Here is a 50,692-nt window from a genome sequence, read left to right as displayed (position 1 = left end):
GGTGTTCTTCAATTTTCAACGAGCTAGTCTTAACTTTTCAATGTGACTGTTAACCATGCATAAGTCTTTATTCCTTAAACCTGAGTCCATGCACGAACTCACCAAACTCAGGCTCGGGAAACAGTCAGCTGCTTGGTTGTTTTTGGGTTGAACCCCTCAGCTTGACTTGCTGAATGCGCTTTAACCTGCATTTCCCAGCCAGACTCTAATTCTTTCAGTTAACGCAGGGAAGTTTAAAAAAGTTTGAGACTTCACTTTTTAAAATTTGAGACATTTCAGAAGGACCTGGATTTCTGTTTCCTGAATAGTCAGAGAATCAGAACACCTTCTGAATTTCCCCACAACAGGGATCAGGTGGTGAGGGCTGGGAGGCGCTGTCTCCGAGCTCATGTCATTCACTGGCATCCACATCAGCTGTGGGAATCCTCGAGCTACTAGGGTTTGCAATCTTCAATGTCGTTAAACCGTATTTGACGAACAGCTTTTACGCATAGCACTCTGAACGCAGAACTTTGCTGGGCTCCTTCAAGGACTATAGATGGCATTGGGACTATAGATGGCACTGTCACCTGCTGGATAAAGCTGTATGTACACGATGGCTGGGATGCTTACGCGTGGGGCTGAGTCTCTTTGTTATACCAGAGCTGGATTTCCACTGGGTTTTCCTTGTTGTTATTCCTTCCTTAACCTCCTCCTTTTTTTTTTTTTTAAATTTTATTATTTGAAAGGCAAAGTTACAGAGAGGCAGAGAGAGAGAGAGAGAGAGAGAGAGAGAGGGAGGTCTTCCATCCACTGGTTCACTCCCCAACTGGCAGCAACGGCCGGAGCTGTGCCGATCAGGAGCCAGGAGCCAGGAGCCAGGAGCCCCCTCAGGGTCTCCCTCACCGGTGCAGGGTCCCAGGAACTTGGGCCCTCTTTTACTGTTTTCCCAGGCCATAGCAGCGAGCTGGATCAGAAGTTGAGCAGCAGGGACTCAAATCGGTGCCTATATGGGATGTCGGCACTGCAGGGGGTGGCTTTACCTGCTACACCACAGCGCCAGCCCCCTCCACCCCATTTTTTTTTTCTTTTTTTCTTTTTAATTCAGAATTCTATAATGAGTGGAACACCTGCCTGTGAAAACTTATTAAGGAGGTTGTCAAGCTTTGGAGTAAATGACAAAGGTTTTTCATTTAGAATAAAGCCAGGAAAGAACATAAAAAACAGTGTCATGTCACATGTTGGTGTTCATCTACTTTATTTATTTAAAAAAATAATGCCCTCCCTCCAGCAAGCTCAGTTTGCAAATACAAACAGTAAGTACACATTGGAAAATAATTATCTTTAAATCTTTTCACTTGCACAGGTCTAGCTGTAATTTAAAAAGTGGTCCCTTGCTGGTATGCATAATTTCCTAATAAAAATAACTGAACATGACAATCTTCGATTAAATTAAAGTTGAATTATATCAAATGGCTGTACTAGGTCCATTCCATTTCTTTCTGGAACTAGGCATTATCCTCTTGGAAACAGTCAGAGTTTCAGAGTTTTGTCACTTATGGCATTATAAATGTCCTGAGTCATAGGCACATACATTTTCGCTGTGTCATCCAAGAAATACAAGGTATCCTTGATGACGGCAGGGTTGAAGCCCTCCTCCATGAGGGTTACTTTGCGGTGTTTGAAGGTCCCAGTGATCTCAATGGCGTCCTGAAAGACATCACAGAACACATGTGAGGCTTTGTGCTTGCAGTAGATGAGAGTTCAGGGCAGTGGGGGGCACGGGGATTTGGCATCTCTGGCTCAGTGAGAGCTGTGAAGTGAGCTGTTTTTTTTCTTATTTTATTTAAAAAAATTTTATTACTATGTAATACTGGTACATTCTGAGGGCCTAAGTGCAATATTTCAACACATACATGTAGCATAAACCAATGAAACCAGGCAACTAGTTTTTCCACTTCCTCATCTTTGTGTTTGGAGCCTACTAGTTGCTTACAGAACACATTGCTGCGAATTACAGTCACGCCAGGAACCCAGCACCTCTATCTGACCGCCTTGGTGCTCATTATTGATCCTCCCCTCTGCCTTCCTCTTCTCTCTCTCCCAGCCTCTAGGAATCGCTATTCGAAGCTCAGGCCAATTTTTTATTTTAAAATTTCCACATATGAGGGAGAACATGTGGTATGTGTCTTCCTGTGGCTGACTTCGGGAGGTGAAAGTTTAGTGCTATCCATTCAGCCTGCTTTGAGAATCTCCACTAATGAGCCCGACTATCATGAGGTAGTTTTTATTCCCGTCAAGCCTTAGGGTTGGAGTGGGTGCTTGGCCTAGCATTTAAGACACGACTTGGGATGCCCCTATCCTATTGCAGGGCCCAGTTCACATCCCAGCTCCACTCCTGATGTCAACTTCCTGGTAATGTGCACCCTGGGAGGCGGCAGGTGGTGGTTCAAGTGCTTGTGTCCTGCCACCCACATGGGAGACCTGGATTGATTTCCCAGTCGCTGGCTTCAAGTGAACCAGCAGATGGGAGCTCTGTTTCAAAGCTTTAGGATCACCTGTGGGGAGTGAAGGCTGTGGGGATGCTACCAGGGAGATTCCTGTGCGTAGATTTTTGGAAAATTATTTTTCATTTTATTTGGAAGGCAGGGAGACAGAGATCGTCCAACTGCTGCTTCACTTCCCTAAGTCCCTCCACAGCAGGGGGTTGGCCGGGCTAAAGCCTAGAGCCAGGAATTCAGTCTGGGTCTCCCACATGTGTGGCAGGGACCCAAACCCTGAGTCATCTTCTGCTGTCCCTCAGATTGTGTGTTAGATTGGAAGTGGAGCCAGGACTCAAACCAGGCACGCAGATATGGGACGCAGGCATCCCAAGTGGCATCTTAACTGCTGCACCAAATGCCAGCCCCACTTGTGCATATTTCTGAGCATAGGGGTGGCACCTGCTGCCTGGTAAGGCCCCGGACATTGTTAGAATATCCTGACTAATGGTGGGAATAAGAGGATAGAGCATTCACACTCAGACAACCCTGTTTTCTCCGTCTGTTTGCTGCTAGACTGAAGACTGGTTAAGACTGGTCTTTCCTTCACTGTTACTGGAAATATCCAAAGATACTCCCTTTCTCATGTTTCTTTACCATTTGGTTGCAAAGTAAATGTCAGTGTTCCATTAACATCAATAGAAACAACCCTGTACATCCAAACAATACTTGAATCCTAAGACTTCGTTCCTCCAGTCTGCGGCTGTGCTATAGAATCAGAGCAGAGAGTCTGAGAGTAAGAGTGTTCAACTAACAAAAGGGTTGATGTTTGAAGAAGGAAAAGAATCTCTCTAGAAGAGATAGCTAGGTCTTCCTAGTTCCAAATGGTTCATGATGCCCAATTGTACTTCACACCACCTGGTGGGCAGCCCATATCAGAATGCCCCAGGGAGTCCTGGCTGCCCCCCCCCCCCCCTTCCAATACAGCTTCCTGCTGCTGTGCCCGGGAGGCTGCAGAAGATGGCCTAAGAACCTAGGCTGCTGCCACCAATTGGGAGATTAGGATGGAGTCTTGGCTTGGCCCCGCCCACGCTATTGTGACCATTTGGGGAGTGAACTAGTGGGTGGAAGATCTCTCCCCCTCCCCCCCTTCAACTCCTGTATGTGTCACTCTGCCTTTCAAATAAATAATAAATCTTAAAAACAAAAAAGAAACTTGACACCATGAAAAGGTGGAACACTTAGTGGCTTTTTCCATTCTTTGAAACTAGAATCAACAAATCCAGTATGGTCAGAGTGTTTCTTCCGATCACCAGAGCAACACAAGTGTCAGTCATACCTCTCCAGACAGACTTTGTGAGCTCTTGGACTGCTGCTAAATGAACTGGCTGAACTGGCAAGAAAGGGACTAGGATTAGGATTGGGTTTCTGGTGACTGTATTTCCTGATGTTTCTGTCTTCTGATGGAGATCTATGCCCCTCCTTTCTGAGCTTCCTGGAAAGGGTGGTGAACAATTTGGCAAAGGCAGTCACAAAGCAGGGAAGGGGGTTTGCTCGCTAAGGGACAGAGGTCTTCAAGAGGGAAGGGAATTGAACTGGACGAGAGGCCCACCTGGATTCTGAGAAACCGGGGCCTTGCATAACTAGGCAGGTAATCAACAACGTGCTGAAAGAGTTTCTTTCCATCAAATTCATGGTTTTCTTTCATCTTGATTGAGGCCATGCCAATTCGACCCTCATGACCTGAAAGGAAAGTGAAAAAAACAATGCGCTATTTGTTTTGCTTACGAGGCTTTGCTCCTTCAAAAAACTGTGGACTGAGACAACATGATGGTATGAATTTCTTCTGGATAACTGGAGTTTTTTTTTCAAATATATGTCAAAGTCCTTCTGAAATGAATACACCAATGCTACTACTGATAGCTGTCCATTGACTGAACCTTTATTGTGTGACAGCCTCTATATCATGTGTGTCTTACGGATTATCTTGTGCAATCTTCAGAACAACTCCATTACAGTTGAAGAAACGGAGGCTTAGACTTTCAGATGGGACTGGTTCTGTGGCCTAGGTTAAGCCTTTGCCTGCAACGAGGGTATCCCATATGGACACCAGTTTGAGTCCCAGCTGCTCCTCTTCCAATCCAGCTTCCTGCTAATATGCCTGGGAAAGCAGTGGAAGAGGGCCCAAGTGCATGGCCCCCCGTGCCCATGTGGGAGACCTGGAAGTAGCTCCTAGCTCCTTGTTTCGGATAGGTTCAGCTCTGGCCATTGTAGCCATTTGGGGAGTGAGCCAGTGGATGGAAGACCTCTCTCTCTGCCTCTCAAATAAATACATCTTTTTAAAAAAAGACTTTCAGAGACTTGTTTAGGGTCACACAACAAACACAAAGCAAGCTGCTGCAGATCCTGTACTTGTAACACTTATTCCTCTTCTTAGCAGTCTCTCTAAAGTCATCTGTGTGGGGAGCAGGTGGCACTGGTGGCTAAAGGACTTCCAATCAAGGTTCCTAGTAATTCTGCCTCTGCACTTCTGAGAAGCTGGGAGACAGGAGGGTGAAGGCAGGTGCAGGGCTGCGCTGTTTTGTGCCCTCCCAGTCATGTTCAAGAGTCCCAGGAGGATATGTCCCACTGGCTCCCTCTCCCTCCCTGCCCGAGAAAGCAGACCCCAGCCCCAGGGCTGTGGGTGGGGAGGTGTTTAGCACAATGACCCTTGTTTCCTTTGAAGGCAGTGGTAATTAGGTATTAATATACTCATGTCTTCCACGTGATCTGGCAGACCTGGGGGTTCCAGGTCAACCTCCCTGAGCTACATTAGTTGTAATCAGAGAAGGAGAAGAAGCAGGAAGGAGCTGGCCTTGGTCACCTGGATTCCAGTTTTTGAAATCTCTCCCATGGTGATTGTGTGTTTACACACGGCTCTAAAGAAGGCAGTGAACAAAAGGGTGGGGGAAGAAAGGCCTCCTGTCTGAGGAAGGGAGGAGGGAAGCAGACCCTCTGTTTTAGGGGCCTCTGGCACCTGTCTCCAAAACGCTCCTGCTAGAATTAAGGTGGCGACAGATGCACCAGAAACCCTCCGCACTGATTGGCCCCAGCTTTGTGTTCTAGAAGTGGCATTGTCCAACAAGGCACAGTGGGACTGCAGCTCAGGCCCGGGGCCCTGACTCCCAGAGGTTGGTTTGGAACTAGTTCGGCCCCAGGGGAGGCAGGGTTCTGTTTACAGCAATTCTGAGTTACGTCTAAAGATCAGTTCTAGGCAAAGGTTTGCTGGAGCTGCACTGTCCAACAGGGTGGCCATGGGTCCTATGTGGCTGTTATGATGAATTATAATGAAAAAAGGTGAAAAATTCAATCCCTCAGTTGCATTCCTCACATTTGAAGTGCTTGACAGCCACATGGTAGCTCTGGACTACCATACTGGACAGGGCAGATACAGAACATTTTCATTACTGCAGAGTCTGTTGAGACTGGAAAGTTCTAGAGAGTGGTTGGGCAGTTCTGGGATGACACCTAGAAAAAAATCAACTCCATGCTGGGCCTAAACCTAGAAGTTCCCTTTTGGTCCAAAGATCTGTGACGGCCTTGCTCCGCTTCCGTGTCCTGCTGATGGGTCTGCTGCATCCTCTGCCTGGACCATGGCGGGCCTCTGTTAAGGGGGAGGCCACCCAGCAGCCAGTGTGGCCTGGAGAATTACAGCATCTGAAAGCTGGGAGGCCTTCGTAGTTCCGCTCCACGATTTCCCTGCTGTGAGAGTTCTCCCAGGATCCCAGGTGGACTACAGCCCCTCTTCACATGCCTCAGCTGTGGGCGTTCCCTAGCCCAGAAGTCAAGCCTGTTCTGCTGTTGGTCTCACCCAGAGAGACCTCGGACTAAAATTTGCTCCCTGGTCCTTTCAGTCTGTCCATTCGAGTTCCGATCATCAGAGCAACACAAAACACACTCGTTCTTGGTTCTGCTTGTCTGATTTCCAAACGTTGTGAAGGCCATTGGCCTCCTCCCTTTTGCTCTCTGTCAGTGACTCCCAAACCTAACTGATTTCAGACACACTTGGGAATTAAAAAGACATGCAGATCCTGAGTCTCAGATCCCAGAGATTCTGATCATTTAATCTGAGTTGTTTTTTTTTTTTTTGGACAGGCAGAGTGGACAGTGAGAGAGAGAGAGACAGAGAGAAAGGTCTTCCTTTTGCCGTTGGTTCACCCTCCAATGGCTGCCGCGGTAGCGCGCTGCGGCCGGCGCACCGCGCTGATCCGATGGCAGGAGCCAGGTGTCTATTCTGGTCTCCCATGGGGTGCAGGGCCCAAGCACTTGAGCCATCCTCCACTGCACTCCCTGGCCACAACAGAGAGCTGGCCTAGAAGAGGGGCAGCCGGGACAGGATCGGTGCCCCGACTGGGACTAGAACCCAGTGTGCCGGCGCCGCAAGGTGGAGGATTAGCCTAGTAAGCCGCGGCGCCGGCCCTAATCTGAGTTTTAAAAAGTTTTCCCGATGATTCTGACGATTGACCAAAATTTTCCAAACTTCTGGACTCCTGTGCTTTTTAGAATTTATTTAGTGTTTTCTTTTAAATGGTGCCAAAACCACGAACAACTCCTCATTTTGGCCGTTTTGAAGTGTACGATTTGTTGGCAACTAGCACACTCACACGGTTGTGCTGTCATCACCAGGATCTAGTTCTAGAATATTTTCATCACTTCCAAACCAGACGTTAATGCCTTTAAGAGTCACTGGAGGGCTTATGAAAATACAGTTTCTTGGGCACTACCCCAGAGATTCTGACTCAGTGGGTCTGGGTGGGCATCTTTAATAAACTCCTGGCAATGCTGATGTTGCTGGTCTGGAACCCCACTTGGAGGAACTTCTGTTCCATTTCCTGGATTCTCTCACCGTCTCATGTTCTTCCATGTTGGTACCCGTCTGCACATACAGTATCCTATGAGGGGTCTGCAGGAGCCTGGCACAGCACCACAGATGACAACCATGACTTGGACCCTTGTGTTAAGTCAGCCTGAAGTCCTCTGTGTTTTCCTTGAGACCAATATGAGGACTCTGTGGCTGCTCACACTCTGGGACCCAAGATGTGGCTAAACTTCCCATTGTGTTATTGGCACAGGGTCATAGAGGAACAGATGAGAGAATCTCGAATATTCTTTAAAAACCAAAGAACGGGGGCTGTCATTGTGGCACAGTGGGACAAGCCACGGCTTGTGATGCCCACGCCCCATATTGGTGTGCCAGTTCAATTCCTGGCTGCCTGGCTTCTGCTCCAGCTCCCTGCTAATGTGCTTGGGAAGGCAGCACAGGATGACCCAAGTACTTGGGTCCCTGCCACCCAGGTGGGAGACCTGGATGAAGTTTCTGGCTCGTGGCATTGGCCCTACCCATATTTGGTATTGTGGCCATTTGGGGTTGAACCAATGGATGGGAGATCTCTCTCCTCCTCTTATTTCTCTCTCTCCCTCTGCTTCTTTGGCTCCAAAAATGAATGAATGAATGAATGAATAAACAAACAAGTGAATACATTAAAAAAAAATAAGAGCAGAGCAAGGCCAGTGAAACCATCACAGTTCAGGGACTTGGGGAAAAGTGACTTTTGGCTTTCCACTTTGAAGATAGGTGAGAATCCCCAGTACCGAGTTTGGGCAGGAATAACAATACCTCTAGCACCTTGCATTTGGGTGGTGCTTTGGAGGTTTTACCCTTCTCTGACATTGATCATTTTGTGATAACTTTCATATGTATTTGATAAGTATATGGTTAGTAGTTATATAATTAAAATGAATTAGTTCTGACAATCTCAACTACATGGCCACTGTTATCCCTCCTTTGAGTGACTTGCCTGAAGTCAAACAACCAGGACTCAGGGTTAGACCATGGCTTTCCCCGCTCTGTCGGCAGAAGCAGGCCTGCGGATGAAACCATGTGGACAACGCTCTCTGAGCCTCAGTGGGCTGGGCTGGGGTCAGGGACCTGCTTTAGAGAAGAGGCTGCATGAAGTCACCTCCTGCCCGGTGTTTTCTTTAACAGCTGCACCTGCTCTCAGCTCAGAGCCAAGGCACCACTTCCCAGCTCTCAAGCTTGAGAGGTCTTTTCTTCAGGTGTGCCAGGTATAGTACAGGCCCCTGCAACTGGGAGCCTCAAAGCCCAAGAAGATCTGGGAGCTAAGCCCCAGAGGAAGGCCAGCTTCGGATGTACTGAGTTGGCTTGGTACAATGGAACACAAACCAGACACAAACTCTTTACTCCCTTGTGGCTGGAAGAATTATTTAATTCTCCAGCTGACAAGAGAAAGCACCGACAAACTAATCTGGGGTTAACTTGACGTTCAGGAACTGTTTGGGGTTAGACACAGATTTCTAACATCTGCACGTACCTGGCACAGGCACTCCATACACGTTTACTTCCTCGATGAAATGAACCAGTCCCACTATGTCGGCAACTTCAGTGGTGGCCACGTTTTCCCCCTTCCACCTGGAAGAAAGGGCATGGTTACAGAGGTCACTGGTGGTTTCTGGCTCAGGTTGCAACAGAGAGCAGGTGCGTCTCCTTCTGACGCCCGTGCCGTGGCTCATCTCCCCTTCCCCATCTTGGCCCTCAAATTTTCCAACTTAGTCATGGTGAAGGCATCCTGCTTGAGGTGTAAAAGGCAATAAAACAGGGAATTTCCATCTCACCATATGAAACATGACACACACAGAATGATGTTATTCTAGTGTTAAAAAACAGCCTTTGAGGGACAGGTGTTGTGGTATAGTGGGTTACTCTGCCTCTTGGGAAGCCCACATCCCATATCAGAGTACTGATTCGATTCTCAGCTCCTCTGATTCTGATCCAGCTTCCTGCTAATAACTTGGGAAGCAGCAGATGATGGCTCAAGTACTTGAGTTCCTGCTACCTACTTGGGAAACCTGGATGGAGTTTCTGGATCCTGGCTTCAGCCTGGCCCAGTCCTGGCTGTTGTGGGCATTTGGGTAATGAACCAGCAGATTGAAGCTGTCTCTCTGTTGGAAGACCCCCCTCTGTCTCCCTCTCTCTCACTCTCTCTCTCTGTCACTCTGCCTTTAAATAAACAGAAACAACAACAACAAAAATACAGTCTTGGCTAATAAGGGCACTGGAAATCAAATCTCAACTACTTTTTGCTGTGTTTAGGCATCTTACTTTTCTCATTTATCAGCTTAAATTGCTATTTAATTCAACTAGTAAACATCTATTTCATAGTTTAATATTTGTATTTCAAGCCTTCATGATTAAAAAAAGTTTTTTTAAAAATAATTTTTTAAAAAATTTATGTGCAAAGCAGAGCAACAGAGAGAGAAGGACAGAGAAACATGCACCATCCACTAGTTCACTCCCCAAATGGCTACAAGGGCCAGCTCTGGGCCAGGCCAAAGCCAGCAATTTGGAATTCCCTCTGGGTCTCCCATGTGGGTGACAAGGACCCAAGTACTTGGGCCATGATCAGCAATTTTCCAGGCACATTAGCAGGAAGCTGTTTGAGAAGCGGAGCAGCTGGGACTTGAACTGGCATGCCAACATGGATGCTGGTATCCCAAGCAGTGTTTTAACCTACTATACCACAATGCTAACCCCTGCCCTCCAACCCCCTGCCAAAAACTCTTAATTAAAAAGAGAAAAATCTTAATTTTGTGCTACAGGTAGATTGTTAATAGAACATAGGCAGGTACTCTCTTTCACTTAATGAGGAGTTGAATTTTGCTCTATACAAATTCTTTAGATCTCTCAGAAATCAGTGCTATTAGAATGACTGTAACTTCCTTGTGCTGACTTGGGGAGTTCTGTGGGAGACCATTTGGTTGCAGATGGAAAGTGGGAAGGTGGGAGGATGGGAGAGGAAGAGGAGGATTAGACTCCCTCACTTCCTCTTCAGCCAGATTGGCTCCACACTACTTTGCATTTGATTTTATCTGGGAAAAAAAAAAAATCCCATGAATGGAAATTCTGTGAAAATCCCTGGCTGTTCTAAGAGTGATCAGTGGGATGGGCTTTAGGTGCCAAAAATCAGACACAGGCTTCCTGCCTTATTCTCATCTGGTGCTGCCCAACCACGTTGACTGTGCCCTGCAAAGCGGCACTTCCTGCGTTCTGCCCGAATTCTCTGGGAAGACAGGAGGTTGAACTGACATGCTAAGCAGACAGAAGGAAGTGAAGCATCCTAAGCAAAGTGGAATATGATTCCAATTTAGGAGTAAGCCAGCTCGCGCGTGTGTTTGGTTTTGGCTCAATAATTCGGAGAAACCAACCGGAATGTATCTCCAACTCTGTCATGGAAGTAGATGAAATTTTCATGGTCAATCATTAAGAGATCTCCACTGTTGAAATAGAGGTCTCCTTTCTTAAAGACATCTCTCAGTTTTTTCTTCTCTGTCTGGGTCTTTCCTCCAGCATAGCCATTAAATGGTGTAAGTTGTGTAATTTTGCAAACCAGGAGTCCGACCTCACCTAAGGCAGAAGAAAGTAACTTACTATTTTATGAGCTAGAGGCAAGCAAAGTTTATTATCAACCTTCTCTTAAAACTGATGTCATTTGACCCACTGGCAGTAAACTGGCTGCAGATGGTGTCATAATCTATGTATACACAAGGGTATCTCAAAAAGTTCATGGAAAGTAAAATTAAGAGATTATATAGGTGCAAAAAATTTGAAATTCATGATAGTTTTTGATAATATCCATTTTCATGAACTTTTTGGAGATCCCTCATGGATACGTTGTATATATGTATATACATATCTCATATATACACATTTGTACACCACACATACCTATACTACACACTATTCCATATGACCACATACTTGTAATTATCTTAATGAGACTCTTCTCCTGAATAATTATTTATACACATAATTAGACAAAAACCTAAAGTTAAAGACTACCTAAAGCTAAGTAGAGATTTGCAACCATAATAATATATTCCTTTCCATAAAACACTTGTATTATAAGCAAGAAGTTGTTAAGATAGGTTTAAAATTATAATAATTTTGTTACATGTATGGTAAATTAGCATTTTTTAGAATTTCTGTAACTATTTCGAGGGTACTTCAATAAATCTCATTTTCTCCCAGTCTGCTAAATTTTGCTTCTGTGGAAACAATGTTGGTCCTAGAAAGTCACTTGTTCAAGATAAGAAAAGGCACAGGTTAATTCAACAAAAAGCCCACTGTACCTCTGGGAACTCTGATGCAATATCCATTTTCATCACGGACAGGTTCATCTTTCTCCACGTCATATTTAATCAGCTCATAGGTTATGACTTTCTAGCAAAATTAAAATACATACAATTTGAGTAAAAGTACTCTATAATTTTTCTTTTTATTGTGGTATAACACATAAAACACCTGACATGTGCAATCTGATGAAATTTTGCGTTTGTACATACCCATGTAGCGACCACCAGCTCAAGATAGAAAGCAGTTTCATTTCACCTGGAAAGCTTTCTCCTGCCCCTTCCTAGGAAGCTAACCGCTATTCTGACTTTGGCTGCCATCGTTTGATCCTAAATTTCAAACAATGAAACAAATGTGCGCCTTTGTGTCTGCTTTCGCTCAGTATCTGTGATGTTATTCCATCCATGTGGATGTTTCTATTAGGGGTTTATTTATTTACTTTTTATCACCACGCAATTTTCCCTTGTATAAAAATACCACAACTCATTTATCTATTCTCTTGTTAATGGGATTATTTCCAGTTTTGGACCATTATAAATATTGTGATACAAATATTCATATATATATGTCTTGGTGAGTGTGTCACAAATGAGTTTTTTTTTTTTTTTGGACAGGCAGAGTGGATAGTGAGAGAGAGAGAGAGAGAGAGAGACAGAGAGAAAGGTCTTCCTTTTTGCCATTGGTTCACCCTCCAATGGCCGCTGTGGCTGGCGCATCTCGCTGATCCGAAGCCAGGAGCCAGGTGCTTCTCTTGGTCTCCCATGTGGGTGCAGGGCCCAAGGACATGGGCCATCCTCCACTGCCTTCCCGGGCCATAGCAGAGAGCCGGCCTGGAAGAGGGGCAACTGGGATAGAATCCGGCACCCCGACTGGGACTAGAACCCGGTGTGCCGGGGCCGCAAGGCAGAGGATTAGCCTGTTAAGCCATGGCGCCGGCCTACAAATGAATTTTTAAAATCTTATATTAATATGCTTTTGTTACATGTTTCAAATTTCAAGGGATATGTGATTCAAAATATTTAAGGACCAAAGGCCTAGTTATTTCATGCCCCTTACTATAACATTATTAAAACTCAATAATATTTAAGATATAATTCAATGGGACAAAGATTTAATTCAGAAAGAGCAATAATAAAGCATATTATTTTCCATGTTAACAAAAAAGATGATAGTATTTGGGGGTAATTATTAGCCTTAGTTACTGAGTTCATTTTAAATTTATGTTCAAGTCTGTGATAAGATAATCATATACCTTATTTTTTTTAATTAATTAATTTATTTGAAAGTCAGAGTTACACAGAGAGAGAAGGAGAGGCAGAGAGAGAGAAAAATCTTCCATCCGCAGGTTCACTCCCCAGTTGGCTGCAATTGCCTGAGCTGCGTGATCTGAAGCTAGGAGCCAGGAGCTTCCTCAGGGTCTCCCATGTGGGTGCAGGAGCCCAAGGACTTGGGCCATCTTCTACTGCTTTCCCAGGCCATAGCAGAGCGCTGGATTAGAAGTGGAGCAGCCGGGACTCAAACCAGTGCCCATATGGAATGCTGGCACTGCAGGCTGCGGCTTTTACCGCTACGCCACAGAGCTGGCCCCTCATATGCCTTATTGGTAGCAGATACTTTCATTGAAAAACAAGTAGCATTTATGGTCAGCAAATTTAGATCTTATTTGTTTATAAGAATGTAAAAAATTTATAGGTGGTGGGGCTGGTGCTGTGGCGTAGTGGGTAAAGCCTCTGCCTGCAGTGCTGGCATCCCATGAGGGCGCCAGTTTGAATCCTGGGTGCTCCACTTCTGACCCAGCGCTCTGCTATGGCCTGGGAAAGCAGTAGAAGATGGCCCAAGTCCTTGGGCCCCTTCACACACATGGGAGACCAGGAAGAAACTCCTGGCTCCTGGCTTTGGATCAGCCCAGCTTTGGCTGCTGCAGCCATTTGTGGAGTGAACCAGTGGATGAAAGACTCTCTTTCTCTCTCTCTTCTCTCTGCCTCTGCCTGTCAAATAAATAAATAAAAAAAATGTCTAGGTGGTAACTAATGCTTCTTCCTACATCAACTGCAGGGGCCTCTTTCTCCTTTATATGCTTTTCTACTTTAATGAGGTTTTATTTAAAGTAGAAAACCTGATAAAAAAAAAAAGCATGACAGTAAAAGTATGAGAAAACAAGGACCTTGTAACACACAGCTCTAACTTCTGAGGTCCTCAGTTTGGCTGAAAAACAGGTTCTTTGTAACTTCCCTTCTGAGCATCAACAGAAGCAACATGGAGAACTTGCACCAGGCCTCAACTCAGCTTTTTGCACTTCTTGCTTTCAAAACTTATTTAGTGGGGCCAGTGCTGTGGTGTAGCGGGTAAAACCGCCACCTGCAATGCTGGCATCCCATATGGGCATTGGTTCGAGTCCTGGCTGCTCCACTTCTGATCCAGCTCTCTGCTATGGCCTGGGAAAGCAGTAGAGGATGGCCCAAGTCCTTGGGTCCCTGCACCCACATGGGAGACCTGGAGGAAGCTCCTGGCTTCAGATCAGCGCAGCTCCAGCCATTGCAGCCATCTGGGGAGTGAACCAGCGGATGGAAGACCTCTCTCTCTCTCTCTCTTTCTGCCTCTGCCTCTTTGTAACTCTGCCTTTCAAATAAATAAATAAATCTTCAAAAAAAAAGTTTATAAAAAAACAAAACCAAAAAAACCCAAAAACTTTTTTAGCTTTGGTCACCAAGGTTTGGGTTAGTCCAGGTTAGATGGGAGCTAACCAGAAAGGACTGAGCCCTCACGCTGGCATTTCCAGTGGCCAATGGGAACTTGCTTCTCTGTTTGTAGTTGTGAAACCAGCATGGGTCTCTAGGGTGATGGAAATGTTCTGTATCTACTCTGCTCTCTGTGGTGCTCAGTAACCACATGTGACTGTGGAGCACTTGAAACGTGGACACTGGCTGAGGAGCTGAATGCGACATTTCATTCACATTAAAATTAAATAGCACATGTATGTAGCCGGTGGCTTCCCTGCTGAAGGCGCAGGTCTGGAGGGCAGGAGAGGAACTTGCACGGTGTTGATTTGGCTGCCATAAGCAGGCACCTTGGACCCAAGCTGGACTACGAGAAACAGAATGGCTGAGGATCAATCAATGCTGTCATGTAGCAGGCATTGAGCCAGAAACCCCATAGGCTTTTCATAGTGGGTTTAATTTCATGCTTTTAGCGACCCTTTCCCCTTAGTAATATTAAGTATGGACCAGGCACTGGATTCAATATTTTCTCTTTTTATCTCTTTTACAGATGACAAAATTGAGGCCTAAGGAACAGAAGTGACTTGCCCAAGGTATGGTGATCTGTTATTTGCTCACCAGAGCCAGAGCTTTGACACACACAGACTCCTGTCCTCTGTCTTTTAGTCATTCCTGGGGATGAAAGTGGCCTGGAAGCTCTGGGGTGTGGCTAGTTCATGGCCAGGCAGATGGGCTGCCCAGGGACAAAGTGACAACACCAGGTGCCCAAGTCAGTGGAGGTTCAGGATGCACGGACTATTTCTGAAATTTTGCAAATTATTGGTCATTTGGGAGACTGACTGCCTGAGCATAGAAAAAGACAGCTTGTCCAGGGACTCTGGCAATCAAATAACTGACAGGAAAAAAGAGACTGCTGTGTGAGCTGTTTTGGGGGCAGTGTTTGGGGCAGGTATTTGGTGCAGTGGTTAAGTTGCTGCTCGAGACACCTGCAAGCCATATTGGAGGGCCTTGGTTCAAGTCCAGGCTCTGCTTCCAATCTCAGCTTTCTGCTGCTGTGCACCCTGGGAGGCAGCAGGTGAAGGCTCAAGAACTTGGGTCCCTGACACCCATGTGAGAGATCTAGACAGAATCCCAGGCTCCTGGCTTCAGCTGGCCCAGCCCTGGCTGTTGCGGGCATTTGGGGAACGAAACAGCAGATGGAAGATCTCTGTCTGTCTCTGTCTCTTCTGAATACACAAAAATAAATTTTAAGAAATTTCTGGTAGCATTACTAGGTGAACACCAACATTCACTAGATCCTAGAACTGGGATGCCTCCTCGTTCTCTTGAATATTGCACAGCTTTTAAAAATTATCTGGGCCCACCTCAGAACAATAGAATCCAAAGACCAAGGGCTAGGGCCCTGTACCTGGATATAAGGGCACTACAAAAAGTTGTTGGGAAAATAGAATTAAAAGGTGCAAAAAAGTTTGAGACCATGCTTTGTTTTTTCATGATACACATTTTCCATGAACTTCCGGGAGACCCCTTTGATGTCTCACCATGTACGTAATCTCGAGGGGCTGGCACCCTCCAGGTGTTTTCTAAGACATCAGTGCAAATGGCCTTGGGGAGACTTCACGCCAGCTGGAGCTGACAAAGGGATACTGTGCTATCATTAATAGAAACAGAGATGCTTTTAACTGGAGGCTCCTGAGTTTTTGAGGGCTTCATCACAAATGATGTGGACAACCTCTCTTGGCCGAGCAGATGGGTCACAACTCTGGGGCAGCATGAAATTCTGATAATAACGTTGTCACAATATCACTTTTCAGAAATGTCTAGGGGCACAGGTATTTGGCTTTGGGGTTAAGACACCGGGACCCCTGTGTCCCACATAGGAGTGCCTGGGTTGCTTCCCATCTCCGGCTCCTGACTCCAGCTTCTTGCTAATGGGCATCCTGGGAGGCAGCAGTGGTGCAAGTCGCTGAATCCCTGCCATCCACGTGGGAGACCTGGATTGTTCCTGGCTTCCAGCCTTGGTCCTAGGGCTCTTGTGGACTTGTGGGGAGTGAACCAGTGAATGGGAGCTCTCTCTCTCTGTCTATTCCTCTCAAATGCTAATGGAAGAAAAAAAAAGAAATCTCTGTATTTGGAAAGTGCACATGCTCTGAGTTTTCAGTGTACTTACACGCTGTAGGTAGTTTACTCTTCCAACAGCACCAATTTTTCTTGGGTAATTCAGAAATCCGATATTGCCTTCAGTGGAAGCATAGAACTCATAAATGTGAATGTCCCCAAATCTCTTGACAAATTCTCTCCACACATCTCCTCGTAAGCCATTGCCCAGCGCCATTCTCACCTTATGATCGCGATCGTTTGGTTTCTGCAGGAGGGGGAGAAGAAGGAGACCAAACTGAAACATCTCTAAAGCCTGTATTTATAGGTAATAATTGCTATCATTTTTGAAATGTTTAATTTATACTAATCATCGCCTTTATTTTATTACATATTTATGTTGATTACAAAGTCACCTCACATCAGGGCATGGTTTTTCTGTCACCCACAGGCATTGTCCCTTCTTCCTCTAATACAGGCTTCACGGTCTAACAGCTAGAATGCCAAAGACGTGGATTTTCCCATTTTGAATTTTAAGGCACAAGAGAAAACAATTGGACCGAACCAGCTGATGCCATTGTTTAATCCATATCTGGTCCAGATACAATAAGGGACTGGCATTGTGGCACGGTGGGTTAAGCAGCCACTTGCGATGCTGGCATTCTGTATTGGAGTGATGGTTTGAGTCTCAGCTGCTCCACTACTGATCCAGCTTCTTGCTAATGTGCCTGGGTAGGCAGTAGAATATGGCTCAAGTACTTGGGCTCCTGCCACCTATGTGGGATACCAGGATGGAGTTTCTGACTCCTTGCTTCAGCCTGGCCCACACCTGGCTGTTACAGTCATGTGGGGAGTTAACCAGAGAATGGAAGATCTCTGTCTCTCCCACTCTTCTTCTGTCACTCTGCCTTTCAAATAAATAAATGAATAAATAAATCTGTAAACAAGTTAGAAGGAGGGATTAGTAATTTCTTGATAGAGCTGGTGGATGTCAGTGAATTCCCAGTATGGAGGAGTCACCTGGGAAAGACCTACCAGAGACTGGGACACATTCTATTACAAGTGGGACCCTCATGCTGAAGGCACGGTTTTCACCTGATGAAGAAAACTGGGAGGATGGAGGGTTGGGGGAAGACGTCTCTGTTTTCCACGAAGTCACTAGAGAGCAATCATGTTAGGGCCTGGAGGGACCTGGAGAGAAGAATGCTGATCGTACCCTCATTTAACAGAGAGACCCAGAGGTCCCAGGACCAGTTAGAGCTGAACTGAGACAACAAAGCTCTCCTAATGGGATGAGAAGGGGAAGAGGAAGAGGAAGCTGGCTCCCAGGTGCCTCAGACGGCCGGCCTGGGAGTAATGGGCTTTACTATAAATAAAAGTCACAAAGGAAAAGCTATTTTGAATATAAGAACTTGAAAGGAGAGTGTGGGTGAGTGAGAGAGGTGGGGTTGCGAGCGGGCTGCCTTCCATTCAGCCTTACGCAGCTAGCAGCCCCCTGTAGATGGTCTGCACCAGTGGCACTTTTAGTGATAGCTTGCATTACTAAGACAATTTATGTCCCTCACGACACCACAGCCTGGTGGAAGGGACAAGAAAATACTGGCAATTCTGACTTGTACATTCTGTTACTCTAGGCCTTTTATTTTAATAGAAAACAGAATGGGATGCTAGGTAACTAGGACTCTCCTCACATACCAGATGTTGACTTCTTGGATCCAATAGCAACTGCTTCTGTTAGAACATTTCTGCATTATTTCTCCCACTGTGCCATCATTGTGAAGTGACTTTGGAGTAAGAGCTCCTCTTCGAAAAGAGCTGTTGGAGAGAGGCTGGCGTTCCTCTGTGTGAGTGTGTGATTATGATGTAGATGTTCAAACCAAACCAAAACAAACCCTGAGCTGGTTTTCATGCAGGAGGAACTACTTCTGGGCCAGGAAGAGGCAAATACGTGTTCAGTTTTGAATAACTGATTGGTCGAAACTCTTTCAGGAGTCCTCACTGGAGAGGGTGGACAGAACTGGCCAGTGCTAAGAAGTGTGGCCCCCGAGCAGCCTTCCTGGGGAGGGACTGGACCCCACAGCAGGGGCTCTGAACCAGGGTGTTCAGGGAAGGGGAGAAACTCCTCTGAAAAGCCTTAGAAGCTGCACGAGACTCCCCGTGCCAGCTGAGTGGGACTCTGTTCTCTTCACGGGCTCCCTGGGTCCGTGATTCATTGATTCAATTCTCTTATAACTACAAATGCATATATATATATATATATATATATATATATATATATATATATATGTAGGGAGACGACATTTCTGCTGGCCAGGGCCAGTCCTGGCTGATGCTGGTGACTTTTGCTCTCAGGTGTCCCCTCTGCATAATGAATTGGAGGGCCACCCTGGGCACGTGACACTCTCCCACTCAGGAAGGGTTGTCAGCTTTTCTGAGACCTCCCCCACCCAACTGCTGCTTTCCTGTTACTCTGAGAATAAAACATCACACATATTTGAAGAATACTTAGTTAAAAGGAACTTGCTGACCTGGGTGTTTTCCTACTCCCAGGCCTACATGAGGAGCTCCAAAGCAGCGTGCCCATGTATAAGCCAAGACTTTACTCATTCGGCTCCATATGTGGCTGCAGTCAGCTCTCTCCCAACCGTGTGGTTCACTTCTGCATCTAATGCCTGGTGAACACCTAACTGCCCCACTAGATGGTAAACCCCTCTGAGGCCAATACGTCTCTAGGGCCCCCACAGTGCCTGGATCTGTGGTGTGCATACAGTATGTCCCTCAGTTAAATAAATGACCTCCATCAGGAAGCCCTCAACATGGCAGCTCAATAGTGGCTGGGACATCAGCCAAGGGCAGGGCTTGGGGTGCAGGAGGGTGCAGGTGCCTTGGGAAGCCGGCCAGCCTCACAGGTGCAGCAGTCTCCTGTGGGTGGCAGGTAGCTGAGCTTATAATCACAATACCACGGGCTCAGTTTTCATCATCCAACTGAGGGATCTTATTACAGCTGCAGAAGGGATTAAGGCTCTAGGCTGGAAATGTTCGTGGATGCAAATGGGAGATCCTGGAATCTTCTAAGATGTTTGGTTCTCACCTAAGCTTGTCTTCCACAGGGGCTAACAGTATGAAACCCGAGTTTTCCCTTCCCACAGGGGAGGCTGTGTTTATTTATCACCAAAGCCACTCCTCAAAGGAATTGATTTTTAGGTCAAGGGTCACTTTGCTTAACAAGGATCATACATTCTATTCCACAACAGAGCTGAGGTGTAACGTGCAAACACTCCTGGGGACTTGAATCCACACTGGGATTTAATGACTGATGAAAGGTCAGAGGTCAGGGTGTCCAGGGAGGAGTGCACCAGGCATTAGAGTAAGAGAAGACTTTGGTTGAGGGCTTCTTTATGTGTCAGGCACATGGCTTTAGTGTCACACTTCAGTTTCTAAAGAACCTCACCAAAACATGATGGGTATAAATATTTGCTTCATATTGCAACCGAGGAAAGGAAGCTCTGGAAATATTAAAATAATTTGTCTACAATTACAAAAAGAGCAAAGTCATTGATCCAAGATTCAAATCCAAATCTATATGTTTTCAGAGAGCACTCTTTTCCTTGATTGGAGAAAAGAAAAAAGGGGTAGGTGTTCAGCCTAGCGGTTGCACCTGCATCCCACGCTAGAGTGCCTGGGATTCAGGTCTGGCTCTGGCTCCTGATTCCAACCTTCCTGCTTTTGTGCACCATGGGAGGCAGTGGTAGTGACTCAAGTAATCAGGTCCCTGTCACCCTTATGGGGAACCTGGGTTGCATTTCTGGCTCCTGGATCTGTCCCAGCCCCAGATCTGGCCATTGTGGGCCTTCGGGGTGTGAACCAGTAGATAGGAACTCTGTCTCTATGTTTCTCTGCCTCTCAAATAAATGAATTAAAAAAAAAAAAAAGGAAAAATGAAAGCAAGTGAGACTCACAGTTTAAGAATGAAGTAGTACTAACAGGCCCTTCCATGACGACTGCTGTGTGTGTTCCACTTATCTTTTATTGCTCTTTGCCCCCAGATTACTACATGGGGTGGACACCTTTACCTCTTGTAACTCTTCTTATCTCTTTATTTTTAAATTCAGTGCTTATACTACTTTTGATTCATTACTTTTAGGTTTCTCATTGTGCTGGATAAAGGTTAAATCTTCTCTCACTTTTCCAGTATCACAAATTTTGCTTACATTCATATCCAGTGCTCACATTGTTTTGCTCATAACACACCAACGATGAGCCCAGTCATTTGAATAAATTCCTGCACAGAGTTTTGATTCTCCTGCAGTTCATTGCCACTCCCACCCCCCCCGCCCATTTACTTCATTTTTTTAGTTTCTTTTAAAAAAAATTCTTCTTTGGTTTTTAAAATTTATTTGAAGGGCAGAATTACAGAAAGAGAGGGAGAGACAGAGAGACAGAGTGATCTTCCATCTACTGGTTCACTCCCCAAATGGCCACAATGGCTGGAGTGGGGCTGATCTGAAGCCAGGAGACAGGGAGCTTCCTCTGGGTCTCCCACATGGGTGCAAGGGCCCAAGGACTTGTACTATCATCTGCTGCTTTCTCAGGTGCTTTATCAGAGAGCTGGATTGGAAGAGGAGCAGCCAGGATTCAAACTAGCACCCATATGGGATGCTGGTTCAGTAGGCAGTGGGTTTACCCACTATGCCACAGTACCAGCCCCTTTCTTAGTTTCTATTTATAATTTCCTCACCCTCCAATAGCCTCAAATTAAATGTCCCTCATGGTGAAATCTACCAGATAATGAAATTTCTTTTTCCTCCATTATCCTCCTGCTCCAGTCTGGACTGGTTGCCCTCCAGGCTTGATGACATCTTTGACCATTTCGTGGATCCTGCATCTTTCTTTCTCATCGTCCCTTTCCTGTTCTGTTTAGACAGAACACTTTCTCTAGAAGCTTCCTGAAGGAGGGGCTACAGAGCTTCCAGCCTACAGTGCTGTTGGCCATTCCAACGTCATTCCTTTTTTTTTTTTTTAATTTTTATTTATTTATTTATTTATTTTTGACAGGCAGAGTGGACAGTGAGAGAAAGAGATAGAGAGAAAGGTCTTCCTTTTAGCCATTGGTTCACCCCCCAATGGCTGCCGCGGCCGGCGCACTGCACTGATCCAAAGGCAGGAGCCAGGTGCTTCTCCTGGTCTCCCATGGGGTGCAGGGCTCAAGCACTTGGGCCATCCTCCACTGCACTCCCTGGCCACAGCAGAGAGCTGGCCTGGAAGAGGGGCAACCGGGACAGAATCCGGCACCCCTACCGGGACTAGAACCTGGTGTGCTGGCGCCGCAGGCAGAGGATTAGCCTAGTGAGCCGCGGTGCCGGCCTCCAATGTCATTCCTGTAGAATCTTCCTTCTCGCTCTCTTTTGTTGGTAGTCTTACATTTCACTGTGGCACCTGCCTTGTGAGTTTCACCTTCCCCAGTTCTACTGTGTCAGCCACTGCCATCATTCAGCTTTTTGGACTATGTCAATCACAGTTGCAATGTCTTTTGCCTTCCTTGTATTTGAGTGACCTCCAAGAATTGATAAGGCAGAAGGGCTTCACCACCTTAGAAAGATTCCTCTCTCTCTGTCACTCTGCCTTTCAAATAAATAAGTGAATAAATCTTTAAAAAAACTTCCCAAGGCCCTGTTCCTGAGGACTACTGTGCCATACTCCTTCCTGGATGAGGCGCCACCTGTTGCTTTACAGAAGAGGCATCTGTTTCCTCCCCACTGCAGCCAAAAGGACAGACTAAAAGTGCATCTCCCACATCATCCTTCCATCTAAGGCCCTGTGCACATAATTTTTAGGGGGTCAAGCCCCTTGCCAGCTGGACCACCCATCAGCCGGGCTTCCCACTGCACGGCTTGCAGTCCCCAGTGGGCCAAGTCCTTCAGTCCATGGCCTCACATACTGGTCCAGCTGACTTGATTCATTCAATGAAGATGTATGGAGCACTTACTATGAGTTGCATACTGTTAGGCTTGGAAAATGATAATGGTGGTCATTGGTAAGCATTTACTAAGTTCCAGTATGCCGTGTGCTTTCCATACATTATCATTTTGTCTTCATAATCCTTCTGTCAAGCAGGGACTGCCATTTCTCCTGTTGGCTGATGGACGCTGAAATGTGACTATCTTACTAATTCAGAGTCCTTGTTCTTATGCATTACTTTAAGGACCTGGAACCAAACCTGAATCACTGAGCTAGGGGAGGCTGGAAACACTCCTCCGCAATCCTCTGCTGGACCACGGGAGCTACTGAACATGGTTAAAAAGGGGGAGCAGAAGCATAGCAGCCAGCACCTCCCAACACTGGCCCTAGAGTTGCCTGGTGAGCCCCATCATGCCTGTGGATGGCTGTCATTCTCTTTCCCTGCTCAGCTGAGGTGTGATTCACCTGCCTGCTGCCTAGTGGTAGGGAATGGTTGGCAGAGTTAACTCCTACAAGGAAAGCCCATTTATCTAGGCCACTCTAAGGGTGACGAAGTTACTGATTACACTGACACAGAATATTCCACCATTTCTTCTAGTTTTCTCCACTTTTTCTTGAGACATCTTTTTTGACACAATCTTTCTTTAAATTCTTTTTAAAGGCCGACATTTGGTCTAGCAGACAAGATGTAGGTTAAGATGCCTGTGTCCCATGTTAGAGGGCCTGGGTTCAAGTCTCCAGCTCCTGACTCCAGCTTCCTGCTGATGCAGACATTGGAAGGCAGTGGTGATGGCTCAAGTGACTGGATCCCTGCCTCCCATTTGGGAGATCTGAACTGAGTTCCTGGCTCCCGGCTTTGGCCCTGACTCGGAATGGACCACTGTGGGAATCTGGGGGAGTGAATCAGCAGATGGGAGTACACACTTTCTCTCCCTCTGTTTCCTTCCCTCTCTGCCTCTTAAATAAAAAAATCCTCTTCAATCCATAGACTCTGGGGTTCCCATGATGACTATAATTAAAAAAAAATCTCTAAGTAAAGACTTTTTGAGAAAACTTTGATGATCATTACATACAATTCTTTTATAAGTAATGCACAGAACTCAAGGGTGAGGAAGCAACAGACACCAGGAACTCCAGCCCTTCTTCTAGATTAGGGATCATTTGTGAGTGACACACCAAGTCACAGTAAACTCTGAAAGTATAAAACCCTAATCAGACTGGCTTTGTTCTTCAGCATTGGAGACAACCTTAAGAGAAAAAAGGTGGACCCGTGTGTGTGTGTGTGTGTGTGTGTGTGAGAGAGAGAGAGAGAGAGAGAGAGAGAGAGAGAGAGAGTAGGAACAGAGAGAGACTAAAGAGAGCTACATACAAACATGCTTATTTTTCTCCAGTCTAAGAGGAGTTGCCATTAGAACTAATAGAAGCAACACATGCTCCCCTGTGAGGCTTCTAACTGACAGAGGGATGCCTTTATGGTAGAGAAGAAAAGCCAGGGGCCGGCACGAGCCCTGGCTCCTCTACCTCTGACCCAGCTCTCTGCTAATGGCCTGGGAAAGCAGTAGAAGATGGCCCTGGCTCTTGGCTTCGGATTGGCTCAGCTCCAGCCATTGCAACCATTTGGGGAGTGAACAAGGGGAAGGGAAGACCTCTCTCTCCCTCTCTGCTTCTGCCTCTCTCTAACTCTGCCTTTCAAATAAATTAATCTTTGAAAAAAAAAAAAAAAAAGGCGGGGGGGCAGCACTGTGGTTAATCCTCTGCCTGTGGTGCTGGCATCCCATATAGGCACCAGTTCTAGTCCCGGCTGCTCCACTTCTGATCCAGATCTCTGCCATGGCCTGGGAAAGCAGTGGAAGGTGGCCCAAGCACTTGGGTCCCTGCACCCATGTGGGAGACTGGAGTAAGCTCTTGGCTCCTGGCTTCAGATCTGCCCAGCTCTGGCTGTTGCCTCCATTTAGGGAGTAAACCAGCAGAAGGAAGACCTTTCTCCTCTCTCTCTGTCTCTCTCTCTCTGTCTATAACTCTACCTCTCAAATAAATAAATAAAATCTTAAAGAGAGAAAGGGATAGAAAAGTCAAACAGCAGGGTCCCATTTGGATTTCTGCTCCTTGTTCGAGAAGCATGTCATCTTGAAGACCAAGTGGAATACTCATGTGAAAAAAATTCAATAATGACATTCACAGAAATTGCCGTGGAAAAGTTCCTAGCTCAGCTCACAGCTAATTATGACCCTCATGAAACTGTTGACTCTGCTAAAAAAAAAAAAAAAAAAAAAAAAAAAAAAAAAAAAAAAACCCAGAATAATATGTGCTAAGCCCAAATATTTTTTGGCAAACATACTTCTATTACTTTCCTCAACTAACTTAGACATGTTTCAGGGACAAGGCTTTAGAGGTTCATTCAGCACAATATGTTCGTGCCTTTGATGTGCCAGGTACAGATCTCGGTGCTGGGGATTAGGCAGTGGATAGAGCCCTGCTTGCATGGAGCTTTCATTTACTGGGGGGAGGCAGACAAGAGTCACATAAACTGTGCTGTCAGCAGTGATGAGTGCCATGAAAAGCAGTAGTGGGGTGGGCAGTGAGGTGTTGGATAAAGAGGAAGAGGGGACTCTCTGAAGAGGAGATATTGGGCAGGTAATGAATGGAGTGAGGGGTACGAGAACTGGGGCAAGAGCATCTTACACTTCCTTCTGTGCCACACAGTAGCTGGTATAGACATTGAACCAAGCAGGTGCTAGCACTAGCAGTTGATTAACTTAGTGATCCTTTAAGTTTGTTTTATATTGTTTGAATAGACTGAAGAAATGAGAGCCTGATGAGTTTACTGCATGGTCTAGCCCAGGGCTTTTGTCTGAAGGAAGACATTTGGCAATATCTGGAGACATTGTGATGATCCTGACCTGAGAAGGGAGGCAACTGCAGCTTGTGGGCAGAGGCCAGTGATGACACTAAATGTTCTACGTGCACAGAGAGAGTCCATGCAATAAAGAATTAATGAACCCAAAATGTTAGCAGTGCCACTTAGAAGCCCCACCCCAGTCCCTAGGCTGGCCTCCAGGTCCTTGATGACAATCAAGAGCCCGGACAGGAGGAGCTCTTGCCAACACCCCATCAAGTTGGCAGGATGTATGCAAACAGGGTACACATCCAAGGCCCTTGGCATTACCTTGGGGCATCTGTTCCAAGCCTGGTGACAGACTTGCTTGGTTTCTCAGTCACATGGGAATTTACTCGTTAAACAGCTTTAAGTCAAAGTTTCCCGCACGCTTTTGACGTAAGAGAGAGGGCAAGAAGACAAAATGTGGTCTCTGCCTAGTTACCTAGAGCTGCAGCCTAGTGAGGCGGGGAGCAAGAAGACAAACACCTGCAATGTGGCAAAGGACACAGAAGGACAGAAACAACATGACATAGGGAAGAGAGTCCCGGCTCATTTGGAGTGGCCCAAGTAGGTTTAACAAATGAGAGATCATTTGAAATGGGCTTTGACAGTAGCATTTAAAAAGCAGAGGGGGAGGCAGAGGATACGCTCGGTTCAGGGTAAGATGTAAAAACAGGTAAAAAGGCAGAGAATCCTAATCATGATCATAGTAATAGCAACTGACATCTGGTAAGGTCGCTCTAAAAGGTAGAGAAGATGCCAATCACTTTATCATACCAAACAGTTGTGATCTAAACTGCAGATTGATATATACTTGGCTAAAGCCCAGTATGGCCCAAAGTGACTTGAATTCTCATCCCTTCCATTTCAGAAAGATCTTAAAACATGGGGAGTGTTACCTGGGGTGAGTTGCATAAGTACCGAAGTAGTTCACCAATATACTGAATGACAGTGACATTGTATTTTCTACAGTCATCCCAGAACTGGCTGGCTGAAAATTTGGTCCTCAAAGCAATAGTAGCACCTACAGAGAAGGCATAGAAAGTGTCAATAAAGAAATGCTACCAAAAAACCCCCTCTCCAATTAGATTTATCATTTTTGAAAGGTAGAAATGTAAAAATAAATTATTTTCACAAATAACTGTTGAGTGTTTATTCAGTACAAAAAATGACTAAAATACAGGTTGTCCTATAGAAGCTTCCAATCTAGGGAAGAGAAGACACATAAAAAATCATTTTAATTAAAGTCAGTGTGCAGGATACCAGAGGTTCAAATGAGGTTCTTTTTTTTAATTTTAATTTTAATTTATTTATTTTTTTGACAGGCAGAGTGGACAGTGAGAGAGAGAGAGAGAAAGGTCTTCCTTTGCCGTTGGTTCACCCCCCTAATCAGCACTGCGCTGATCCGAAGCCAGGAGCCAGGAGCCAGGTGCTTCTCCTGGTCTCCCATGGGGTGCAGGGCCCAAGCACTTGGGCCATCCTCCACTGCACTCCCTGGCCACAGCAGAGAGCTGGCCTGGAAGAGGGGCAACCGGGACAGAATCCGGTGCCCCAACCGGGACTAGAACCTGGTGTGCCGGCGCCGCAAGGTGGAGGATTAGTCTAGTGAGCCGCGGCGCCGGCTCAAATGAGGTTCTAAGGGAGTGGGAGTGTGTGTGTGTGTGTGTGCGTGTGTGTGTAGATTAGTTCTTCTTGGGAGCAAGGGCTGAGAAAGGCTTATTTTGAAAGAAGGGACATTTACGTGAGGGGTTGAGAAATAAACATGAAAAGAGATGAGAGAATTCCAGGTGGAGGAAAAGGCTTGAGCATAAAGACAGGATGGTTCAGGTGTGGGGGATGCCTGAGACTCAGCGAGCCTGGGACTGGGATGGGGAAGAGTGGCTGGGTCATGGGACACTCACTGGGAGGAGCAGCTGCAGTCAAGGAGCACTTGGAAGTGCCAGGTGGAAGAGTCAGACCTAATTTTGGGGTCAGTGGGGAGCTTAGGTCTTGAGCAAGCAAGAGAGTATTCTTTGACAGGTTAGGTATTCGGAACAGTGGCCCCTGCAGATGTCCACATCCTCATCTCCACAACCTGTGAATGTGCTGCCTTGCATGGCCAAAGGGACTCTGCAGATGTGATTCAGGATCTTGAGATGGGAAGATTATCTGGGTGGGCGCAGTGTAATCAATCACAAGAGCCCTTACTCGAGGGAGGCAAAGTAAAGGTGGACGAAGGAGATGGGATACTGGAAACAAAAGAATGGAGTGATATGCTTTGAAGATGGAAGAAGGGGCCATGAGCCAAGGAATCCAGGCAGCCTCTAGAAGTTGGGAAACACAAGGAAATGAATCCTCCACTCCCTCCCTCCCCGAGCTCCTGATGGAACACAGCCCTGCTGACACTTTGATTTTAGGACTTCTGACCTCCAGAAAGTAAGAGAAGAAATGTATGGTGCCTGAAGCCATGAAATTTATAGTAATTTGTGATAAAAGCAGTAGCAATAGTAAGACAATTCATGGGAGGTCTCCAAGAAGTTCACGGAAAATGGGTATTAAGAAAAACTATGCATGGATTTCAAAAATTTTTTGCACCAAAATGAACTTATCTGTTTTTTTCATGTCTCTCACAAGGGTGCATGGGCCCAAGGACTTGGGCCATCCTCTGCTGCTTTCCCAGGCCATTAGCAGGGAGCTAAATTGAAAGTGAGACAGCTGGGACTTGAACCAGTGCCCATATGGGATGTCCATGCTGCAGGAGGCAGCTTTACCTGCTACACTGCAGTGCCGGCCCCATAAACTTATCTTTTAATCCATTTTTCCATGACTATTTTGAAGCACTCTCATATATGTATATGCATATTTGTCTTTTTTTCTAAACACACACACACAAACACATGTGACTACTTAAAATGAAATGCGATGTGGGAGAAAAAGTTCATAGTTTTGTTATAGAGGGAGAAAACTTCCTAGAAGAGGTGAAGATTGGACCAGGCCTTACTGTACAAAAGCGGCATAAATCCTGGGAGGAGAGGGAATGGCAACCCCAATCTGAGTAGTAAAGTTTGAGAAGGAAAGTGAAGAGACGGCAAGCCAGGTATTCTGAATAAAGCGGAGAAGCTGTGGGAATAGGGAAAGATAAGGAACGTGGACCAATGGAGAAGTTTAAATCAGTTGCTACGGAGATGAATATGGCAATTTCTGATGAGAAACGACACTGGAGAGTTATTTATGGAGTTGAAGAATCAGGTGTCTGATAAAGACCTAACATTTTAAAGGCATGTCTTCACTGATAGACTGGACATTTATGGCATTCTATTATTGGACAAACAGGGGCATGAGAAAATAAAAATTCTTTTAGATACTTCTTTGTGATGTATGAAGCAAATGGCCTTGCAAAAAACAACACCATCCCTAACAGATGGGAAAGCAGCTGAATTCTACATCCCTTTTCCTGATGAGCAGGGGGCCTCCGATGGTTCTTGAGAGAAAAAGCTTACCGGTCACGATACATCCGTTCAGGCCGATCATAAGTGCAGCACTGTGGTACAAGGGCAGGGTGGTGTAGATGATATCATCTGATTTAACTCCACTTGTAATGATGAGGCCAGTTCCTACCCATATGCGGTAATGATTGATTGTTGCAGCTTTTGGGAGGCCTTTGCAAAAGACACAAGAGAAGGCATGAGTGAGCCAAGACTGGCCATTCAAATGACTGCAAGAGACAGCTGGCTTAGGAAGGGTCATTACATCATGTTTAGAGAATTGCATTGTAAAACACCAGAGAGGAGATGTTTTGGGCTCTGTGGGATTATATAGTCCTCGTTGCAATGACTCCGCTACTGCGGCTGAAAGCCATCATCAGACATATAAAGAAGTAAGTGTGGTTCCAATAAAACTTTATTTTCAAAAACATGTAGCGGGTTGTTTTTGGTTCCCAGGCCACGGTTTGCTGACTCCTGAGTTATTTATTATAGCAGTGATCTGAAGAGAAAGAGAATGAGTATATATTGAATGCATGCCTATCATTTTGCAAGATGTTTTCAAAATTTCATTTAATTTTCATCACAAATTTTATGAGATAACTAGAATTATATTCTTCAGTCCACAGATGGGAAAGTTGAGATTCAGAGAGATTTAAATAGTTAGATTAAAAAGCCCACCAACTAATGACGGTCCTTTGTAATCACTTTTATTAATATCCTGTGTGCTATTCTAGAGTTTCTTTTTATCAATACAAGTATATATTAACATTTGCTTACTTATTATTGTCTTTTCCATTAAAAAATATGCACTCTTCTCTGCATTTTGATTTTTTTTTCCTGCCACTTAACAGTTTTTCTTGGAGATGTGTCCACGTGTGCACATAGAGATCTCCCTCATTTATTCATGTATTGATTCCCTCCCCTTTTGTATGAGGGCATTATCATTTGTTTACACTATTTGTGAAAAAAAGTGAAAAAAGCACTGATCTTATTATCTTCCAATTAAGTCTAAATTTTCGTATTAAATCAGGGAGTGTTCATTCTCTTTTTTTCTCCCTCAGATGGGTTTTATATTTGCTTTTTTAAAAAGGTTTATTTATTTGTTTGCTTGAGAGACATAGTTTCAGACAGAGAGAGGGAGATACAGAGAGAGAGAGAGAGAGAGAGAGAGAGAGAGGTCTTCCATCGGCTGGTTCACTCCCCAAAGGGCCACGGTGGCCAGACCTGAGCCAATCTGGAGCCAGGAGCCAGGAACTTCTTCCTGGTCTCCCTTGCAGGTCCAGGGGGCCAAGCACATTAGCAGGGAGCTAGACTGGAAGTAGAGCAGCTGGGACTTGAACCAGTACCCATATGAGATGCTGAGCATTGCAGGCAGATGCTTAACCTACTATGCCACAACACCAGCTCCTATATTTGTTTTTTAAAACATGTATTGTGAAGAAGTTCCACACTTGTTTATTTATTTAAAATTTTGTATTTGTTTTTATTTTATTGGAAAGGTAGACAGTGGGACAGAGACAGAGATCCTCCATTTGCTGGTTCACACTCTTCAAATGTCTCTCAAGAGCCAGGGTTGGGCCAGGTAGCCTGGAACTCAATTTGAGTCTCCCTTGTGGGTAGCAGGGATCCAAGAACTTGGACCATCACCCGCTGCCTCCTATGGTACAATAGCAGGAGGCTGAGATTGGAAGCAGAGTCAGGACTTGGACTCAGGCACTCAGATATGAGAGGCAGGCATCCCAAATAGCGTCTTAACTGCTCTGCCAGATGCCTGCCTCTAAATTTGTCTATTTAAAAAATTTTCAATATGCATATTACATTTTATTTATTTATTTGAGAGGTAAAGTGGCATAGAGAGAGAAAGAGGAGGGAGGGAGGTAGGGAGGGAAGGTGAGAGGTCGAGAGGGCAAGGTGGGGGGAGAGAGAGAGAAAGAGAGAGAGGTGGAGAGAGAGAGAGAGAAAGAGAGAGAGGTGGAGAGAGAGAGAGAGAGAGAGAGAGAGAAAGAGAGAGAGAGAGAGAGAGAGAGAGAGAGAGAGAGAGAGAGAGAGGTGGAGAGAGAATGAATGTTGTTTTATTTTCAAAATGCCTGTAATAGCCAGAGCTGGTTCAGGCTGAAGCCAGGAGTCAGGAACTCCACTAGGGTCTCCTACATGGGTGGCAGAAACTCAAGTACTTGAACTGTCAGCTGCCTGCCAGGTGCACGAGTAGGAAAGCTGATTTGGGAGCAAAGGCAGGACTTAATCCCAGGCACTGTGGTATGGGATACAGGAGTCCTAAGCATTGGCTTGATCCACTGCACCAAACACCTGCCCTCAGACTTGACAATTTAGTGCAGGATGAGAACTCCCCATAATTAACTGAGGACTCATTTTATTTAAATTACTTCTAGAATCAAAAGGTTTATAATTGAATTTTACCATTCTATTAAGAAATTACAAGTAGTATCTGTGCACAGTGGGAGCAATTGATCAATTATGTGATCCTTTCTGGTGGCATGAAAATAAATTATGTTCAACAAATTGAAGAAATGATAGACATGTGCTTTGAGCACCAGCTTTAGTGTAGTCATTCCCAGCTTCCCCTCCTCATATATTTAAAGGAATTATTTAGCAAAAGTGACTGCGTGAGGGGAGTTGGCTTTCGGGTGAGACTCAGATCCAGGAAGTGTGAGATTAGATGGGTGCTGAGGGCCCCATGAGGTCAAGGAGAAAACTCTGTGTGCTGGGTGGTGATGAAAAGCTGAAAGGAACCATTAGTCTTATTGACAAAGTTTGGTTATTTTACAAGGAGAATGCATGAATTTATTGCCTGATTAAATTAAAATTTTAATCCAGAAATGAAGGACTCAGATAATCATTCCCCCAAGAACAATAAAATAATAAGCAGGAGGCTGAGCCTGGCTTCTTGTCCTTCTTTAAAACATATGCTTCAGGCTGCATATGATACCTTGGTCACTTTTCTCCTGGCCCAGAGCAGGCAGACACAAAATACCTGCCATGTGAATAAGCCAGGCGGTATTGCAGCAGAGCTGTGAACGTATGAGCGGTAGAATCAGCCCACAAGCCTAATCCTCACACTTCTCCCTGTCCTGGGAGGTCTTAACCTACACAACGGTTTCTGACTGTAAAATGGGAACAAGAATAGTACCCATCTCATAAGAAAGATGTGAAGCTTCTGGATGGCCTAGTCCAAACGACCCTTAAATGTTGGTTGTTCCATGTAGCAGTGTTCAAGTGTTAATTGGCAGTGTTTTTCCCCAGTGGCTCCTAAAATAATGCTGTAGCTTTCAGTTGAAGGCATCCAAGACTGGATGGAACATAGTATTTGAGGCTCTGAGCTAAGAGTTACCCTACACCCACATTTCCAAGTCAGTATGCATGGGAAACCAGTCATCAAAATATTTATATAAATACCACTCCATTACTGTCCTCTGGCCTTCTCTGGTGCTCCGTGTACAGTTGGTTATATATTACATATGGGCTCTGGATATCACATGGTCAAAATACAACCAGTATTAGAAAATATGACATTCTATTCAGTGCCACAGCCCATTCATCATCAAAACTGTTTTTGTAGTTCTTGGTTAATCTGTTATCTGTTCTATATCAAGTAGGGGGAACCTTGTGTAGCTGGGAGAAACCCAAGTGGTATCATATGCTATGAAATTAGATCTGTTCCCATGGGCACAGAGCTAAATCCCCTGAAGTATTAGTTATCTGATAAGCTGCACTACAGAAAGAGAACATTTGAAAACTTAAGCTGAGATTTAACTCCTTCAGGGTAGGTCCATTTCTCTGAGACTCCTCTCTTTATTTTTACCTGTGGTTCCTGAAGTATAAATGTACAAGGCAGGAGTGGAAAAAGTCACTTCAGACCTCCATGACTCCGGGATGGGTTCAGTTGACATTTCATCCACTTTGTCCAGGAAAGAGCCAATCCCGTCTGTGTTAGAAGTTCTGCTCATATAATAGATGGACACATTATCTTTCTTCAGGCTTGGCAGCACCTCTTCAACAGCTTCTTGTAGTTCTTAATTTAACAAAAACAATAAAAAATCCAAACCAATTAAATTAGTCCATAAGGTTCTCTTAGTGCAATCAACTTCACAGTCATTTTGTTTTCCCACAATTTTTTTTTTTTTTGTAAAAATGTGTGGATGTGGCAAGTAATGTTTATAGCTACATTTTTTAAACATAGGATTTTCTGCATTTGGAAAAGTCAGAAGATTTCAATATTTGAGGCAAGTCTGGGTTTTGATGGCTTTCTAAGCATAGCAGGTGTTCTTGTGGCAAGTACAAACAAGTAGACATGAGAGTAAAAACCAAGAAATACAGATGCATAAAGGCATACATCTGACAGCACACCAGAAATGAAAAAAAAGGGAGAAGAGAAATGGAAAAAAAGGAGTTATGCCAACTAGCAAAAATGGTCAAAGCCAACTCCATGGAACAATTATTTTTAAATATATCAGTAACAAGTAGTTCTACAGGAAGGTTTAGCTGATCTGAGGAATGAGCTCTAAATTTCATAAGCATATTCTGTGATCTTAGGGGAAAAAAAAGGACTGATTAATTTAGAGTAGTTTTTCCAACTGTGGGTTATAATACATTTTTCAAAGAAGTTTTAATGTTCCTTTTTTTCTTGTTTATTTGGAAGGCAGAGCAACAGATAGAGAGAGAGAGAGAGAGATCGAGAGAGAGAGATCGAGAGAGAGAGATCGAGAGAGAGATGAAAAAAATGCCCACAACAGCTAGGGCTGGGCCAAGACAAAGCCAGGAGCCTGGAAGTTAACCTGGGTCTACCATGTGGGTTGCAGGTACCCACATACCTGAGGCATCATCTGCTGCCTCCCAGGGTACACACTTGCAGCAGGAAGCTGGACTCTAAAGTGGAGTTGCTTCTTGAATAAATAAATACATTAATAAAAATCTTTCAGTGGCTGCTCATCCCCTACCTAGAATCCACTCTCCTATTTTTTGAGGTCCTGAGGTCAATCATAGTCTCCCCTGGGGTGGCTTTTCTGGTGTCGCTTCTTATATCTACCACTTGCTCCCTTTCCTCTATCCACAATGATCTACAAAAAGCCCATGAGGGTACCCAGATACTCACATCTCATTTCTTTCGTCCAGGCTGTTCATCTGCTTGGTGTGCCCTCCCACCCCTGGCAACTGTAAAACTCCTGCTCACCCTTCAAGACTCAGCCTGGATGACATGTGTGTCACTGCTTCCCCACCTCTCCCAAGTTGGCTGCTTCCTTAACTGGCTTCCACAGGACTTGCACATACTTCTAAAAGGGTGTGTAGTACACAGGGAGACATGATTCAGTTCTCCTCTTCTGTTAGACAGTGAGATTTTAACTGAGTCATAACTGAGTCATCTTTGGACCCTTAACATTATATGGGTGCTCAATAAATGACGGATGAAAGAATCGGCACAAAGCATTGTATTAGTGTTCAATGGACACAAAATAAGCTGCAGACAATTAAAGAACTCAGATCTTACAATTCTGTGGGTTGATGAACCTCTAATAAAATATTACACAAAATGAAATAATTTCTGTGATACAGATAGGCCTTACATACAAATAAGTATCTGCACAGGTAAATTCCAAAACTGCTACTTAAAGAATTAACACATTTTCCTTCCTTCCATCCCTTCTTACCTTCTCTCTCTCTCTCTCCCTCTCCCTCTTTTTCTCCTTCCTCCCTCTCTCTCTCCCATCTGCTACTGAACTATATAATCAAATAAACTGCTCAGAAATTACCTGGATTCATCACCGAAAAAAATATTTGAAAAGCAGAACAACAAAAGAGAGAGAGGGAGATAGAGAGGGGGAGAGGGGAAGAGAGAGGCCTTCTATTCACTGGTTCACTCCCAGATGTCCCCAACAGCCAGGCTGAAGTCAGGAGCCCAGGTCTCCCAAATGGGTGCAGGGACTCAAGCAGTTGAATCATCACCTCCCAGGAATGCATTAGGAGGACGTTGGATAGGAAGTGGGGGAGGGACTGGATCCTAGGAGCTCCAATATGGGATGTGGGTGTCCCGAGTGGCTGCTCAATCCATTGTGCCACAACGCCCACCTTGGATTCATTCTTATTCCCTTCCATCCACCATTTATTCAACATCTATTTAAAGACTGCTCCCTAGTTGTCACACACTGGGTACATGAGTGAGCAAACACAGGGTCTAGTTCTAAGAAGAGAGGAAACAAGGAATTGATTAAAATAAAGTGCAGTAGGTGTCACACGGGGGGGAGGGATCAGTATTTAGGGAGCACTCAGGGGTGGGCAGTGTGATAAACGGCTCGGAGGAAGTGCTGCCTGACCTGAGACCTGAGAGGGGAGCAGCTGAGATGGGCGGAGCCTGTTTCTGCAGAGGGACCAGCGCTCGCAAAGGCTCAGAGGCAAGCAGCACGGTGCCAAACTAACAAAAAGCATCTAGAGCTGACTGGAACGTACAGTGGGAGGGGAACAAGGCTTGGAGTGGAGGCGGTGACTCAGTTAGGGCTCAGGTCTGTGAGGCTCTGCCGAAGGTGAGCAAATGGACAGGAGGGGACAAGGCCAGAGGCGGGGAGAGCAGAGGTGCGTGGAGCTTATCTGCACTGGGGTCACAGCGGTGGGTGGAGAGAAGCAGACATAGAGACATTTGGGAGGTAGGAGAAATAGCACCTGGGAACAATTCAAATAAGCAATGATGGGTCAAAGGGCCTTTACATTTTTTTTTATAAACTTTTTTTTTTTTTGACAGGCAGAGTGGACAGTGAGAGAGAGAGAGAGACAGAGAGAAAGGTCTTCTTTTTGCCGTTGGTCCACCCTCCAATGGCTGCCGCGGCCAGTGCGCTGCAGCCGGCGCACCGCGCTGATCCGAAGGCAGGAGCCAGGTGCTTATCCTGGTCTCCCATGGGGTGCAGGGCCCAAGGACTTGGGCCATCCTCCACTGCACTCCCTGGCCACAGCAGAGAGCTGGTCTGGAAGAGGGGCAACCGGGACAGAATCCGGCACCCCGACCGGGACTAGAACCTGGTGTGCCGGCGCCGCTAGGCGGAGGATTAGCCTGTTGAGCCACGGCGCCGGCCTTTATAAACTTTTTAAAAGGAAAATGTACTCAGGCACTACTTATGTTCTTCCAACTCATAAGAGTATAGTAAAAATAAAAGGAAATGCAACTAAGCAGATGTCATGCCTCATCACGGTTCAAGCAGCTCGGCATCCTGCATCTCCCACTCCACTCAGGTTCCCAGCTGGCCCTCTGCAGGTATCAACAGAAGTCATCTTATCTACAGGGAGGCTGTTGCCCTGGCCCGACTTATTTCCCTCCATCTCCTCTAAGCTGTTGGTATAGAATTTATTATTTGGGCATTGACTTGAGATTCTGTTAGCTTGTCAACTCTCTTATAAGGACATACCATGTCAGGTTGTCTTCCCTTAGGTAAAAGGTGTTGATATAAACAACTGAAATTTGGAAGGAAATTCTGGATGTGAACATTGCCTGCCAACTACCCAGTTGATCTTTAATCCTTTTTCTTCATTCTTTTACAGATATGATTAGGAGTACATCTTCTCTCCTTCACACATGATTTCTGGGTGTATGTAGTTCTTATTGTAAAGTCTGCTCATCTGACTGGCAGCCAAGCAGGACACATAGGCTCAAATAATTCTGCCTGTAGCAGGCTGAGTTCCCCAGGACCCTAACACAGAGATTTGCATGCACCAAGCATCTTGGGAGGAGAACCTGTTGAGACTGCAAAGGAAGCAGACTGGATAGAGGGAGACCCAGAACTGTGAGGCAGTCAAGCAGTGCCCTCCTTCAGCTGGTCCTCTGATGCTAGGAATGGTCCTTTAGATTGTCCCAAATTAAGGGAGATGGGCTGTGCCTTTCTGTCCACCCATCAGTCAGTCAATACACTCAGGCTTGGGGTAGTAGTGCTAGGCCTTGGGCAAAGCAGCTCTCTCCCACCAAGGAGAGGTCTTGGTGGAGAGCTCCTGGCCGCTGAGGGTTGAGTGTCTCAGTCTGAAAATGGGGATATGGGCGGTGCCCCATGGCATTGACTACACCTGTCATCTTTACTCAAAACAAAGCTTAACATTTTGTTTGATTGTATAGTAACTTTACACATATCACTCCATGTGATTTCTACAACAACCTTGTGACATCTATCCCAGTAACCTTGTTCCCACAAAGGAGGACAGAGGCTGTGCGTGGAAGGTCACATACAAAATGGAAAGATACACTGGGCTGCTGGGATTCTTCCTTCCCTGCAATGACCACTCAGGTTCAAGGCTTAGTAAAAAGTCATACTTGCTGGAAGAGGCTGTCCTTGACCTCCTGTTTGTACTTGTTAAATAAATCATGGGCATTTCCCTTTTAAGAGTAATGTGGCCAATTTCTTGTTCATCTTCTTAATGAAGAGCATAACCTCAAGCTTTATTAAAATATTGGGTGTGAGAAATAGTATTCAGAAAAAGTTTCCTGAAGGGTGTGGAGCAAATTCACCAGTTTCTCATTCATCTAGGTTTATGTATTTATTTATTTATTACTTAATTTATTTGAAGGGCAGACATAGATAATTTGATTGATTTTTCATCTAGTGGTTTACTTCCCAAATGCCAGCAATAACCTGGTCTGGACTAGACTGAAGTTAGGAGCCAGGAACTCCACCTAGGCCTCCCCCATAGGTGGTAAGAACTCCAGTACGTTTGTCATCACCTGCTGCCTCCTAGCGCGTGCACTGGCAGGAAGCTGGGATTGCAAGCACAGGTGACACTGGGACTCAGGCACTCTGATATGGGATGCAGATATTCCAAGTGGTGTCTTCACCATCATGCCAAACACCCACCCCTCATCCAAAGGAGACCTCCAGAAAAAGCAGTGTACATCTGGGTGATGAAAACTGAGTGATTACCATACCCTTCCCCAGCACCTTACAGTCTGTCTTGTTCAAAAGCAAATAAAAATATCAAGGTAGCATCCTAAGTGGCCACCCCCCACTTTTTGAGGAAAAAAATTCTAAATAAACAGGCTCATTCCTGGAAAGCAGGGAGGGAGGGAGGAGAATGAGCTGAATCCACCTAGGTGGTGTTGAGCTGCTACTGACTTCCCATAGGAAAAAACATCCAATCAAGTAGTTTCCTCCCCTACCAGACTGTCTCATAACTAAAACAACACACCCCAGAGGTGTTTACTAATAAGGTAAGATGTAAACAGGAGGCAGAAAAAGCAGAGGAATGCTGATCATAGTTTCAGGATGAATGGGAAATGGAAGGTGAACAAGACAGGACAGAAGATTGGTCATGTCCTCATTCAGAAAAGCCACTTAGAGGCTGCTGATGGGGATCAGGGTTAAGCTGCTGCCTGTGATGTTGGCATCTCATAGAGCACCGGTTGGAGACCTGGCTGCCCTGCTTCTGATCTGGCTCCCTGGGAAAGCAGTAGAAGGTGGCCCAAGTACTTGGGCCCCTGTCACCCCCATGGGAGACCAGGATGGAGCTCCAGGTTCCTGGTTTCAGCCAGGCCCAACCCTGGCCATTGTGGTCATCTTGGGAGTGAACCAGTGATGGAAGATCTCTCTCTCTCTCTCTCTCTCTTTAAAATAAAAAAAAAAAAATAAAAAAGAAATTTAGGGAAAGAACAAATGTATTTAAAAAAGTGCTATTGAAACACAAACTTGTGCCAATACAGCACCTGAAAAAAATTTGAAAATAATTCTTAAAATGTCATTTGTAACTGTGATTTTGCATCTTTATCATTGGCAGTTTGGAATGATGGTACTTAACAACCTATAGTCTATATAGCAACAATGTGTATTAAAACACTGTTCAAGTAGAGACACACAACTGCCTTACCTCCCCACACAAAACAAATCACCCTGAGGTCAGAAAAATGTTTAATGCAGGTTAAATTCCAACAGGAGTTAAGTGAAAATTTAACAGAGAACCACGTTACACAATAGGGAAAGATACATTCTAGTCACGTCATTAAACAATTCACTTGATATTATTTTTCATTTCCCTCAATTAAAGTTTCTGCTTTCTCAATAGCCTTGGAATCAAGGGAAATTTCTTAGCATGAGGTTATGAGGTCATAGCCAGTCTGATTAATTGTTATTTGACAGCTGTTAGCAACTAGGTCCCCTGTCTACCAAGGAGCTGCTTTCCTGTTTCTTAGAGGGGGTGGGGTGGTGCTTTTCACATACCGGCTCCTTACACCCACAAAGGATAATCTGAACTCTATCCGGGTTTAATAACTTTGACAGCTGATTCAGGGTGTATTTTGCTTTCACTTCTGTACCCCTTGTTTCTGATGAAGCTGAGCAGCTTTTCCACATATGCTAGCACAGTGCTAGTCTGCTGCTAAATGAGGCTGCAACCACCCTGCTTGCAACTTTTGGTGATGAGCGGGGAAGGAAGAAAAACCTTAGAGAACATCTCAAAGCCAGAACTCTCAAGGGCTGGGACTCACAGCCCTTGAGTGTCTTACTCACTTGGTGTCCAGGTGTCTCTCTGTCCGTGTACAGAGTCCTCCACTCTCCTACTCACAAATCCTTCTCAGTGTGGTCCCAGCCCATCATGCACTTATCACCTGCTCCTTTTCTGCACGGAGACCCAGAGAGAACACCTGTTTCCTACAGTTCACTGTCAACAGGGCTGGGCATGGCAGCTGGTCAGGAGGAGCTTAGGGAAGTAAACAAATCTGTGGTAGCGTGAGGCTGCACCTAGGGAGTTTAAGTTGAACTGGATTTTCTTACATCAGGATATCCAAGGGAACTTCAAAAACTATATGGAAAGATGGAATTAAAAGATAATATGTGGGGCCAGGCTGTGGCATAGCGGGTAAAGCCGCCACCTGCAGTGCTGGCATCCCATATGGGCACCAGTTTGAGTCCTGGCTGCTCCACTTCTGATCCAGCTCTCTGCTATGGGTTGGAAAAGCAGTAGAAGATGGCCCAAGTGCTTGGGCCCCTGTACCCATGTGGGAGACCCAGAAGAGCCTCCTGGCTCCTGGCTTCAGATTAGCCCAGTTCTGGCTGTTGTGGCTATTTGGGGAGTGAACCTCTCTCTCTCTGCCTCTCTGTAACTCTGCCTTTCAAATAAATACGTCTTTTAAAAAAGATAATATGTGTATCTTGGTGCAAAAAAATTTGAAATCCATGTAGTTTTTTGGATAACATGCATTTTTCCATGAACTTCTTGAAGAGACTTCCTCCTTCAGTTTTTTAGATCATTTTTCATGCCCTCATGCCCCACCCAGTGATTCTTAAATTTCAGGGAAGAAAGCCCATTACAATCAACCAGAATATTGCAACTCAGTTGGATGAATGTTTATTGAGTGTCCACTGTGTGCCAGGCATTACTAAGGTATTATTCGAAGATATAGGAGAGGATTCTATGCCTTTGACACAACCAGTGCATTAAAGCAACCCATCTACATTACTCCTTGGGCAGCCCAAGACGGTGAGAAGAGTGGAGTCAGATTATCCCCATGCCTGATTCTCGACTATAGTTGGCATTAGAAAATTATCTTCTTAGGCCAAGTGTTTGGTGAAGCGGTTGGGATGCCACTTGGGCCACCCACATGCCATACTGGAGTGTTTACTTCAAGTCCTGGCTCTGTTTTTGACTCATTTCCTGCTTTCATGCACTTTGGGAGGCAGCAGGTGATGTCTCAAGTACTTGGTGCCTTCCACTCACTGGGAGACCCAGATCGGGTTTTAAGCTCCCATCTTGGGCCTGGCCCGTTTCTGGCTGTTGTAGATATTTGGGGAATGAACCAGGGGGTAGAAGACCTCTATTTCCCTTTCTTTCCTTATCTGGCAAGTAAAATAAAAAAATATATATATTTTAAATTGCCACCTTCTATGGAAGTGTAGAAGCTGCCACTAGCTATCCCTTAGATTCTCTGAGTCCTTATTGTCTTTACATTGGAGTCCCTTCAGTAGTCAGTTTTAGAAAATGACCATTTCTGGGGTGGGTGCTGTGACACTGCTTCCAACACTGACGTCCTATATCGGTGTGCTGGTTTGAGTTCCAGCTACTCTTCTGATCCAGCTTCCTGCTAATACACCGGGGAGACAGTGGATGATGACTCAAGTAGTTGAATTTGTGCCACTCACGAGGCAGAGACCCGGATGTAGTTTCTGGCTCCCGGCTTCAGCCTGGCCCAGCCCTGGCTGTTGTGGCCACTTGTGGAGTCAAACAACAGATGGAAGATCCCTCTGTCTCAGTCACTCTGCCTTTCAAATAAATAAACTTAAATTTTTTTTTTAAAAAGTGATCCTAGTTTAAGTCTAGCCTGTTATTTTAATTTAGTAAAACTCTTTAATGAAGCATCTCACTGTGCTATGGTCAAAATTGCCTCTGGTCCTGCTTTGCCATGAACATCTCTCCTGACTGCACTTGTCCAATTCAGTTGTCTGCGTCTCCAAGAAGCCTACCTTAGTTCTCTGCTCATTTTCCCCACAGCACTTTGTTGCATGCTTATCACACTCTCCTGGGCATCACAAGGATTTCTATATGTGGTTTAGTTCTTGCATTGGACTGTTAGATCCTTCAACTAATTCATCTTCTTAGCTCCCCATCCCACCATGGCAATGAGCTTTTACCTTCTAAACGTTCCTTGATTTGGAAGTTAAGTTGTTGTACCATCTGCTTTTCTCAATCTAACCTTGCAAGTCTGTACGCCAATTGGAATAGGCATTTGGCCTAGTGGTTAAGACACCCACATTCCGTATCAGAGAATCTGGATTTGATATCCACCTCTGGCTCCTGACTCCAGTTTCCCACTAACGCAGACCTCAGAAGCCAGTGGTGAGGGGCGAGGCCTCAAGTGATCATGTTCCTGCCATTGGATTGAATTCTGGCTCCTGGCTTTGGCCAGTTCAACCCTGGATGTTATTGGCATTTGGCTAGTGATCTCCTTCTTCTCCCCTACCCCAATCCTATCCTTCTCAAATTAATAAATTTAAAAATTAAAAAAGTTTTTATGGCAAGAATTATTTTTGATACCAACACTAGCTTTTATAAATGGCATTCTCCTATTTATAAGTTTTGGAAGTCTATCATATCTTTTGAAAGAGGCCCAATTTTGTGTTTTTGCAGCCTTGCAAACCCAGGCCAAAACAGGTTATAAACCGTTCCAGATTACCTGGTCTGGTACAGTTTTGTAGTGGAGCTCCTTTAGCTGTTACTGAAGTCTGCACAAGAGGAGTAGCTAGCTGTGGGAGCCTCACGTGGTCATGCTGAGCCTGGCAGTGCAGTCCTGCTCAGTGAGCAGAGGAAGGGATGCTCAGGGTTTTTGTGTTATCTTCTCAGGAGAAGAGCTAGTTTAGTGAAGATTTTTTTAAAAAGATGTATTTATTGGAAAGGCAGAACAATAGACAGAGAGGAAGGGAGGGAAAAAGAAAGGGGGGGCGAGAGAGAGAGAGAGAGAGAGAGAGAGAGAGAGAGAGAGAGAGAATGAATCTTCCATCTCCCTAAACTGCAACAGCCAGGTCTGTGCCAGGCCAAAGGAACTCCATCCTGGTCTCCCACGTGGACCTCTCTGCCTTCCCAGGTGCATTAGCAGGAAGCTGGATTGGAAGCAGAGTAGCTAGGACTTGAACTGGTGCTCTGATATGAGATGTCAAGAGCGCAAGCTGTAGCTTAACCTGCTGTGCCACAACGCCTGGCCCCTAGTGATGATCTTACTGTTAGCAAACATGGAAACAGAAAACTTACTACTTCAGGCCTCCTTTGGATGTTTTCACAAAATATTCCCTATTGTGTGATATTAAATATATGTTTCTGTTTTACTCATAGTGTGTTTGGAAGTTCCATGAAAAATCACTGGCCCGGGGAAGTTGGCTTCTATGAATTATAACACTGATAGAAGTTCAAACAGTTGAAGACAACTTTTCCATGGGATTAGTAAGATGATACGCTGCCATGAAGAAGGCTCTGGAAATATACAACCAGAGAACATCACATTCTCTGGGAGATGACTACTTTTGCTTGATTCAGAAAAGTGTTTGTGAGCCTTGATTTTCTGTAAGTATAGTACACTTGGAAGGGGTAATTGGGCACTGAAATGCTGACAGGGTTGGGCCCTGGAAAGCCTTATGAAGAGTCCTCAAAACTTAGGACAACAGGATCAATCCTCATGATACATGCCACCGTGCTGGTCATTTCCATACACTCCAGAATTTGACAGATAGCTGGAGCTCAAGAGCTCTTGTCAGCTCACAAACCCTGTGGCTGGAATGCACAGTATGGAATCAAACTCACTTTTATGTACTAGATTCGGACAATGTGATAAAACAAAAAAGTACCCTGGAAGTGAGAAAAAAATTGGGATATATCCCTGGCTCTCTGTTGCAACTGCCCAAACTACCTTGGGCAATTCATATCACCCTGAGCCCTTGTTCAGCTATAAAGCAAGTGGAAACTAGACTGCTTCTCAAGGCCTAGTCCTCAGACCATTGGCTTCAAAATCAACTTGGGGTGGGGTGGGACTGTTATAAAAACACACATGCCCACCCTCCCTGCCCCAGTCCTATTGAATTGGTTTTGAGCAATGGGGCTCAGAAATTTGCTGTTTATACTAAATCCTCAGGTGATTCTCATGCTCATTGAAGTTTCATTTCCAAACCTTCCTTGAAGTTTAACACACTCACTAAAGGGAGAGGATTATAGCATTAGAATAACTCTAAGATCCCTCTCAACAGCAAAGAATTTTAAGAAACTGCTCATTCAACACATTTCCAAGTGGACACATCCACTAAATGTGCAACTTTGGACTCTGTGTTGCTTCCTTTGTAGGATCTGTCTCAGGTCAGAGAGCAGAGTGTACAAAGGTCTCAAGGATTTGAACGGAATGTTTTTTCAAAAGTGGAACCTCTCTCAAAGGTTAGTTTGCACAGTGTGTCCACACAGGACACATTTACAAAATCTGCAGGTTTGGACTCTGTTACTGTTTTGCAGTAAACTTTTTAGATCAGAGTGTAATTCTGCATATCATGCAAAAGTATCTCAGTGATTTGGAAAAACTTAATGATTTTCAAACAGGTGGCCTTTTTAAAAGGTCATTTCACTGCCAGAGTTTAACTTAGGTCCCTGGGAAATTCTGGTTCAATTGTGATCTGCATGTCATTATACGCTTCATATAAATGCAATGCTATCCGGCAGAGGATGGTTGGCTGGGGAAGCAGGTACAGGCTGAGTGTTTCAAAACCCCAAATCCCAAATCCCAGATGCTCCAAAACCTGAAACTTTTTTGAGCACTAGCCTAACACACACCATGAAACTTTGAGTTGGTTTAAATTTGTGCAAAATTATTTAAAATATTGTATAGAAATACCTTTAGGTTATTTGCATCAGATGTATATAAAACCAATGAACTGTGTGTTTCGACTTGGGTCTCATCCCCAAGATATCTTATTATGTTTATGCAAATATTCCAAAATCTGAAATCGTAAACACTTCCAGTCCAAAACATTTCATATATGCTCTCTTCAACCTGTATCTGGTTGCAGTTGCATCTCTTATAATAGAACCAAGCCCAATGATAGTGATTTAATCTACAGCTTCTTTGTCAATTAAACTCCAAACCACATGAAAGCCCTCCTAGGGGACCTGAAATACTAAGGAGGTGATAACATCTAGGTGCTTCTATGGTACAAAGATCATTGTGTTAATATAGTCCCTTTAAGTAAGATGGTAGAGCAATAGGCTTGAGAGAGCCTTCCAGTTACTAAGTAGTGAAGTTGCCTCTTTTCACCGGCAACTAGAAATTGTAGGGAAATTTCTTCAAAGTTCTATGCTCTCCAAATTATTTGGCTGTCTTTAAAATCATCCCCTGCTTTTATTTATTTATTTATTTATTTTTTTTGACAGGCAGAGTGGATAGTGAGAGAGAGAGACAGAGAGAAAGGTCTTCCTTTTTGCTGTTGGTTCACCCTCCAATGGCTGCTGCGGTCGGCGCATTGTGCTGATCCGAAGCCAGGAGCCAGGTGCTTCTCCTGGTCTCCCACGCGGGTGCAGGGCCCAAGCACTTGGGCCTTCCTCCACTGCACTCCCGGGCCATAGCAGAGAGCTGGCCTGGAAGAGGGGCAACCGGGATAGAATCCGGCACCCCGACCAGGACTAGAACCCGGTGTGCCAGTGCTGCAAGGTGGAGGATTAACCTGTTAAGCCACAGCGCCGGCCTATCCCCTGCTTTTAAACATTTATTCTAAACCTACATTTTTTGAGATTATTTAGCCTATGCTGCATGAAACAGGTGTGTGAACTTCGGATTCCCATAAGTCAATCGACATTTCATCTTTCTGGTTGAAAGATGAAACCAGAAAGTGGCTTAGCTTGCCTCAGTCTCCCTCGCTATGAAATAAAGATAAGATGGTGGGCAGGTGGATGCTTCATGCCTTCCAGCTCTAACACTTAACATCCAATGCAGAGGAAGACAGCATGATGCAGGAAAGAGAATGGGCTTTGAAGATGGACAGACCTAGGCTGAAATTTTAAGCCTCAGTTTCCTCAACTGCATAAGGGGGTGTGATGTAATAATGTTATTTCCCAGGGTAATAAATGCATCCATCATAGCGCCTGGTACAGAGAGGCATTTCAGGAAGGTGGGGCTTTGTGGCTCCCCATGGTCTTCGCCTGAAACCCATGTTCTTTGGCCACACCTGGTTAGTTCTCTTACTGACTGAAAGAAGCAACCCCTGGTCTTCATTCTACAGTGGAGTCAAGTTCTCTGAGAGGTGAAAACCATCAGCCCTGTGGGTAACAGGTTCTGTTACTTCCTGGCCTGTCACCACATTAGCTTGGAGTTGCAACTTCATGTCTGGTTGAAGTGTGGCAGGAGGTGGCTACAGAATTGAAGAGGTCACTATGGCTCCAGATGCAGAGGGGGACCACATGGGCACTGCATCCAACCACCAAAGACTTCTTAGGGGTCAGTGGGGTCACCTTCTTCCTACAGTGAGAAGCTGGGGATGCTCACATCACTGGAGAGCTGGAAGCAGCCTTAAAGACCACCTCAGGATCAACTAACAACAGATGCTGGCAAGGATGTGGGGAAAACCCACTGTTTGTGGGAATGCAAACTGGTAAAGCCACTATGGAAGTCAGCTTGGATTTGCTCAGAAACCTGAATATAGCCCTATCATGCAACCCAGCCATCCCACTCCTTGGAATTTATCCAAAGGAAATTAAATTGTCAAATAAAAGAGCTGTCTGCACCTCAGTGTTTATTGCAGCTCAATTCACAATAGCTAAGACATGAAATCAACCTAAATGCCCATCAACAGAAGACTGGATAAAGAAATTATGGGATATGTACTCTAGAATACTATACAGGCCGACACTGCGGCTCAATAGGCTAATCCTCCGCCTGCGGCGCCGGCACACTGGGTTCTAGTCACAGTCGGAGCACCGGATTCTGTCATGGTTGTCCCTCTTCCAGGCCAGCTCTCTGCTATGGCCCGGGAGTGCAGTGGAGGATGGCCCAAGTGCTTGGGCCCTGCACCCGCATGGGAGACCAGGAGAAGCACCTGGCTCCTGGCTTCGGATCAGCGCGGTGCGCTGGCCGCAGTGCGCTGGCTGCGGCAGCCATTGGAGGGTGAACCAACGGCAAAAGGAAGACCTTTCTCTCTGTCTCTCTCTCTCTCACTGTCCACTCTGCCTGTCAAAAAAAAAAAAATAATATACAGCAGTAAAAAAAATGAAATCTGGTCATTTGCAACAAAATGGAGGAATCTGGAAACAAATATCATATGTTCTCCCTGAGGGGTGACAACTAACTGAGCACTAAAAAGGAAACCTGTTGAAGTGAAATGGACACTATGAGAAACAATGACTTGATCAGCCCTTGTCCTGACTGTCGTGGAATAACTTACTATTTTATTCCTTTTAGTGTTTTTTTGTTCTACTTAATAGCATTGGTTGAACTCTTTAATTAACACACAATTATTATTAGTCATTTAAATTTAACTGAAAAGTGATCCCTGTTAAATATGAGAGTGGGAATAAGAGAGGGAGGAGATGTACAGTTCGGCACATGCTCACTCGGACTTACCCCTAATGGTAGAGCTAGAAATGTGCCAGGGGATTCCAATTCCATCCCATCAAGGTGACATGTATCAATGCCATCTACTTGTTAAAGTGATCAGTTTAAGTTCATAACTGATCAAAAAGATAGGATTAAGTGTCAAAGGGATCACATAAACATGACTAGTGTCTGCAAATAATTGATAGAATTATAAAGGAGAGAAGAATCCAACATGGGAAGCAGGATACACAGCAGACTCATAGAATGGCAGATGTCCTAAACAGCACTCTGGCCTCAGAATCAGCCCTTAAGGCATTCACATCTGGCTAAAAAGCCCATGAGAGTTTCACAGGCATGGAAAGGCAAGACATTGTGGCAAAAAAAAAAAAAAAAAAAAAAAAAAGACCTAAATGAAAGATCTCTGTGAGTGAGATCCCAGCAGAAAGAATGGGCCAACAAAGAAGGCAGTACCTTTCTCAGAAGGGAGGAAAGAACTTCCACTTTGACTATGGCCTTGTCTAAATAAGATCGTAGTTGGTGAACTCAAGAGGCTTCCATAGCCTTGGCAGCTCATGACAAGAGCCTTGGGTGATTACTGACGTCATAAATAAGAGTGTCAATTGTTAAATCAACAATGGGAGTCACTGTGCACCTGCTTCCCATGTAGGACCTCTGCCCTTAATGTGTTGTACTATGAAAATTAATGGTAAAACTACTGTTCAAACAGTGCTCTATACTTTGTGTGTCTTTGTGGGTGCAGTCTGTTGAAATCTTTATTAGTATATACTAAGTTGATCTTCTGTATATAAAGATAATTGAAAATGAATCATGATGAAGAATGGGATGGGAGAGGGAGTGGGAGATGGGATGGTTACGGGTGGGAGGGAAGTTATGGGGGGGAAGCTGCTATAATCCAAAAGTTGTACTTTGGAAATGTATATTTATTAAATAAAAGTTGAAAAGAAAAAAAAAAAGACCACCTCAGGAGGAAACCAAGGGATGGATCACACAGCCAATCAAGCAATGGAAGTGAGAAGTCTCTGGACCCACTGGAGCTCACACTCAAGACTGCATTTTAAGGAAAACGTGCACAGGGTTAAGAACTTGGGCTTTGGAGTTAGATACCTTGGTTGGCCCTCCAGCCCTCCCGCTCTGTGACTTAGAGCAGGAAACTTCACCTGTCTCGGCCCTGTGGGTTCATCTATGAAAACCCCAGAATAATCTCTGCGGTGAGGACTGAAAGCAACACTGTGCGGATACACTGGGCCCCTGGTATTCAGGGATTCAACCAACCGCAGATCAAACTATTTGGGAAAAAAACTGGGTCCATACTGAACATACATAAACTTTTTCTTTCCTCATTATTCCCTAAACAATACTGTATAACAATGATCTACATAGCATTTACATTTTGGTAGATGCTACATAAGCTAGAGATGATCTAAAGATACAGGAGGCTGTGTATAGGTCGATGGCAAGTGCTACATCAGAATTTGAGCATCCGTGCATTTTGATATTACAGAGGGGATCCTAGAGCCAATTCCCTCGGAGACCGAGGGAGACTGTGGAGCTTAAGCTTGGCACACAAGTAACTTCACAACAGGTGGTTCTAAAGAGCATCCATCAGCGTGGCAAGGAACCTTCATGCCCTCTCTCCCTCTCTACAACCCGCCTGCACCGCGCTATAGCTGGCTTTCTCCGAGGCACAAATGAGCCCTCGCGCAGGCGGGTGGGCAGGGTTGGGGCGGGAAGGGTCCTGGGGCTCACCTGGGGAAGCCAGCAGCACCTTCGCCCCGCAGCACTGGAAGCAGTGCAACAGAGACTTCGCGCGGATGTTGTAGTTGAGGCACGCCATGGCACAGCCCAGCTTGATTAGCCCCAGCCATAGCCACACGTAGGCCGGCTCATTGCCCATAAAGATCGCCACGCAGTCTCCCTGGCGCAGGCCCAGCTGATCGTGCAGCGCCCGCGCCACCTGGTTGCTGCGCCGGTCCACCTGAGCGTAGGTGAACGTCTCGTCACCGAAGAGCACGAAAGGCTTGTGCGGGGTTTGGCGCACTTTCTCCTGGAAGGCCCGCAGGATGGTGCGCACCGGCCGCCGCTGCCGGTAGCCGCGCACCCGCCGCACCAAGCCGGCCACCCGCAGGAAGTAGCGCATGTCCTGGAAGAAGTAGGGGCAGCAGAAGTTCAGCAGCAGCGGCAGGAGCAGCAGCCCCGCCAGAGCGGTGTAGATGGCGGGCAGCATGACGGTGGCGGGGCCCCCTGTCCCCGCGAGGGCAGAGGGCGCACTCCGGGCGTGCAGCGCGGCGGCGGGGCGGGCTCCGGGCGGGCGGCTGGCAGGTTGCGCGCGGACGCACAGCGGGGTGCGCGGCGGAGCTGAGGCGACAGCGGAGCTCCTCGGCGGCGGCCGGCTGGCGGGAAGGTGGACTCGGGTGTGGGCAGCCGAGGGTTCCGGCCCGCTGAGCCCGCCCCCTCGTGGGGCGCAGCCACCTGCGCTCCCGGCCCGCCCCCAAGGTCCTCCTAGCAGAGCGGGCGACTCTGCGCCCAGGGGTGGAGGGGTGGGGGATGGGAGGGTCACCAGCGCCACTCCGCCCGAGTCTGAAGGTCTTGGGGTCAGGTCTGGACTCCCCCGCGTGGTGACCTAGGCGCTTTACCTCTGGAAGCCGGTTTCCGTGTCAGCTGGTGGTGACGAGACGCGCTGAGCGGTTGTGAAGATGAAGGGAGATGATGCAGGCGGGGGCCGTTGTCATTTGTTGTTGCCGCCCATAAAGTGGCTTCTGGGGATGGCGTACGGTTCCTGTCTACAAAGTGCCAGACTGTTTATGCGTAGCGGGTAGCAGGTGCCCCTACCACGGTCGAGCTCCTCCTCGCCCCTTCCTGGTCCCAAGGGCTTTCTGCCTGGTTTCTCTTTGTTTCTCAGTTTTGCTTCCCCGCCCAAGCCCAGCCCGACTGCCAGGCGGCCCCCTTGTGGGTGAGGCTTCGAGGTGGAACAAAGCTCTAGCGAGGACAAGTCACATCTAGCTCATCCCAGCCTCTACCATTGGATGGGGACAGCATGTCCAATCCCAGTCGGCCCTGCCTGGAGCCGTGAGCCCTGATTTCTCGAGAAGCATTGCCACATACGGCCGCGTGCAATCAAGCTTCGATGTTGTTTTAATTTAATATGTCGTTCTGGTACGTGCCACCCCCTCTCCCCACCTAGTTGTTGCAAAGTTCATGGGTATTAGCCCCATTCAACACACATTCGCTCTAGGCTCTGTTAGAAATAGTTCAGCATAGAGAACATGAAGTCGATGTTCTTGGCGTTTCTGAAGAGTCATTTCTTAGGGAGGAAGTGTGAGCCTCTTCATTTCTCTTAGTTCTACTTTCATATGAAATACTCAGTTTGCTTGGGAAGGAGGAAGCTCAGAGTCCACCCAAACAGTGTTGGACCAGCACCCTGTCCTGTCCTCCTGTGTCTGTCCACCTAACTCTTACCAGAGCATGGCAAATAACCAATGCTTCCTCTTAGACACTCTGCTAGGTTCTTCCCTGTGTCAAGGTTTGGAGCCTCACAGTATATAAAGCATACTCCTGTATCCTTATATAGAGACAAGAAAGGGGAGCTTAGAGAGGCAAATTAAGATAGTAAGTTTTGATTTGTCACTGTGTACCTGCTCTCCATGTAGGATCTCTGTCCTCAATGTGTTTTACTATGAGAATTAACCGTAAAACTACTAGTCGAACAGTACTCTATATCTTGTGCGGTTGTGTGGGTGCAGTCTGTTGAAATCTTTGCTTAGTATATACTAAGTTGATCTTCTGTATATAAAGATAATTGAAAATGAATCTTGATGAAGAGTGGGATGGGAGAGGGAGTGGGAGTTGGGATGGCTGTGAGTGGGAGGGAGGTTATGGGGGAAAAAGCCAT

The 50,692-nt window shown here is 45.6% G+C and overlaps 1 protein-coding gene across 1 annotated transcript; it reads right to left on the bottom strand.

Moving 5' to 3' along the window:
- Positions 1-1,220: 1,220 nt before the first annotated feature.
- SLC27A2 (solute carrier family 27 member 2) lies at positions 1,221-49,215 on the bottom strand. Its single transcript, XM_062205887.1, has 10 exons — positions 48,550-49,215; positions 32,581-32,790; positions 28,776-28,934; positions 26,196-26,320; positions 16,534-16,728; positions 11,646-11,736; positions 10,722-10,920; positions 8,831-8,928; positions 4,072-4,202; positions 1,221-1,689 (listed from the first exon to the last, which is right to left on the bottom strand). Exons 1-10 carry the CDS (start codon positions 49,025-49,027, stop codon positions 1,513-1,515), a joined length of 1,863 nt encoding a protein of 620 aa, XP_062061871.1. The 5' UTR covers positions 49,028-49,215; the 3' UTR covers positions 1,221-1,512.
- Between the last annotated feature and the right edge of the window lie 1,477 nt (positions 49,216-50,692).

Source organism: Lepus europaeus, chromosome 11 (genome assembly GCF_033115175.1).
Source record: "Lepus europaeus isolate LE1 chromosome 11, mLepTim1.pri, whole genome shotgun sequence".
NCBI lineage: Eukaryota > Metazoa > Chordata > Mammalia > Lagomorpha > Leporidae > Lepus > Lepus europaeus.
The sequence above is the reverse complement of the archived record's forward strand: the minus strand, read 5'-3'. Positions and strand labels throughout refer to the sequence as shown.

What these genes read in the sequence shown, in the direction of transcription:
- SLC27A2 (XM_062205887.1), bottom strand. Translation starts at nt 49,027, where the DNA reads ATGCTGCCCGCCATCTACACCGCTCTGGCGGGGCTGCTGCTCCTGCCG. An exon ending in ACTTATGCAACTCACCCCAG is followed by an intron (nt 16,729 to 26,195) that starts GTAACACTCCCC and finishes CCCCTCCTGCAG; the next exon opens with AAACCAAACGATCGCGATCA. An exon ending in GTATGGAGTGCCTGTGCCAG is followed by an intron (nt 4,203 to 8,830) that starts GTACGTGCAGAT and finishes CTTTCCTTTCAG; the next exon opens with GTCATGAGGGTCGAATTGGC.